Source organism: Humulus lupulus, chromosome 2, assembly GCF_963169125.1.
Source record: "Humulus lupulus chromosome 2, drHumLupu1.1, whole genome shotgun sequence".
Lineage (NCBI taxonomy): Eukaryota > Viridiplantae > Streptophyta > Magnoliopsida > Rosales > Cannabaceae > Humulus > Humulus lupulus.
Window position 1 is genome coordinate 239538607 of NC_084794.1, and position 72089 is coordinate 239610695.

Below are 72089 nucleotides of genomic sequence, written 5' to 3' on the forward strand. Positions count from 1 at the left end.
TCAATATTATTGATCTTTTCTGGGTAATTGGTTTACAAAATATATAGTTCTTACAAGACTATTTTTTCCAACCCCTATCAATTCCCAGGGTCTCCATATTTATAGGAGAAGGCACCTGGAAATTGGTAGGGAGGTCATCCCGTGACCTTACCATTTGTCACATCAAGTCTGTGATATTCATGATTACTTCCTAAACCTGACACACAAGTGTGGTCTAATCAGTATGGAAGGAGATAATGGGCCGCACGGCCCAACCCATCCGTGGGTGTCTGAATACGCACGTTCCTGCGGCGTGTCCGAGAAGTCAGGGGGATATCGGACACGTGATGGCAGGATTATGCACGTTTATCTTGCGTGTTGACTTCCCATAGGGTCAGAGCTTCCTGAGAAGCTCGCTACCGGAGCAATCCATAACCCGAGCTGATCCGTCAGTGGTCGTCGGATGTTGTTCCCAGCTCCTGGAACAACAAGAGGGAGCAGGAAACACCATCCCCTCGAGCTAGAGAGGGCCCGTCCTGAAGATAAAGCCTCTGGCCTGTGGGAGCCTCGGGCTAAATCATGTTTAGTCCGAGGATCGTCCTGCTAAACAGCCCGTGGAAAATCCAGGGCGTACATCTGCCCCCCAAGCTCCTGCTCGTGGTCCATGACGTCAGACATGGGAGACCACAGTAGGAGCTTTTAGACTTCTCCCACAACCCTTCGCATTCCCTGCTTTTCGCATGCGTCTGATACGTGGAACGCCGTGGGTGGCGACGGTACACTCTACGAGAACTGCATTAAATGGCCTAGCCTACTGTCCAGCCGTCATTTCACATTTCGAGTGGAGGGTCTCCCAGGAGCCTTTTACACGTGATCCCCCCTTGTATAAAAAAGGGGGTGGTCATCCCACGCACGGACCACCTTACCATTCAGAACCTCTCAAATTTCCTTCTTTTCTCTCTGACCTTCCGAAGAGCAAAACCCTCATTTCCATTGCTCTCATCTTCTCCGTTCACGAAGCTTAAGCGTGCGAGTTCCTTCAAGGCCTTGGAGACTACTGTGCCAACGAAGCTCCTACCAGCGCAGCAACCTCGCTCACCATCCAACCCTATACTGTAAGTCTTCTGTCCCTGTTTATTTTTGAAAGCATGCCACTGTAGCCTAGGTAAAAAATTTTACTGTAGCCACATGCAGAGGTTTTCTGGGTCGCGCGGATATGGAGGGTGATGGCCCTTCTTTGATTAGGGCACACTTGCCATGGGACATCACCTTAGAAAATGGGTTCCACGATTCTCTCTTAGGAACAATTTCTGGGTAGGATCCGTAGGAACTTTGGGTGCAAAAACCGGGTAGCTTAGGGAATACGCCTTAAAAGCGGTTTTGCCACGCCTTGCCTGTTGAAACTTTCCCCCCAAGGAAATTTTTTTTTTCTTACTCTGAGCCATCTGACACACGAATTCCGAGTAATCTGGGATCTGTTGAGGGCATAGGCGCGTGTTCCTTGGAACGCGTGGCACCACTCTCCACGGGCTGGGCTTACCCCAGCTCGTGTACTTAATGCTTGCCTCACTTCTCCTGCTTGGGTCGCCTTTTCTAAAGTGTTTTCTTTTGTTCGATAGGCGACCAGATGGCTCCAAAGAGAAATCTGCCACAGAAGAATGTGGGAAGTTCGGCCTCCCAGAAGGATAAAGGAAAGGCGGTGGTGACCAGCTCGCCAATTCCTCACTTTGGGCCGGCGGTGGAGAAGCAGGCCGAGGTGGCTCCTGACGCGTTTTTCGAGGCGGAGAGAATCGTCTCGAAGATAACCAGCCAGGCAAAGATCACCAAAATCTTCCTTAACCACAACATTCCTCTGGGGAAGACCTCTGTGATCGCCCGACCTGCTGCGGATGGGGAGAGGAGCTGCACGCCGCTCGACGAGTCGTTCGCGGCCTGGAGCGGGGAACACTTCAAGGCAGGGGCCTTCCTCCCCCTGGACCAGTATTTTGCTGATTTTCTGAACTACGTGGGGTTGGCCCCATTTCAGCTCCCCCCCAATTCCTACCGTCTGCTGGCGGGACTGAGGTATTTGTTCCAAAAGCATGAGTGGGAGGTCCCCACTCCTGCTGATATCTTGTATTTCTTCTGCCTCAAAGCCAGCCCGGACCAGCGGGGGCGAGGCGACGGGTTCTATTACTTAACCCGCTTCCCTAACACAGCAGCAGTGATCGAGCTGCCGAGCCATCCAAACGACTTCAAAGACCAGTTTTTTATGTCTACTGGGTTCCGAAACTGCGATCATCATTATTTCAACCGCCCTCGTAAGTAATCCTCCATTTAGCTCGCCTTTTTACGGTTATCTTATTTTAGCTCGTCCCTTATCCCAATTCTGATTTCAACCAACCCTGCAGCCATCTACTCGAGGACCGAAAAGTCCGTGACCCTCGGGGGTCAATACGACACACTGGCGAACCTGCCTCCCAGTGAGAAAGACTACCGCGTGCTCGTGACGGACGAGACGATGGTATTCTGCAAGCTGATTTTCCCAAATCAGACTTTGAATTTGAAAAGGCCCCGGGGGCCTCCCCCAGCTCGCGACAATAGGCCGATCGTCGCGGAGGAGGTCGCAGATGACGAAGGCGAGGAAGAAGGTGAGGAAGTTCCTCTGGTGAGGAACAGGAAGAGGAGCTTGGAGGTCGCCCAGGGGATGATCGAGGAGAGGGCCCAATCCGGGGCAGCCGCGGGTCCTTCCGGTCAAGGTAACTTTTACTTATTTAAGAACGTAGATAGGGCCACTGCAGACCCCCGGCTGGTTAGGTTCAACCCTAGGCAGCTCGTCCATCATCACCCAAGGAATCCGGACCTGGACACGCTTCTGCTCCACTGCGTTGACCAGCTCGTGCTGGACAACCAAGAGAGTCGGCCCAAGGGTACCGTAGTAGTAGATAATACCCTAGCCTTTAGGTCGGCCATTTTTGAGGAGTACGGGACCAATTTACGCACGTGGCCTGCGCTTCAGAGGGGCGTCTACGCTCCGGGGATTAGGCAGTACGTAGAAGAGTCCAGCCTCGATTCAGAACCGGATCTAGAACCTTCGCCAGTTCGTGAGATAATCGTCCTAGGCTCTTCCAGCTCAGGGGGTAGGGCTCCCTTAGTATTTGCTTTCTTATTGCCTTTATTTCTGTATGATTGCTGATAACCGTGTTTTTTGCTCTTTGGCAGAAGAGATGTCTCAGCCCGGGAATAGTCTGCGGGGTGTTGTGTTTGGTGGGAATCCCCCAGCGGGGCCGAGGTTAAAGAGGCTTCGCGAGTCCAAGAGCTCAACCGGGGTCTCCACCAAATCCCCAGCTACGGAGAAGGAGAGAGACCCGTCATCCCAGGTCGCGGGGGCGAACCTCCCTGTCGCCAGGACAGGACTCATGCATCCGCCACCCCAATGATCTCCACTGGCCGCCCAGGACGGGGTAATAGAGGTCGGGAATCTGGCCGCGGCAGCCCCGGACGTGCGTATCCCGGTCGACCCCCGGGCTTTGGAGAAGATGCCCGAAGCATTCCGGGGTACGGTGTACGAGTCGGCCAGCTACGCCGTCAGCCACTATTACAATATCAGGGAGAAGGAGCTCCGAGCCATCGAAACAACGAGCCCGGTCCGAGTTATAGAGTCCGCTATGGACATGACTTTAACGGTAAAGTGCCCCCTTCTTCTAAGGCTTTGACACTCACACGCCGCCTTTCTCCTTCCAGTTTGCTAATTTATCACTCTTTTCTTGCAGGGCATGGCTGCCGCCTATAGAGGCATCGTTAGGACCAAGGCCCAGCTCGAGGGTTTGGAAGCAGATCGCCAGACTGCCCTCCAGGAGTCTCAGGAGGCAAGAGACGCCCTGGCGGCCTCCAAAGCCGAGTTAGAGAAGGTCCGCTCGGAGAACCAAGAGCTTAAACGCTCCCTGGCCGCATCCGAGCTAGAGAAGCTTCGCTCCGAGAACCTAGAGCTTAAAAACTCCCTGGCCGCATCGCGGGCAGACCTTGAGGTGGCGAAGGCCGAAGTCCAGACCTCCCAGACCGCCCTGAAAGACGAGCGGGTCGTGTCGGAGCAGTCCTTACAGGACCTATTCTATCACTGCTGGTCCCACAATCCGGACGCGGACTTCTCCTTCATGCCGCTGGACCTCTGGGCATTCCTATTGCCGCGGCTTCAAGCCCGCCTGAATAAGGAGGCTCCTCCATCGGAGACTGAAGAGGCCTCTGCCGCGGCGGAGCAGGGTGAGACCGCGACCTCCAAAGGGCCAGCTGATGGGGCTTAGGATGCTTCTTGTTTTCGTATTTTGAACACCTTTTTTTTTTTATTGTAATTCTCTTTTTTATGTGAGGCGTTTCCGCCTCGAGACAATTTGCTCAACCAGTTTTACATATATATTTTCATGTATTTGGTCATAATTTATCTCTTTATTTTTATGAACGTAGTTCGAGTTAACTTTATCCGTATCCCGGGCTCTTTAAATAAGATCCGCGTTCAACAAATTTCTAGTTCACTCCTAAGTTTTCTGACCTGGTTAAGACCAGGAACTTATTTTGAAAAAACTTAGTTCGCGTCAACTTTTATCCGTATCCCGGGCTCTTTAAAGAAGAACCTCGGTCAACAAATTTTAGCTAACTTCTAAGTTTTATGACCTGGTTAAGACCAGGAGCTTATTTTGAAAAAACTCAGATCGCGTCAACTTTTATCCGTATCCCGGGCTCTTTAAAGAAGAACCTCGGTCAACAAATTTTAGCTAACTTCTAAGTTTTATGACCTGGTTAAGACCAGGAGCTTATTTTGAAAAAACTCAGATCGCGTCAACTTTTATCCGTATCCCGGGCTCTTTAAAGAAGAACCTCGGTCAACAAATTTTAGCTAACTTCTAAGTTTTATGACCTGGTTAAGACCAGGAACTTATTTTGAAAAAACTCAGATCGCGTCAACTTTTATCCGTATCCCGGGCTCTTTAAAGAAGAACCTCGGTCAACAAATTTTAGCTAACTTCTAAGTTTTATGACCTGGTTAAGACCAGGAGCTTATTTTGAAAAAACTCAGATCGCGTCAACTTTTATCCGTATCCCGGGCTCTTTAAAGAAGAACCTCGGTCAACAAATTTTAGCTAACTTCTAAGTTTTATGACCTGGTTAAGACCAGGAACTTATTTTGAAAAAACTCAGATCGCGTCAACTTTTATCCGTATCCCGGGCTCTTTAAAGAAGAACCTCGGTCAACAAATTTTTGTTAACTTCCAAGTTTTATGACCTGGTTAAGACCAGGATAGGACTTAGTTTGTGATAACTCTTATCCATAGATAAAAATTAACACCTAAGTCGTTAAGGAGACCTGGATATATCCGGGTACCATATGCCCCCCAAGTAACTGGGAAAGGGTCTTTCGTTGTTACTTTAAAATTACCCTTGCAAATAACGAGAAACATTTGATTTTTATTTATACATGGGAGGTGACCTTCTAGGTCTTACACATGTTTATTGATAATATTTCTTTAGGTGGATTGCATTCCAAGTCCGCGGGACCGCCCCTCCACCAAGTCGAGCTAATTTATACGTCCCTTCTTTGATGACTTCGATGACCTGGTATGGTCCTTCCCAGCTTGGTCCCAGAACCCCATCTTTGGGATCTTTCCCGGCCAGGAAAACTCTCCTCAAGACCAAATCGCCGACGCTAAAGGCACGTCTTTTGACCTTAGCGTTGAAGTAGCGAGTGATTTTCTGTTGATAATGGGCGAGCTGGAGTTGTGAATCCTCTCGCCTCTCATCCATCAAGTCTAAGGAGTGGCATAGGAGCTCGTGGTTCTTGTTCTGTTCGTAGGACCGGACCCTGTGCGATAGGACCTTTACCTCCACGGGGAGGACCGCTTCACTTCCAAAGGTTAGGGAGAAAGGAGTGTGACCCGTGGGAGTCCGATGTGAGGTCCTATAGGCCCACAGAACTTGGGGGAGCTATTCTGGCCAGATCCCCTTTTCCTCACCTAACCTCTTCTTGAGGCTTGCCTTCAGAGTTTTATTGACGGCTTCGACCTGGCCGTTCGCCTGGGGATAGGCCACGGATGAGAAACTTTTCACAATTCCGTTCTTTTCGCAAAATTCGGTGAACAGGTCACTGTCAAATTGAGTGCCATTGTCGGAAACGATCTTTTTGGGTAGGCCGAATCGACAAACGATGCTTTTAACCACTAAGTCTAGCACCTTTTTCGATGTTATTGTCTCCAACGGCTCTGCTTCGGCCCACTTTGTGAAGTAGTCAATGGCCACCACGGCGTAACGGACCCCGCCCTTTCCGGTGGGCAGGGCGCCTATTAGATCTATGCCCCAAATGGCGAAGGGCCAGGGAGACGATATCATTTTTAGCTCGGCCGGGGGTGCTCGTGAAACCGCGGCGAACCGCTGACATTTGTCGCACTTTTTTACGTATGAGATCGAGTCTTTGGACAGAGTCGGCCAGTAAAAACCCTGCCGAAGGATCTTCAAGGCCAGGCTTTGCCCCCCAGTGTGATCTCCGCAGAATCCGTCATGAACTTCCTGCAGGATGGCCTTCGCCTCACTTGGAAGAACACACCGGAGGAGAGGTAATGAATGCCCACGTCGGTACAACACCCCCTCGACTAGCGTATATCTCGGAGCTTGATAAAGGACTCGCCGTACGTCGTTGCGCCCTTCGGGTAACTTGCCCTCGACGAGGTACTCAACAATGGGAGTCATCCAGGTCGGCCTGATGTCAATCATCTCAATATCCGCTCGATCTCCGTCTATGCTTGGTTTGTCCAAGAACTCAATTGGCACCAACCCCAGGGTTTCTGCCTCCCCCGAGGTGGCGAGCTTGGCGAGAGCATCTGCATTGGCGTTCTGCTCCCGAGGTATCTGCTCGATCGACCCTTGCCCAAACGTAGACAATTCGGATTTTACCTTAGCCAAATAAGAGGCCATCTTGGGACCCCGCGCCTGATACTCGCCTAAGACCTGATTCACCACGAGCTGGGAGTCGCTGAAGCACTGGACAGAGCTTGCCTTTAGCTCGCTAGCTATCCTAAGTCCGGCTAACAAGGCCTCGTACTCTGCCTCGTTGTTGGACGCCTTGAACCCGAACCTCAGCGCCGAATGGAATCTATGTCCTTCTGGGGATATCAGAATGATTCCGGCCCCGGAGCCGTTCTCGTTAGATGAGCCATCAACGAAGATCCTCCACGATGAGCCTGAGGATGTGAGCTGCTGTGAATCTTCCGATGGGATCTCACGGAATCCCGCGCATTCTGCCACGAAGTCGGCCAAGGCTTGACTTTTTATGGTAGTTCGGGGAGTATAGAAAATCTCGAACTGACTGAGTTCGACCGCCCACTTTAGCAAGCGTCCCGAGGCTTCAGGCTTTTGCAAAACCTGCCTTAGAGGCTGATCGGTCATGACGTGTACAGAGTGGGACTGGAAGTATGGCCTGAGTTTTCGCGAGGCCGTGATTAGGCAGAACGCCAGCTTTTCCATCAACGGGTACCTTGACTCAGCTCCGAGGAGTCTCTTGCTGATGTAATAAACCGGTTTCTGAGCCTGGTCCTCTTCTCGAACCAGAACGGCACTAGCTGCGTCCTCAGTCACGGCCATGTAGAGGAAAAGAGGTTCTCCTACCCTGGGCTTTGATAGCACAGGTGGCTCAGCTAGGTGCGTTTTTAGGTCGAGGAATGCGCCCTCGCACTCTACTGTCCATTCGAACTTCTTGTTTCCGCGGAGTAGGTTGTAGAAAGGCAGGCACTTGCCGGTCGATTTGGAAATGAACCGGTTCAGCGCCGCCACCCTTCCTGTGAGGCCTTGGACATCTTTCCGCGACCTGGGGGATGGAAGCTCGAGCAGTGACCTGATCTTGTTGGGATTTGCCTCGATTCCTCGGGTATTGACTATGAAACCCAAGAACTTCCCCGATGCGACACCGAAAGTGCATTTCTGAGGATTGAGCCTCATGCCATATTCTCGCAGTATGTTAAAACATTCTTCCAGGTCGGCAACGTGGTTGCTGGCAATCTTAGACTTGACAAGCATATCATCGACGTACACTTCCATGTTCTTCTCGATCTGATCCGCGAACATTCTATTTACCAGCCTTTGGTAGGTTGCCCCGGCATTCTTAAGACCGAACGGCATGACCTTATAACAATAGACATTAGTCGGGGTCATGAAGCTGGTGTGATCCTGGTCTGCCGGGTTCATCGCGATCTGATTGTAGCCCGAGTACGCGTCCATGAAGGACATGAGCTCGTGCCCCGCCGTGGCATCCACCAGTTGATCGATCCTCGGCAACGGAAAGCAATCCTTGGGGCAGGCTTTATTCAGGTCGGAAAAATCAATACAGGTCCGCCACTTGCCATTGGGCTTTGGAACTAACACGGGATTGGCAACCCAAATGGGAAATCTGGCTTCGCGGATAAAGCCACATTTTTTGAGCCGGGCCACTTCTTCTTCAAGGGCCTCGGCTCGGGTTGTCCCTAAACGCCTCTGCTTTTGAGACTTTGCAGGGACGCTTTTGTCTAGGTGGAGCGTGTGCATGATTACGCTCGGACTGATCCCTATCATGTCCTCGTGCGACCATGCGAATACGTCTAGGTTCTTTTTCAGAAACGCGGTCAGATCCGCCTTTCTTCTATCGCAGAGGTTCTTTCCAAGCTTCACCGTCCGTGAAGGATTTTGTTCATCGATGCCTACCTCCTCGAGATCTTCAATAGATTGGAGCTCGGACCTGTCCTCGCCTACTCGGGGGTCAATGTTCTCGCTTAAGGCGAGCTTTTCGTCTTCGGAAACCCGAGGTTTTTCAATCTCAGGGGCCGCCTTGGGTCCCTGCGATTCCTCTTCATCCTGAATGGCCATCGCCACCTGCCCGGGTTTAGATTTTCCCTTCATGGAAATGCTGTAGCATTCCCTGGCAGCGAGCTGATCGCCCTTGATGGTGGAGACCCCGGTCGAAGTAGGGAACTTCATGGCGAGGTGCTGGACGGATGTGATAGCTTCGAAAGCAACGAGCGTTGGTCGGCCCAAAATTGCATTGTAGGCAGCGGAGCAGTCAATGACTACGAATTCGAGCAGTTTGGACACTGTTCGGGACTCGTCGCCTAGGGTGATCACCAGCTCGATCGTTCCTATCGCTGCTGACCCTTCGCCTGAAAAACCATATAGCATCATCGAGGTTGCCTTTAGCTCGGAGACGGTCAGACCCATTTTTTCTAAGGTTGAACGGAATAGGAGATTCACCGAGCTCCCATTGTCCACTAACACCCTCCTTACTCTCCGGTTGGCGAGCTGGACTGCTACGACCAAGGGATCGTTATGAGGGAATTGGACATGGCCCGCGTCCTCCTCCGTGAAAGTGACTGGTTGTTTCTCTAATCTTTGTTGTTTTGATTAACGCTGTTCCGGGACGAACTCCCCTCCATTGTGGGCCTTTAACTCATTTATGTACCTCTTCTGGGCGCCTCTGCTCGTGCCAGCCATGTGTGGCCCTCCAGAGATGGTGGAAATCTCTCCCTCGACCACGGGGGGAGGGACGTCCTGATCTACTCGAGGTCCAGGTTGACTGGCTGGGATCTCCGGAGCGGGTCGACCTGTGGGGACCCTGTTCCGTGAGTATTGCGCCAACGGACCTGCTCGGATGAGAGTCTCGATTTCATCTTTGAGGTGCCTGCAGTCGTTGGTATTGTGCCCGACGTCGTTATGAAAACGGCAGAATTTGGAAGCGTCTCTCTTTCCCTTAGGGTGCTTTATTGGCTCCGGTCTTTTCCAGGGGACTCGCGTAGCGTTGGCCAGGAAAATATTCTCTCTGGTTTGGGTGAGCTCGGTATACGCTGCGAACACGGGCTTGAATTTATCCACGGACTTATTCTTCTTTTGACCGTGCTGGACGTTTTCACCATTTCCTTTTCTTTTGCCGCCACCGGGCTGGTTGCTCTGCGTGACATCGGGAGTCGCTACTACGATCTCTGTTCCCGCCCCAGTGGGCTTCTCGAGGACTTGGCTGGTCCCCGCGGCTGAAGCTTCAGCTTCCTCCAAGTTTATCCATTCTTGGGCTCTGTTAAGGAATTCACTAACTGAGCTGACCCCCCTCCTTTGAATATCCTTCCACAGATCTCCGCCTACTAGGATCCCGGTCCTCATAGCCATGAGTTTGGAGCTGTCGTCGGCATCTCTGGCTCGAGCAGCGACATTTGCAAATCTGCTCAAGTAGGCTTTTAGCGTTTCTCCAGGTTGTTGTCTCACGTTAGCTAGGGAGTCGGCCTGGACCCTAGCGGCCTGAGAGGCGCGGAATGCCCTCTTGAAGTCAGCCGAAAAGGTCTTCCAGGAGCTGATTGACTGCCTTTTACTTTGTTTGAACCACTGCCTGGCAGGTCCAGTTAGGGTGGAATGGAAGATCAAGCAACGAAGCTCTGGCCCGATGTTATGAGCCATCATTAGGGTGTTGAACATCCCTAAGTGGTCAGATGGGTCTCCATCCCCGTTGAACTTTGACAAGTGAGGCATACGAAAGCCAGAGGGGTATGCCGTTGCTGCTATGTTGGGGGCGAAGAGCTCCATCTCATCCCCTGAATCATATTCGTCTTTTTCTTTCTCTGACAGGAGCTTCTTCATCAGCTCCTCCATTTGAGTTAAGCGCTCTAAGGTTTTGTCCTGAGATCCTGGGTTATTCCGGGGCTGTTCAACAGCTCCGGACCCGTTGTACATATTAGGCGGGTTATTGCCCCTCCTATCTGGAGATAGGTCATTTGGGGCATTCCTGCCATTACGTACTTCGGATCGGACCCCAACTAAGCGGGCCTGGCTACCATCCCTAACTCGATCCTCTCTGTGAGAGTTGAGGCGATCTCGAAGGTCGCCTCCATGGGTATTATGGTGACTTTGTGCTGAACTTAGTCGCTGTCGCAGGTCTCCTCCCGAAAGATCACTCCGTGCACTACCGGTCCAGTGACTCCTGCTGGACAGGCTCGATGTGCGTCTTTGGCGGCTCCGACCTGCTCCTCCTCCCGGCGCCCTGCTGCTGCGGGAAGGCCCGGCCGATGGCGGGTCTCTCCTACTATTTCCGTAGGTCGGGATGTCTCGGACGGGCTGAGGAGACGGGTATCTGATGGGAGAAGGAGGATGCCTGACCGGGGAGGCAATCCTAGTGCCGTCTGGACGGACTAAATTTGGTGGGGGCCTCTCGGCCCTGCCAGCTTGATGGTTTCGCGCTGGGCGATCTGGACGAGGAACTGGACGCTCTTCGGGGACGGGCTGACGTCTCCGGATCTCCTCGGCCCTCCTTTGGGAATTTCCCCTATCCCTTCCGGATGTCCTCGAGGAAGGCTGAGAGCTAGGGGTTGATGTCCTAACCGAACGGCTGTACTGCTGCGGTTCGGTCTGAGGCATTTCCCTGAAGTTTGCCTCTTGATGGCGTGATGAAGGGGTGGAGTTGGCTGCAGGGAGTCTACCCGAACGGCCATACCTGGATCGACTACTCCGGCGAGACTTAGGAGCCCCGCCTTGCCTCTCTCCAACGTTACCGTTGGTTGTGAGAGGGGGTAGTCAACTCAGAATATCCTGGATTTGCTGACCAGCTGCTGCTAGCTGGCTCCTCAGTTGAGCATTCTCCATCTCCACCGCAGTATAATAACCTGGATTCGGATTAGGCGGCCGGGGCATCGAACTACCAGTGTCGTCTTGGCCGGCCGGCTGCTTTCCTGGCCTTTGCTGGACTTCAGGAACTTGCTCCTCGGGGAGGGCAACATGGCGGGCCTCCTGCCCATCATGCTGTTCTGTCTCGTTGCCATGTTTGGATCGAGTGGTCACCATAGTTGTATGTTTGTGGTAGTACTAATTGGACTTGCTCTCAATGAAAGCACCAAACTGTTGACGCGGTTCTTCGGCAACAGGTAATTAAGAGAAGAAGAGAAAGAGATTAGTACTTAAAAGTAGAACCGCCGCAGATATGAAATCTTTGTGAGAAGAACTAGGTGACCCTAAACACGTTTTTAAGTGGTTCGAAGGTTAAAATCCTTCTACTCCACTAGTCAATATTATTGATCTTTTCTGGGTAATTGGTTTACAAAATATATAGTTCTTACAAGACTATTTTTTCCAACCCCTATCAATTCCCAGGGTCTCCATATTTATAGGAGAAGGCACCTGGAAATTGGTAGGGAGGTCATCCCGTGACCTTACCATTTGTCACATCAAGTCTGTGATATTCATGATTACTTCCTAAACCTGACACACAAGTGTGGTCTAATCAGTATGGAAGGAGATAATGGGCCGCACGGCCCAACCCATCCGTGGGTGTCTGAATACGCACGTTCCTGCGGCGTGTCCGAGAAGTCAGGGGGATATCGGACACGTGATGGCAGGATTATGCACGTTTATCTTGCGTGTTGACTTCCCATAGGGTCAGAGCTTCCTGAGAAGCTCGCTACCGGAGCAATCCATAACCCGAGCTGATCCGTCAGTGGTCGTCGGATGTTGTTCCCAGCTCCTGGAACAACAAGAGGGAGCAGGAAACACCATCCCCTCGAGCTAGAGAGGGCCCGTCCTGAAGATAAAGCCTCTGGCCTGTGGGAGCCTCGGGCTAAATCATGTTTAGTCCGAGGATCGTCCTGCTAAACAGCCCGTGGGAAATCCAGGGCGTACAGACATAAATTACATATTGGATGAGAATACATGTATGTTTTGTGTATATTTTAGGGTTTTTGTTCTTAATGCCTGCTATATATTAGAATGTATGAGAGAGATGTAGAAAGTTCACATATAAGTTGAGATCTTATATCTTGAAAAAGAATAAGATTCGTTTTAGTAAACGCGCTATCACAATAGGAAGAAGAATAGTGAAAATTGGATTAATGATATAGTAAAGTGGATAGTTGATGAAATTAAAAACTCTTGGTCGTACATCAATTGAATTAATTGTTATTATTTTCTTTTATTTTTTAATTGTTCATTGCAGTATTTTTGTTGTTGTTCTTTTTTTTTTAAATCAAATATTTGTGAGCCAAATATAAGTAGAAAATTAATTATTGGTGATTAGTAATAAAACCTCATGGGAACGAACTTTACTTGTCTCTATTATTAGTTTTTACGATTACATGCACTTGCATAGCAAAAATATTGCAACAAGCATTGATAATGTGACCCAACATATTAATTGATCTTCTTCATGTTTCTTCCTTTCTTTTATGACTTCTTGAGTGTCATATTCTTTGGCGGGTTCTATGGCCTATAGATACTTGTCTAGGATGTAGAACACCTTGAGAGTAGTTAGCAAAAACCTATTCTTGTCTTGCAAATCAACAAAGTTAGTTCCATCAAATCTATCCAATCTAACAAAGTCTTGTGTCGTGAATTTCAAAAGATGAAATTGAAGATGATTCTTCCATGATGATGTATTTCAGATATTAGAGAATTTGATTGTTGGAGGAAAGTGAGAATACACCACCACAATAAAAAGAATCTACACACAATTATCTTTTCACAGAGACAAACAAAAGATTGAGATAGAGAATTCAAACCCTAGTTTTTAGACCAAAACTCTTGGATCTTCTTGAATGCTTCAAACCCTAATATGAACTCCACTTGCAACTTATTCTTCGTCAATGGCAATCAAAACTAAGGCTTACACATGAGGTGTATCGTTGTCCAAATTCTGTATTAGCTAGCCACTAATGGAAGCTTGAGGCCTTTCTAAGAGAAAATGGGAATTGGGATTGAACAAGCCTTAAAATCCACGAAGACAAGCACTTTCTTTATGAATTTCTTGAAGAAAACTTATGATCTTAAATGCTAGAGAGAGACGAAGGCTAGAGAGAGTTATCAAGTCTTTCAAAACTCTAAGAGAACCCTTGTAACACCCTGTATTGCCACAACCATTACACCGTGTATTTTAAATAGTGCTAGACTTGCTAATCAATTAATTTGGATATAAATGTGTAACCAAGAGTAATTAACGAATTATGGTTTAAATGTTTTGATCATAGGAACGATTACTTTCATTTAAAAGTATAAGTTTGTACATGGGATCACAAATTAAATGTTTACAAGTCATTTATAAATCCAAGGGGTAGTTACAGCACAAGTCGGTGTTGAGTCTAGTTTATGTCATGGTTAGGTGGTGTTTTAGGTAGTCTTTTATGTTGTTTTTTTATTTCATTTAGAGCGGTTTTACGCTTTTTTTTGTTTGTTTTTTAGTTTTAGTGAATAAAAAGGAAGATTTGAATACTTGGAGGAAATTGGTTCAAAAAGAGAAGAAAAACCCAAGTTTCGGTGTTATCTTCTATAAAGAATTGATCCAGGCATGATTTGAAGGCACTGGTGATTTTTTGGGTTTGAAATTGCAAAAATTAGAGAATTCATTAAGGGCCACGGCTTGGGCAATTTGGAGTCGCGACCAGCCTCTTCACAGAAACAGTGTGTTAGAGTCAGGGCACAGGTCGCGACATGGCTTTGGAAGGTCGCGGCTTAGAAGAGACAATTCCCAAGGAAATAAGGACACGGGCCACGGCAAGTGGACAATTGCGCTGCAACCCTCCTCAACGAAAAAACGCAGTTTTGGGACATGGGTCGCGACTCTTGATAAGCTAGGTCATTGCCCAAATCCTTCAAAAAGAAAAAAAAAAATAGGTTATAAACCTAATTTCAAGAAGAAAAAAAAGAAGTAGACAGTTTTGGTGGCTAAAATTCTTAAAGAACACTTTTGGAGGCTTCTTCACTTGTTTGCCATCCATCTATTTCTTTATGTTTGTTCTTGAATTTCTTTGTGTTTAGAATGACAGTTATGAACTAATTTTCTATTTAGGGCTGCTACTTGAATCGCTTTAATCCATATTATGAACTAAGGCAATTATCATTCCTTCTTCATCTTCTTTTCAATTCCTAACAATCTATGCTTATTGATTGGCCATCTATAGTCATTACCTCTATGTTTTTTAATAAAAATTTGAGAAGTACGATTTGAATTTGCTTTAGTTGTTCAGGACGCAATTATAATTTGGAACGAGAGTATCTAGATTAATTGTGTGACTATATTTTGAGTTGTTTTGATTGATGCTGCCTTTGTGATTAAGTTTACCATAGAAATATAGTTGAGTTTATAATTCATAACATGATTATAAGTTGCTTTTGTCAACTCATTAATTGAAATAGGAATAAAGAAGAAGAAATTGGTAACTTGTATTAGGGATTAATAGGGATGATAGTTGATGAGATTAAATGCCCTAATTACTCTCTTATTATTTAAATTCAAGGTTTCTCTAATACTTATTGTTTTTATTGAGTTCTTAATTATTGTTTCTGCAATTTATATTTTCCTCTACATTATTACAAGAATCAAAGTTTAATTGACCAAATAGAAACAAAAAGATTAATTGATTGGTAATTGGTGATTGGTGATTCAGTCCTTGAGGACAATACTTGGTTTTACCAAGATTATTACTAATTTGTGATTCGTGCACTTGCGTAGCAATAAATTTCGCAACAAATTTTTGGCATCGTTGCCGAGTACTGAAAACTATTAATATCAATCTAATTAATTTTAAAAACTATCAATATGAGTCTAATTAATTTTATTTCTAATTTGGCTGTTCTTTGTTTCTAACCTTTTTTTAGTGTAATGACCCACTACTCTAGACTTTTGGACCATTAATGAAACTATACATACAAATCTTTAATAAAACTTACATTTGCGAAAATTCCATAACTTTATTGGAAACTTGTAGAAATAAGAGTTACTTTCATAAAATAAGTAGGATATGGGATCCCATTGTCTTAAAAACAAAACATAATTTAAAATAAAAGGAGTTACATAGCAAGTGCGAAAAAATACATGTAAAACCATAAATAAAAGACTACATCCTCGAAATCGAACTCTCGACTCCTTGAATCCATTCACCACCGATACACATTCTCTAAGCATCCATGAATCTTACCGCCTCTAAAGCTATTTTCCTGCACATAAAACAAAAAGGAATGAGCCTAATGCCCAGCAAGGAAAATCTAACACATAGTCCTAAACATAAATTTCATAATAAACATAAAGACATAACATAACACTTATTACATACACATACTATTATGGCCATTATTACTTGGGGTCCCATAGACTAAACACGTCATATGCCCATGAGATTAGTGGGGTCCTACTAGCTAAGTAGGTCATATGCCCATAATCTATTTGGGGTCTTGTTAGTCATATGGGTCATATGCCCAAGCCTACAAACATACATATTTCATAACACTTATCATAACACAAGAAACATAAGATAACATATAGAACATATAACATATGCATTTCTATCCCATTTTCCTTACCAAAGTTACCGGGATATGTGGACAGCATTGGGACTTTGGAACACTCCTAATAACCATTATGAAAAAGAGTGAGTCTAATGAAGAAAAAGAGATGAAAAGGAATGGGAAGACTAAACCATTGAGAAACATACTTACCAAAACTTATGTGCTCAAGAACTTAGATTTCCTAACCAAAATAAAGATTAAGGTTAGAGGCTGAGTAGAAGACTATGAGAACTTAAAAGAACAAATACAGAATTGAACTAGAGTTTTTGGGTTACCTTGAAGACTTGTAAGACCAATCTATACTTCATACCGAAATACTATCAAAACCTTACTTCCCAAAGTGTTTGATAAGCTTATAATGATCAAGCTTATGATTTCCCAACCCAGGTCTTTACACTCTCACACTCACTTAGCACTTGCAGCCTCTGAACTTAGAGCAAAAGATGAATAATGGCTGGGTACTAGGTCCTATTGATAGAGTTTAGGAATGAAAGGATCTTGATTTTACTTGAATAAAAATAATAGCTTTTTAGGTGAAAATAATTTGAATAATCGTTCAGCAGAGGCTGAAGACTCATTCAAAAAGATGCTGGACTTATCAAGAGGTTGAATGGCTGAATGGGAAATGATTTCAAAACATTTCAAAATACACTGATGGAGGCGATATATCGCCTGGGCCAGTATGCCCGAGGCTGTCGTGCATCGTCTCGTGTTTTCCGTATCTACGTGCTGCGATATATCGCCCCCTATAGCTGCGATATATCGGCACACGCTGATTAATTAAACACGAAATTACACATTTTTAGCTAAGTTTGAATGGAGTAAACAGCCTTGACTAAGCCCTCAACGTATTCAAAGCTGCTGACTGACCTTATAGCATTCAAACTTTACTCCTTATTAAATTTAATCCTCAAAATACTTAATCCTTAATCACCCATTCATAACATGTGCTTAAAATCCTATTGGTCCTCATCTAAACCTTATAGTATAATAAATATTATCCTTAATATCAGTCATATAATCAAACCTTAGGTTAAAATTAATATTCTTAAACTATAGGTTAAACTTAGAAAATCTATAAGTACTACTATGAGTGTCCAAATAATTCCCAGTCTGAACCAAAAATCCACAATTACAAAGATAATACTATACATACTATAATACTACTAAATAATTAGCTAAGTAAAGTTCTTGGACTCTACATTTAGCTACATTTCTTTATCTATTTAAGGTAGTTTTGTTATATGCATAGCAGACCAGGAGCAGATAGTCTTGTTCCTGTTAATCTTGAGATTGAGAAGGCTTGCAAACAAAACAAAAGAAACAAGAGGTTGGCTCGTCAGACAGTGGAGATGGCACAAAATGATGGGAATAATGGGGTTCCCCAGGTTGTTCAAGGTCAGGCTTAAAATCCTACTGCAAGGAGGTTGAGAGATTATGTACTGCCTATTGTTATGGGAGTAAAACACTGTATAAGACCGCCATCTGTGGAGGCCAATAATTTTGAGATTAAGTCGGCGATCTTGCAAATGGTGCAATCCACTGTCAAATTTGGTGGGTTACCTTCTAAAGACCCCCATATGCACTTGCGAATTTCTTGGAGTTGTATGATACCTTCAAGTATAATGGAGTGAGCGACGATGCAATCAAGTTGAGGCTCTTCCCATTTTCGCTGCGGGAAAGAGCTAAGAGTTGGTTGAACTCCCTTTAATCAAATTCGATAAATACTTGGGAGGATTAGGCTCAGAAATTCCTTGACAAGTTCTTTCCTCTATCAAAAGCTGCTAAATTGAGGGGGGGGGGGGGGGTGGAAGAGATTAATAATATTTATCAGCTGGATGGTGAATCTTTGTAAGAATCTTGGGAAAGGTTCAAGGAGATATTGAGAAAATGTCCCCATCATGGTATAGAAAAGTTGATGTTGGTCCACAATTTTTACAACGGGCTGTGTGGTACAACAAGAACAATTATTTATGTTTCAGTTGGTGGGGCATTCATGAGTAAGATTGCCAATGATGCTTATGAAATGTTAGAGGGCATGACCATAAACAATCATCAGTGGTCTAATGAGAGGTTATCTGGGGTTAGAAAGGTAGCTGGGGTACAGGAACTTGATGCAATTACTGCTCTGACAGCACAAGTGGTCTCATTGACAAAACAATTGCTACAAAATATTGTGTCTGCTAATGTGATTCAGATGGAAACTATGTGTGAAATCTGTGGTGGTTCTCACTCTTTTGATCAGTTTCCTGCTAGTAATAATAATAACATTTCTATGGACCAAGCTCAGGTTCAAGCTGTGGGAAATTTTCAGAGGCCATTGAACAATCCATTCTCCAACACCTACAATGTTGGGTGGAGAAATCACCCCAACTTTTCTTGGAGAAACAATCAGGGCCAGCAATCTCAGTTTTAGGGTCAGTATCTGCATGCCTCAACAACAACCAATGAATCAAGCCTCTTCATCACAACAGCCTAGGCCACAAGCCTAACCAGACAGGCCTAATGAATTACAAGCTGCGTTATTAACTCTTACCAACACTCAAACTCAGTTCATGACTGAGACCAGATCCACTATCAAAAATCTTGAAACACAAGTGGGGCGATTGGCTAAATGTTGAATAATAGACCTCACGGAAACTTGCCTAGTAACACTAAAGTTAATCCTAAGGAGCAATGTCAGGCAATTACTCTGAGGAGTGGTAAACAAATTGAGCAGTCTACTGTACACTAATCAGCGGTTCAGAATGAATATTTGGGTAAAAATTCTGATACAGTTGAGCAAGGGGTTACTGAAGACCTCAAGAGAACAAAGAAGATTCCTCCAGTTGTTGTTGACCAGCCAGCCAGAGTTCCATATCCTCAGAGACTTAGAAAAACTACTCTTGATAAACAGTTTTCTAAGATTTTAGAGGTGTTCAAAAAGCCGCACATCAATATTCCTTTTGTTGAGGCTTTGGAGAAAATGCCTAGTTATGTAAAGTTCATGAAAGAGATTTTGTCTAAGAAAAGAAAGATGGAAGACTATGAAATTGTGGCGTTCACTGAAGAATGTAGTGCAATATTACAAAGGAGGCTGCTCCAAAAGTTCAGAGATCCGGGGAGATTTACTATACCTTGGACAATTGGAAAATTTGAATGTAAGCATACCTTGTGTGATTTGGGGGCGAGTATTAATCTGATTTCCTTATCTGTGTTCAGAAGACTTGGTTTGGGTGAAGCAAGACCGACTATAGTTACTCTACAATTGGCATATCGATTGATGAAGCATCCACAGGGTATCATTGAAGATGTTCTTGTGATGGTGGATAAATTTATTTTTCCTGCTGATTTTATTGTTCTGGATATGGAGGAGGATGCAAACGTGCCTATCATTCTTGGAAGACCATTCCTAGCCATGAGAAAAGCTCTCATTGATGTTTAGGAGAGTGAATTGAAGCTTTGGGTTCAAGGGGATGAGGTAGTATGCAATGTCTTTAAGGCAATGACGTATCCGGTGGCTAGTGACAGTTGTTATAGTGTAGATGTGATAGATAAAGCTATCTCGAAAAGAAGGGTGAGTAGTGATGCCTTAGAGGCGGTGTTGATAGGTGGTGAGGAAGATGATGATGATGTCAAGATGAGAGAATATGTAAATTGGATTAATTCTTATCAACCTTACAGGAATAAGTTTGAAGAGTTAGCGGAGGGACCCGAACGACCATTAACATTTATTCAACAACCATCACAATTGGAATTAAAGGCTCTTCCGGATCATTTGTGTTATGCATACTTGGGTGAGAAGGAGACTTTACTTGTTTCAACTGACCTCTCAAAAACTAAATTGGAGAAATTGTTGAGCATTTTACAGGTTTATAAATTGGCCATTGGGTGGACATTGGCGGATATTAGAGGAATAAATCCTTCAACAGTCATGCATAAAATTTTATTGGAGGAAGATAGCAAGCCATCTATAGAGGCTCAGATGAGACTCAATCCAGCTATGAAGGAGGTTGTACTTGAGCAGATCCTTAAATGGTTGGACATACGGGTGATCTACCCATTTTCTGATAGTGCTTGGGTAAGTCCAGTACAGGTGGTTCCAAATAAGGGTGGAATTATAGTAGTAAAAAATGAAAATAACGAGCTAATTCCAACTCGAATAGTGAATGGATGGTGCATTTGTATTGACTTTCGAAAGTTAAATAAGGCAACACGAAAAGATCACTTCCCACTTCCTTTTATCGATCAGATGTTGGACAAGTTAGCTAGTAATGAGTATTATTGCTTTTTAGATGGGTACTCAAGGTATCATCAAATTTCCATCGCACTAGAGGACCAAGAGAAAACAACATTTACATGTCCGTAAGACACATTTTCTTTCAGGAGAATGTCATTCGGACTATGTAATGCAGCTGCAACATTTCAATGGTGCAAGATGGCTATCTTTTCGAATATGGTGGAAAGGAGCATTGAGATTTTCATAGATGATTTTTCTGTTATTGGCTCTTTGTTTGATATGTGTTTGGGTAACTTGGAGATGTATTGAACCATTGTGAAAAATCAAATATGGTGGTAGATTGGGAAATATGCCATTTTATGGTAAAAGAAGGCATAGTAATTGGGCACAAAGTATCCAGTAAGGGTATTGAAGTAGAACGAGCAAAAATCTCTACAATAGAAAATCTTCCACTGCCCGTGTCAGTCAAGGGAATTAGAAGTTTTCTAGGACATGCTGGGTTTTATCAAAGATTCATTAAGGACTTTTCGAAGATTTCAAAGCCTCTTTCTACTTTGTTGACGAACGGTGTTGCCTTTGATTTTAACGAAGAGTGCTTGCATGCTTTTAAAGTATTCAAGGAGAATCTGACATCTGCACCTATTGTGGTGGCTCCAAATTGGGATTTACCGTTCGAATTGATGTGTGATGCTAGTGATTATGCGGTTGGTGCAGTTTTGGGGCAGTGTATTGACAAGGTATTTTGGTCTATTTACTATGCTAGTAGAACTCTTAATGATGCTCAGTTGAATTATGCCACAACAGAAAAGGAGTTGCTAGCCATAGGGTTTGCTTTTGACAAGTTTAGACCCTATCTAATTGGAAACAAGGTGATTGTGTACACTAATCACTCTGCTATCAAGTATTTGATTACAAAGAAAGATGCAAAGCCTCACTTAATCAGATGGGTTCTATTGCTACAAGATTTTGATATGGAGATTCTTGACAAAAAGGGTATTGAAAATTTGGTAGCTGATCACTTGTCAAGACTTGAAGTAGAAGAGAGTCAGAATGAGAAAGCTATGCAGATTAATGATTTCTTTCCAGACGAACAATTATTTTGGGTGAGTGAAAATTCTGTTGTGCCTTGGTTTGATGATTTTGTGAATTTCCTTGTTGCAAAGATTGTGCCTCCTAAGATGACGAGGCAACAATTGAAGAAATTTTACTCTGAGGTGAAGCATTACTATTGGGAAGAGCCTATTCTCTATAGGCACTATGTTGACCAAGTCATTCGTCGTTGTGTACCTGAGGATGAGATGCATTCAATCCTTGCCCATTGCCACAATTTACAATGTGGTGGGCATTTTGGAGCCACAAGAACAGCACCTAAGGTATTGCAAAGAGGTTTCCATTGGCCAACCCTATTTAAAGATGCTAATTTGTTTGTGAAGGCTTGTGATCGGTGTCAGTGCACTGGTAATATCTCAAGGTAAAATGAGATGCCCCTCAATGTGATTTTGGAAGTAGAGCTTTTTGATGTTTAGGGCATTAACTTCATGGGTCCATTTCCACCATCTTACCATAATGAGTATATCCTCTTAGCAGCTGATTATGTGTCAAAATGGATGGAAGCTGCTACTACGAAGACAAATGATGGTAAAATTGTGTTGGACTTTCTACATAAACATATATTCACTCGTTTTGGTACACCCCGAGCTCTCATTAGCGATGAAGGGAGTCATTTTGTCAACAAACAACTTGATGCACTTCTAGCTCATTATGATGTATACCACCGCATTGCATTGCCATATCATCCCCAATCAAACAGCCAAGCTAAAATTTCAAACAGGGAGGTGAAAAGTATCCTGGAGAAGACTATGGATAGTTCAAGGAAAAACTGGTCAAAGAATTTGGATGATGCACTATGGGCTTACAGGACTGCATTTAAAACACCAATAGGTATGTCTCCATATCGCTTAGTTTTTGGAAAAGCTTGTCATCTTCCAATTGAGTTAGAGCACAGGGCATATTGGGCAATGAAAAAGTTAAACTTTGATTGGAATGCTGCTAGTGAGAATAGAATTTTGCAACTGAATAAGCTTGATGAATTTCGTAATGAGGCATACGAAAATGCAAAAATCTATCAAGAACGCACCAAAGCTTGGCATGACAAGAACCTAGTCAATAAAGAGTTTCAACCTGGGCAGTAGGTACTTTTTTTTAATTCACGATTGAGATTATTTCCTGGAAAATTGAAGTCCCAGTGGTCAGGTCCTTTTTCTGTTGTGAGAGTGTTTCCATATGGCTCAGTGGAAGTGAAAGGAAAGAATGGAGATCTTTTTAAGGTGAACGAACAAAGATTGAAGCCATATGTGGGCAATGCATTTGATCAGGCAAAGTCAGTAATCCTCTTGAAGCCATTTTGAAGAGGAGTTCAACATCCAGCTAAATGACGTTAACGACAGCGCTCGTGGGAGGCATCCCATATATTTTTATTGCTTTCTTTACTTTTTGATCTAGTTGGAACAAAATTTTAAGTTTAATTATGAATGTTTGGTTTATTAGTGTACCTATGGAATTGTGGAAAGCGTGAAAAAGAAAAAAGAAAAAATTTCTTAAGGCCTGCGGCACAGCCTTATAGGGCCGCGACAAGCCCCCTACCAAAGGTGCAATGATATTCCAAGAGGGTAGGTGGGTCGCGGCATAGACTAAAGAGAGTCGCGACACTTATACCCAGAAAAAAAGGGACAGCCCACAACTCTCGACAGAAATTTTCTCAGAATCAGGAGGTGGATTGCAGCACTAGAGAAGGTGAGTCGTGGTGCTGGGTTGCGAAAGAGCATAAAAAAACCAAAAAACCCTATTTTTCTTCCAATTTCTCCTCACATTTATGTTTTTCCTCTTCTCCATACCTCTGAATTCCCCAACCTTCTCCTCAAAAACCCATTTGTTTTCTCCTTAAAATACCATTCCCCAACCATTTCTCATCTCCAATCTCCTTCATTTGACCTAAAACACAAATTTTCTCCTTCATAAAACCCTCTTTTTGAAATATCCCATCAAATACAATGGATTTCTGAAAATATTGTTGTCAAGGGAAGGAGACGAGTTAACAAACAGGGGTTTCTCACTCAAGTAAGTATAATTTATCCATTTTCTTTGAATTGTCAATGTTATGTTGGTAGCTTTTGGATAAATTGTAAGTGAAAATTTTTGTGGAACCATTTGGTGGGTTTGTGACAGATAGTGAATTGTAATTGTGGTTATCGAATCTGTCTTGCTATTTTGATTTTGTGGGGAAGTGAGAAAACAAGGGCAGGTTCTGCTCAATTTCTCTCATAAAATTTGGTGATAGTCATTGTTTTTGTACTTGTGTGATGGGTCTTAAGAGAAATCCTCCAAGGGGTGCTTCTTCAAAGAAAGCCTCCTCATCCTAAGCCCAACAAACACCGCCACCACCCACTGATTTTAACACATCAAAATTTAAAACTAAGGAGGCTGCAGATTTGTTTAAAAAAATCAATGGGAAATATGTTGTTCCGGAAAGGGGGGTGGAGTATCAATTGGCACCATACCCAAATGACTCCCCCTATGAGTCTATCATAACAGAAATTACTCGTCGAAATTGGGGCATAGTTTGTAAGAAAATGCAATTGGATACTTCTAATTACTCTCAACTGTATGAGTTTTATACAAATTTCCCCAGTCAAGATAATGAGAAAAAAAAAATTTAGGCAAGGAAGTGCCTTCCGACATTGATTATTTTAATACTTTGCTCCATCTTCCTACTATTCCAGCCACTAAAGATGAACATTGGCAGTTGGTTCATTATAGCGAGGTTGATTATGTTGAGGTGGCAGAAACATTGACCTTGCCGAGGGCTCGATTTCATTATCATGGTGGTGACCCAAAGCATTTATTTTGCTGGTAGTTGAATCACATTGCCCGTGCTTGGGCTTATTTCGTGAATGCTCGTCTGCTACCCTGCACTCATGTATCTTCTATTGATCGGGTGCGATGTCTTTTGGTTTATGCTATCATGACAGTCAAAACAGTGGATGTGGGACGAATAATCAGGTATAGCATTTGTAACATCAGTAAATTCAACACCACTGCTGGCTTGGCGCATGGCACGTTCATAACTCATGTGTGTGGGACTTATGAAGTGTCAGTGTTTGATGGAGACATAATATGGAAGCCCAAGTAACCTATCACTCTAGCTATGGTTCATGGTTTTCCTCCGGCCTATCTTGAGCCTCCACAACCTGGCCAAGCCCCTAAACGTCCATGAGGTGGAGACGAGGAGGAGATTGATCCTGTTGGTATAGGTGCAACTGATGAGGGGGGACCCAGTGGTAGTGCATCCTTTTTGGCTATTGGGGGGCCAATTGATTACCATACTCAGAGCACGCATAATCAGCTGGATTACATCATTCAACAAAATTAGTATATGATCCAGTCCCATCATGCTCAAGCTCAGCATTTCAATCAATATATGGAGCAGCACAGTGAGTATGAAACTCAGCATGTGGATGCCCTAAATGCTCTAGTCCATCGGTGGTCGACAAGTGAGGCCGATCAAACACCTTTATGTATCCATCACCGTACATGCCCTACAATCCACCACCTCCACCCCCACCATACTGATGTGGTGTGTCTTTTGAGGTAAGTTTTCTCTCCTTGGTTTTCATGGCACATTGGGGACAATGTGAAATTTTAGTTTGGGGAGAAGCTTATTATTTTTGCTTCGTTTTTATTTTCCATTTAGTTTAATGTTTTTTTTTTAGTTTTGTCTTTAGTGTTGAAAAGTTAGCCGATGAAATGCCTTTAATAATGTAGTTTGTCATCACTTGTGAAATAGAAATTGTGTGAATAGTCGTGTGCTTGGTTTGATCACTCTTTGGATTAATTTTAATGCTTCTTGGAAATTTTAAGATGTTGTGTAAATGTGAGTAATGAGCACATGTTATACATGTTTTACTTGGGTATGAGGAATGAATTGTGGAATATGATAGAACTTGCATTGCTTGTCTTTTGAGACGAAATCCTTGATGACATGTGTGTTGGAAAATGATCTAGGAAATTTTGTTGGAATATTTGAGCCTTTCAAGCTTACTAATATTATTTTATCCTTAGTTTTCCCCTTTGTGCCTTAACTTGATTGATTAATTGTTTAAATACATTATTAAGCGAAAAATGTACCCATTATTATTTTCCCTTGTCCTTTGAAGTAAGCCATAAACTTATAAATAAGTTGGGGGAAAGAATGGTAATTGGGTGAGATTGTTGATATGTGGATAAATGATGTATTTTAATGATTGAAATAAATCTAAAAGTTCGTGCAACATTACTAATTTTTGTATACTCTTAAAAAAGTGATAAATAATTAAATAAAGTGATGTTGAAGCATTGTTTTGTGAGTTCTCAATTGTTGGAAGGTTGGTGAATTGAAGGATGGTTATTAAATGCATGGTGGTTGGTTTGATTGGTTTTTGATGTGTTTATGGTATAATGAAGCTTAAATGTCTTTTCAACTAACGTTACCTAGGCCAAAATATTATGAACCTTAAAAGTCATGTTGATTCCAAAACATGTGTTGTCGACATTAGTGGAGAAAGTCATGTATGCAAGAATATTGAATATTGGTTAGTGGATTGTTGGTATGAGTGAGACATGTATGATGCGTTCTAATTGTTCATTTTGTAATTTACAAATCATATTCTAATTTCCAATTGAGGCATTCAGGTTAATTATTGGAGTGATTGGATTGAAATTTTGGTTGAAAAATGCAGTTGATATGTTGTGAGTGATGACAATGTGATGTGAATAATATGGAGGCTTAACTGTATGTTGGTGTGCTATGTTTTAAGTTTAGTGTCAATCTTTACTCGAGGGTGAGTAAAGGTAAAGTTTGGGGGAATTTGCTGAGTCTAGTTCATGTCACGGTTAGGTGGTGCTTTAGGTAGTCTTTTATGTTGTTTTTTATTTCATTTAGTGCGATTTTACGCTTTTGTTTGTTTGTTTTTCAGTTTTAGTGAATAAAAAGGAAGATTTGAATACTTGGAGGAAATTTGTTCAAAAAGAGAAGAAAAAACCAAGTTTTGGTGTTGTTTTCAATAAAGGATGGATCCCGGCATGATTTCAAGGCACTGGTGATTTTTTGGGTTTAAAATTGCAAAAATTGGAGAATTCATTAACGGCCATGGCTTGGGAAATTTGGAGCAGCGACCAGCCTCTTCACAGAAATAGTGTGTTGGTGTCAGGGCACGGGCCGCGGCATGGCTTTGGAGGGCCGCGGCTTAGAAGAGAGAATTCCCAGGGAAATAAGGACACAGGTCGCGACATGTGGACAGTTGTGCCGCGACCCTCCTCAACTAAAAAACGCAGTTTTGGGACACAGACCGCAGCTCTTGATAAGCTGGACCGCAGCCCAAATCCTTCAGAAAAAATTTAGGCTATAAACCTAATTTTGAGAAAGAAAAAAAAGAAGCAGACAGTTTTGGTGGCTAAAATTCTTAAAGAACACTTTTGGAGGCTTCTTCACTTCTTTGTCATCCATCTATTTCTTTATGTTTGTTCTTGAATTTATTTGTGTTTAGAATGACAGTTATGAACTAATTTTCTATTTAGGGTTGTTAATTGAATCGCTTTAATCCATATTATGAACTAATGCAATTGTCATTCCTTCTTCATCTTCTTTTCAATTCCTTGCAATCTATGCTTATTGATTTGTCATCTATAGTCATTACCTCTATGGTTTTTAATCAAAATCTTAGAAGTGCGATTTGAATTTTCTTTGGTTGTTCAGAACGCAATTATAATTTGGAACGAGAGTATCTAGATTAATTGTGTGACTATCTTTTGAGTTTTTTTTATTAATGTTGCCTTTGTGATTAAGTTTACCATAGAAATATAGGAAATTTCCACTTAGGTTGAGTTTATAATTCATAGCATGAGTATAAGTTGCTTTTGTCAACTCGTTAATTGAAATAGGAATAAGGAAAAGAAATGGGTAACTTGTATTAGGGATTAATAGGGAGGATAGTTGATGAGATTAAATGCCCTAATTACTCTCTTATTATTTAAATTCATGGTTTTTCTGATACTTATTGTTTATATTGAGTTCTTAATTATTGTTTCTGCAATTTATATTTTCTTCTGCATTATTACAAGAATAAAAGTTTAATTGACCAATTAGAAACAAAAAGATTAATTAATTGGTAATTGGTGATTCAGTCCTTGAGGACGATACTTGGTTTTACCAAGATTATTACTAATTTTTGATACGTGCACTTGCATAGCAATAAATTTCGCAAGAGTCGGCCTAAGAAGCAAAATTAGGGTTTGACTTTAGCCCCTCTTTGAATCCTCAGTCGTGGTGGTCGAGCAGCTACATACATACACACTGCCCCTAATGGTCTCCAACTCATGGCTGGTCCAGCTTCCCCTTTCCTTTCACTGCACCACATAGCACACGTGAGCCAAGGCTTAGGAAGACAACTTAAATCAATAGATTCAAATAAGCAATAGAACATAAATAACATGCTTAGCAGTAATAACCCTACTCGATCAAACACATTGTAACGACCCAAAATCACTAATATGGCTTAAGGGCCTTGATTATTGTGCTAGGAGGGCATAATTGGGATTAGAATGAATTTTATTGATTTAAATGCGTAATTATATGATTAATAGTATGCATATGATAACTGATGATATTATATGAGATATATGTGAGAACCACATTATTATGTGGATAAATCTGCAGCCGGCGACTCGAGGCGATCCTAGGGCTAGATAGCGGGAAAAGTCACAACGGGGCATTATAATTGACTTTGGACAAGTCAGGGGTAATATAGGTGTCGGGTAGTGATTTAGACTATCGGGTTGTGAAAATAAATAATTGGAGATATATTTGAGGTTAGGATGTCTAGGCGGGATTATTGGGGGATTTTACCGTTTTACCCTCGGGGACGTTTTCGGCACCCCGAGCTTTGGGATTAGTCTGATAACTTAAGGATAGACATGCTAGAATATACTAGACACAGAAATTAAACCGACCTTTCTCTCCTTCTCTCTCCTCTCTCTCTTAAAGAAGAAGAACAACTCTGAAATTTCAAGAGAAACCAGCAGAATTTCTGGGAATTGAAGGGGATAAGCTAGAGGATTAACTCAAAAACCAATCAAGGATTGAATTAGAGCCAAGGTAAGCATTGATTTTTGTTCTGTGGTTAGGAACTTTAAGAAAATTGGCGGAGATTTTAATAGTTGTGATTTTGATATTCAAGGTGGAGTTTGAGGCTTGAAACTTTGAAGATAGGCCAGGGGATTCTTGGAGGAACGATTCTACAGCTGAGGTAAGTTTCAAATCAAAGTTTGATGGTTGAATTTTAGTATTTCCGTGGCTGGTTTTGAGATTTTAGGTTTGAAATCTCAGAAATTGGAATTGGGATTTTGGTGAGTGTTAGGCTGGATTTTCGGTGGAATTGTGTTGTTTAAATCATTCTAATGTTGTTGTTATTAATTGGTTTTGAGTTGGGAGCTTTGGGATGGCCAAAAGTGAGGTTTGCAGGTTGAAAATGGTGGTTTTTTCTGGGTTGGAAGGGACGAGCCGCGGCATAGTTCTTGGTGAGTCGCGGCCCTTCGAAGCTGATGCATGCTGAGGAAGGAGGGCGGGCTGCGGCATGGTCTAAGAAATGCCGCGGCCCTTACCTATTTTTGTGCCTTAGGAGGGCTCTGTTTGGGGCCATGCCGCGGCATGGATGGCCTATGCGGGGGCCCTTAAGGGATTTTGGGATTTTGAGATTTTGAGATTTTAGGCTTGGGAATTTAACCTAGGGTGCTCGGGATTGAATCTTCTACCATATTTGGTGAGGTTCAATGATCTGAGGACTAGAACTTGGTTTAGAAACTCATTTAAGATTGTTAATGGTATCCTTCATCATGGTTGTGACTAGGTGCTAAGCTAGGGCTCGGGGATCGGATTGCGCTCAAGGAGTATCGCCCGTAACTAGTTCATCTAGAAGCCAAAGGTAAGAAAACTATACCCGATAGAATAATTGAACGGGACTAAGGGCTCCCTGACATATATGATTGAGAGAATGGTATTACGCCATGTAAATTGTAAACCAACGGCCTAAGTGTGCCACGGTTAACTTGCACAAATGGCGCGGCTTGGACACTGGTATCCGAGGACAACTTATTATGCACTGAGCTTGGTTTAAGCGGGCCAGAGTCAGTGGGTTAAACAGAGGGTGCGGCGTAAGGTGTCGGCCCTAGTTATTGTGTGAGTTGAATATTGTATTGGCTATAAATGTGAATTAGTGAGATTGTTGAATAACCTAAGTATAGATGAGGTTTGTTTGCAACTTGAAGTATGCTTACATGCTATGGATTGAATGATTGACCATGCTCATTAAAGTATTTGATTGTCATCATTGTATATGTTGTGTATGTTGTTTTCTTGCTGGGCCTTAGCTCACGGGTGCTGCGTGGTGCAGGTAAAGGCAAAGGCAAGATTGATCAACCCTGATTGGAGAGCTCTGCAGGGTGAATGTACATGTTAGGCCGCTTAGCCGCCACGGTTGAGGAGATTACAGGGACGAGAGGACCAAAACCATGTATTTTTCCTTAGTATGGCTAATGGTTACTCTTAACTGTTGAATTTTGTAAACTAGCTTTTAAACATTGTATTTTTGGGGATCCCTTCTGTAAATTATTTATAATTTATAAAATGTTTCTTTTGAGGCCAAAATGTCTTTTAGCCCTAGAACACTTTAGCTAATGACACGCTTTGAATAAACGACTTGATTAGCAAGTCTCACGCCTTTATAAACACACAGTGTAGCGGTCTTGGCTATCCAGGGCGTTACAGCTTGGTATCAGAGCATCCTAGGTTTAAGGGTTCCTGAAGACAGGTTGGACATGTACATTCGCTGCTAGAGACAAGTTTAAATCAGGGTTCGGTAATTTGTATATGTGTTTATATGCTTATGTGCCTGAAATGAGTTATGAATGTTGTTGTTTATTGGATTTATAGGAAGCATGAGATATTAATAGGGCCTGGCCCTTGACTGTTGTGTGAGATTATTGGGGCGTGTTTATTAACATCGCTGTGCATGTAGATGAATATTTGGATGATTAATTGTATATTGTGCATGGATGAATGCCTGTTTCATGGCTATTGTATAATGAGATTGGAGGCATGCTTATTAGTAGCCAGTGCATGTGAATGGATGCTTATATGTGGATTGTTTATTGTTGGTTATATTCTATTGGTTGATCTTGGAGATGTTTTTACCCTATCATCATGGTCTGACTGCCGAGTCGTTATTTGCAGATTGACTTGGATAGCTATGCGTCCAAGAAAATCTACACAACTAGCCGGCACTAGGTCTGGGACCAGGGCTGATGACCAGGGCCAGACTCCTACGCCAGTGCCTGAGAAATGGCAGCAGTTAATGGCTATGATGCAGGCTCGATTATAGAGTCAGGACGAGCATATTTGTATTCTATGACAGCAGGCTCCGTCAGGGAGTGCTGCCCCTTTTCTACCACCTGCAATGGTACTAGTTGTGCAGTCTGGGGAGATTGCTAACAAATGGGAGTCGTTATATGAGCAGTTCAGGAAGCAGCAACCCCCAATCTTTGAGGGTGGACCGGATCCATTGAAAGCCGAGCAATGGCTAACTATGATCACCGTAATTCTGGATTTTATGAGGATAGAGGGGCATGATAGGGTGGCCTGTGCCACCTATATGCTGAGAGAGGATGCACGTATCTGGTGGGAAGTGGCATCGCAGACTAGGGATGTGACTACATTGAGTTGGGAAGGTTTCAAAGATCTATTCAGTCAGAAATACTACAATGTTGCTGTCAGAGCAGGGAAAGTGAATGAGTTTGTGAGTCTGGTTCAGGGCAACATGACTGTTACTGAATATGCCCTAAAGTTCGATAGACTTGCGAAGTTCGCACCAGACCTTGTGCTTACCGATGCAGCTAGGCAAGATAAATTCATTAGAGGGCTGAATGCTATGATAGCCCGAGATGTTAGAATTACAACGGTACCTGGAGGAACAACTTATGCCCAGGCCGTTGAGAAGGCTCTTACCGCGAAGGAGGCAGAAAACAAGATATGGAGGGATAGTTCTGTGAAAGGGAGGGCCGCAGGGCGGTGCCTCCATATTCTGGTTTCAGTAGGGGCGGAGGCCCCAGTGACTTGAAGAGGAAGACTCCTGACACCTCAACCGCTTCTGGTCCTGACAAGAGGGGTCGGGGTGGTCAGGGTGGCCGTCAGAGTGGTGGTGAAGCATTGCGGACCTATCCAGGGTGCCCGAAATGTAGAAGACGCCATCTGGGCGAGTGTCGAGCCAAGGCTTGCCTTGTATGCAGTACAGTGGGGCATCTCAGAAAAGACTGCCCAACAGTGAAGAAAGGTGAAGCAGGGAAAGTGGATAGCTTGACTCCAGCTCGAGTATTCACTTTGACACAGGCTGAGGCCGAGGCTAGTCCCTCGGTAGTGACAAGTCAGCTCTCTAGCACTGGCACTCCTTTTACTGTTTTGATAGACTCTGGTGCTACACATTCGTTTGTTTCTGATAAGGTGATTGATAGACTGTGTAGACCTAGCGTGTATAGTACTTCAGGGTTTGGGACCATTTTGCCTACAGGAGAACTGGTAGTATCTAGGAGATGGATTAGGGAACTACCAATGGTAGTGGATGGTAGGGAATTATCAATAGATCTAGTTGAACTGAGTATAGAGGATTTTGATATGATTATGGGGATGGACTGGTTGGTGAGGTATGGAGCTACCATTGACTGCAGGAAGAAGATGGTAACTTTTGAGCCTGAGGGCGAGGACCCTTTTGTCTTCATGGGTGTGGTGTCTGGACCCTGCGTACCCATGATTTCAGCATTGAGAGCCAAAGACTTGTTACAGGGTGGATGCATGGGTTTTCTGACTAGTGTGGTGGATACTACTAGGGTTTTGCCGGTTGGGCCGGGAGAGACCAGATTGGTGTGTGAATTCCTAGACGTATTTCTAGAGGATTTACCAGGGTTGCCGCCGCACAGGGAGATTCAGTTTGAGATTGAGTTAGCACCGGGGACAAAACCAGTATCTAGGACACCGTACAGAATGGCACCAGCGGAACTGAAAGAGTTTAAGATATAGTTGCAAGAACTTCTGGATTTGGGATTCATCAGGCCTAGCTATTCTCCATGGGGCGCTCCAGTGTTGTTTGTGAAGAAGAAGGATGGGACTTTGAGGATGTGTATAGATTATCGAGAATTGAACAAGTTGACTATCAAGAATAAGTACCCTCTACCAAGGATTGATGACTTGTTCGATCAGTTGCAGGGTAAGACGGTGTTCTCAAAGATTGATCTTCGATCTGGTTATCACCAACTAAGGATCAAAGATGAGGATATACCGAAGACGGCCTTCCGAACACGATATGGGCATTATGAGTTCCTGGTCATGTCTTTTGGTCTAACCAATGTCCCAGCGGCTTTTATGGATCTGATGAACAGGGTGTTCAAGGACTTCTTGGATCAGTTCGTCATTGTCTTCATCGACGACATTTTGGTGTATTCTAGTTCAGAGGTACAGCATGAGCAGCATCTCCGACAGGTTCTACAGAGGTTGAGGGAGCATCAGTTGTACGCCAAGTTTAAGAAGTGTGAGTTTTGGCTGCCAGAGGTGACTTTCCTTGGACATATAGTTAGGGCAGAAGGGATTAAGGTGGATCCATCCAAGGTTGAAGCAGAAAGGGATTGGCCGAGGCCAAGGAACGCCTCGGAGGTGCGGAGTTTCCTTGGGTTGGCAGGTTACTACAGAAGATTCGTTGAAGGCTTCTCAAAGATTTCTTCATTGATGACAGAGTTGACAAGAAAGAATCAGAAGTTTGTTTGGTCAGAGAAGTGTGAGAACAGTTTTCAAGAGTTGAAGCAACGACTTATTTTTGCACCTGTGTTGAGTCTTCCTTCGGAGGAAGGAAAGTTTGTGGTCTATTGGGACGCATTGAGGATGGGTTTAGGCTGTGTGATGATGCAGAGCGAGAAAGCCATAGCCTATGCATCTCGGCAGCTGAAGGAGTATGAACAGCGGTATCCGATTCATGATTTGGAATTAGCAGCAGTGGTATTCGCACTGAAGGTTTGGCATCATTATTTGTATGGGGAGAAGTGCGAGATATACACTGATCATAAAAGTTTGAAGTATTTCTTTACTCAGAAGGATCTGAACATGAGGCAGAGGCGTTGGTTGGAGCTGGTTAAGGATTATGACTGCGATATTATTTATCACACTGGGAAGGCCAATGTGGTGGCAGATGCATTGAGTAGGAGGGGCCCAGGACAGATGTATAGTTCCACTCAAATCTCGAGGGAGTTAGCCGATGAGATGGTCAGGGCAAAGATAGAACTGGTGGTAGGCCAGTTAGCCAATATTATCTTGCAGTCGCCCCTGTTAGAGTGGGTCAAGGAGGGATAGTTAGTGGATGCGCAGTTGCAGGAGGTTAGAAAGCATGTCTTAGCGGGGACAGCTAAGGATTATTCTGTTTCTGAGACAGGTTTGCTTCGGTATCAGGGGCCGATTTGTGTTCCGGCAGATGAGGGGATCAGACGAGAGATATTGGATGAGTCTCACACTACGCCATACTCACATCATCTGGGTACCACGAAGATGTATCAGGATCTACGGACATTATATTGGTGGCCCGGGATAAAGAAGGACGTGGTAGAGTATGTGGCTAGATGTTTGACATGTCAGCAAGTTAAGGCTGAGCATCAGCGACCAACGGGGTTGCTTCAGCCTTTGGGTATCCCAGAGTGGAAGTGGGAGGACATTACGATGGATTTCATTGGCGGATTACCTAGGACAGTTGGACTTCATGACTCGGTGTGGGTGATAGTGGACAGGTACACCAAGTCAGCTCATTTTCTACCAGTGAGTTCGACCTATACAGTGGAACAGTATGCAGAACTGTATGTGAGGGAGTTAGTTCGTCTCCATGGGGTTCCAAAGTCTATTGTATCTGATCGAGACCCTATCTTTACCTCCAAGTTTTGGGGAGCTTTGCAGAGAGCTATGGGGACTTAGCTGAAGTTTAGCACAGCTTTTCATCCTCAGACTGTTGGACAGTCTGAGAGGATGATTCAGGTGTTAAAGGACATGTTTAGGGCGTGTGTGATTGATTTCGAGGGGTCTTGGAGTAAGTATTTACCGTTGATTGAATTCTCATATAACAACAGCTATCAGTCCACGATTGGAGTGTCCCCTTATGAGATGTTATATGGGAGAAAATCTAGATCACCCATACATTGGGATGAGATGGGTGAGAGGAGGTACCTAGGACCAGATATGGTTCAGAGGACTAATGAGGCCATTGAGAAGATTCGAGCTAGAATGCTGGCTTCGCAGAGTAGACAGAAAAGCTACGCTGATCCTAAGCGTAGGAACGTGGAGTTCCAGGTTGGGGACCACGTGTTTTTGCGAGTTTCACCATTGAGAGGAGTGAGGAGATTTGGAGTGAAGGGCAAGTTGAGCCCTAGGTTTGTTGGACCTTTTGATATCCTGGAGAGGATTGGACAGGTGGCTTATAAGCTGGCCTTGCCACCATCACTGTCAGGAGTTCATGACATGTTCCATGTCTCCATGTTGCAAAAGTATGTTTCAGATATGATACATGTGCTGAAGTACGAGGAATTAGAGTTACAGACAGACTTGTCCTATGACGAGCGACCAGTTCAGATTTTGGATCGGAAGGACAAAGTCTTATAGAATAAGACAATTTCGCTAGTGAAAGTGTTGTGGAGGAATAGCAAGGTCGAGGAAGCCACCTGGGCGTTAGAGACAATGATGCGAGATCAGTATCCCGAGCTATTCAGGTAAATTTCGAGGTAGAAATTCTCAGTAGGAGGGGATAGTTGTAACGACCCAAAATCACTAATAAGGCTTAAGGGCCTTGATTAGTGTGTCAGGAGGGCATAAATGGGATTGCAATGAATTTTATTGATTTAAATGCGTAATTATATGATTAATAGTATGCATATGATAACTGATGATATTATATGAGATATATGTGAGAACCACATTATTATGTGGATAAATCTGCAGCCGGCGACTCGAGGCGATCCTAGGGCTAGATAGCGGGAAAAGTCACAACGGGGCATTATAATTGACTTTGGACAAGTCAGGGGTAATATAGGTGTCGGGTAGTGATTTAGACTATCGGGTTGTGAAAATAAATAATTGGAGATATATTTGAGGTTAGGATGTCTAGGCAGGATTATTGGGGGATTTTACCGTTTTGCCCTCGGGGACGTTTCCGGCACCCCGAGCTTTGGGATTAGTCTGATAACTTAAGGATAGACTAAAAGAATATGCTAGAAAATACTAGACACAGAATTTAAACCGACCTTTCTCTCCTTCTCTCTCCTCTCTCTCTTAAGGAAGAAGAACAACTCTGAAATTTCAAGAGAAATCAGTAGAATTTCTGGGAATTGAAGGGGATAAGCTAGAGGATTAACTCAAAAACCAATCAAGGACTGAATTAGAGCCAAGGTAAGCATTGATTTTCGTTCTGTGGTTAGGAACTTTAAGAAAATTGACTGAGTTTTTAATAGTTGTGATTTTGATATTCAAGGTGGAGTTTGAGGCTTGAAACTTTGAAGATAGGCCAGGGGATTCTTGGAGGAACGATTCTACAGCTGAGGTAAGTTTCAATTCAAAGTTTGATGGTTGAATTTTAGTATTTCCGTGGCTGGTTTTGAGATTTTAGGTTTGAAATCTCAGAAATTGGAATTGTGATTTTGGTGAGTGTTAGGCTGGATTTTTGGTGGAATTGTGTTGTTTAAATCATTCTAATGTTGTTGTTATTAATTGGTTTTGAGATGGGAGCTTTGGGATGGCTAAAAGTAAGGTTTAGAGGTTGAAAATGATGGGTTTTTCTGGGTTCGAAGGGTCGGGCCACGGCATAAGTCTTGGTGAGCTGCGGCCCTTCGAAGCTGATGCTTGTTGAGGAAGGAGGGCGGGCCGCGGCATGGTCTAAGCAATGCCGCGGCCCTTACCTTCTTTTGTGCCTTAGGAGGGCTCTGTTTGGGGCCATGCCGCGGCATGGATGGCCTATGCCAGGGCCCTTAAGGGATTTTGGGATTTTTAGATTTTAGGCTTGGGAATTTAACCTAGGGTGCTTGGGATTGAATCTTTTACCATATTTGGTGAGGTTCAATGATCCGAGGACTAGAACTTGGTTTAGAAACTCATTTAAGATTGTTAATGGTATCCTTCATCATGGTTGTGACTAGGTGCTAAGCTAGGACTCAGGGATCGGATTGCACTCAAGGAGTATCGCCTGTAACTAGTTCATCTAGAAGCCAAAGGTAAGAAAACTATACCCTATTGAATAATTGAACGGGACTAAGGGCTCCCTGACATATATGATTGAGAGAATGGTATTACGCCATGTAAATTGTAAACTAACGGCCTAAGTGTGCCACGGCTAACTTGCGCAAATGGCATGACTCGGACACTGGTATCCGAGGACAACTTATTATGCACTGAGCTCGGTTTAAGTGGGCCAGAGTCAGTGGGTTAAACAGAGGGTGCGACCTAAGGTTTCGGCCCTAGTTATTGTGTGAGTTGAATATTGTATTGGCTATAAATGTGAATTAATGAGATTGTTGAATAACCTAAGTATAGATGAGGTTTGTTTGCACCTTGAAGTATGCTTACATGCTATGGATTGTGATTGAACATGCTCATTAAAGTATTTGATTGTCATTATTGTATATGTTGTGTATGTTGTTTTCTTGCTGGGCCTTGGCTCACGGGTGCTGCGTGGTGCAGGTAAAGGCAAAGGCAAGATTTGATCAACCCTGATTGGAGAGCTCTGCCGGGTGAATGTACATGTCAGGCCGCTCAGCCGCCACGGTTGAGGAGATTACAGGGACGTGAGGACTAGAACCTTGTATTTTACCTTAGTATGGCTAATGGTTACTCTTAACTATTGAATTTTGTAAACTAGCTTTTAAACATTGTACTTTTGGGGATCCCTTCGGTAAATTATTTATAATTTATAAAATGTTTCTTTTGAGGCCAAAATGTCTTTTAGCCCTAGAACACTTTAGCTAATGACACTCTTTGAATAAACGACTTGACTAGCAAGTCTCACACCTTTATAAACACACAGTGTAGCGGTCTTGGCTATCCAGGGCGTTACACACATAGTCCAATTTAAACAACCAATGAGTTAAAGATTGCACTTCCAATTACTTAGGTGGCATTCGGACCAGAAAAGTACATACTACACTCCTAGGTTTCCCTAGCCAAAACGGCATGCGTTCTGCACGCTTATTGCCGACCCTGGCTCTTAGACCGAGTTTCAGATGAGGTATGACCAGATATATAGTTTACCTAACACATAATCAGATACAGCGTATACAAGCATGCCTAATCTAGTAATCACAGGATTATAGTCATATTCATGAACAGGGGCCCAAGCCCTAATTACAACCAAGGTCCAGTTTTCTTACCTTTGGTCTAAGCGTCAATAGGCAAACACGATTCTTGAGAACGATCTTCTCGTGAGTCCTAGCGATAACCTAGTCACAACCCATAAATAATATCCTTATTATAATTCGATTTCATTAACGAACCCTGGGACCAAACTCGTGCTCTCGGGACCTCCAATTCCAACAAAGGGGATGGTGAAATCGTCCCTCGAGCCCCTGGGCCTAAGCCTTAAAAATGAAAAAAAAAAACAGACTTCCTGAAAATGTCCTAGCACCGCAACACACCCCAGAAGGGTTGAGGCGCGCCCCTAAAACAAAGAGCCCAGGCAATCAATTCCCTGGACACGTGTCGCGCGCAGCCCACCCAACACCACAGTGTCGCCCCTGAGTTCATTCGAGCCACGGCGCTCCAGGAATAGTGCCGCGGCGCAACCCCACGAACCCAGAAATTGTAATTTTTCTGAAATCGCAAACTAACTCCAAAATCCAATTCAAAAACTTTCCTACCATTTCCAACCTTTGAACACTTCTAGCAACTTAAATGCTCAACAAAGAACAGCTGAGAACCTCAAAAACACCCTAAAGCACCAAAACTCAAGACTTGCCAAGAACACTTAAATAAACCTCAAGGTTAGAACTCCGTACCTCTGAATTTCTTAGCAACTCTGATTCGCTCAGTTTGATGACACCCCTAGCAGCCTCTAGTCCTCAACCACCACCTCAATTCCAACTCAGATCACCCCTAGATTAAATTCTTCAAGAATTCCACACTCACTAGCTTGAGATACTTAGCCTATGCTAGATAGAAATTAAAAGGAGAGAGGGAGAGCTAATGTTATATGTGAATAACTAAACCCTCAGCAAAGGGTTGCCTTTTACTCTAATTGTGTGGTTAAATGACCTTCAAGGTAACCTCCAATGACAAATTGGTCATTTTGCCACCACTTCCCACTAAACCTCAAATAACACTATAAATTCCTAATTCACCCCGACATACCCAAATAATCACCAATTAACTTCCCATTACCCGATAAACCCCGACAACATACTAGATTACTAAAATACCCCTAGGCTCACCCCCGAGCCAAGTATTTGACCCCATTGTGACTTTTCCACAACCTCTCTCACTGGGATCGCCTTGTGCCGAATATCACAAATATATCCACATAATAATGTGGTCTCAATCACATAGCACATATAATTACAATTATATCCTCAAAACGGGCCCACATGGATATTCAATAAACACAAACACACTAATCGAGGCACTAAGCCTTATTAGCGAATTTGGGACGTTACATCCCTTTTTATATGTAGGCATCGTCATTAATTCTAACCAATAGGATTAGAGCTTTAGAACACATCATTTGGAGCTTAAAACATGTATCCGTACAAATACATCAAGTGACATGTTGCCTGCTATAGGTGATGCATCGCCTGCTGGGTTCAGTAAAGCTTTAAGGATATATGTGATGCATCGCCTTCTAGGAGGCAACACAATGCAACACGATTTGTTCAAACCTCTCAAAAGTGACCTTAAACCCCTCCAAATGCTCCCAAACTCTTTGGGCATCCTTAAATACCACAATGAATCATTTTGGACCCAAAAACACAATTTTTGAATGCCTACAATACAAAGTCAAATTTCACATCTTTACTAAGTGAAACCATGTAGCATTTTACACCTAGCTTGTGTAAAACCTCTTTAGCTTTATATTTTAACCTATCCTATCAAGCATATGGTCCAAAATGGTATAAACTTTTATTATTAATTAGGATATTTTGGTCATATTCAAAAATATTTCATGTTCGGCGTCCTAATTAGAAAATTTTACAATACACAGTGTCCAAATTGGTACATTTACAAAACATAGGGTCCAAAATAGAGTTTCTAAAAACATAGGGTCCAAGCTCATATTTTTACAAAATATAGGGTCCAAAATGATATATTCCCATCTTAATATCAACCATGTCATATTGAATTCAAATTACAAACAGTTGTAACTGAAACAACTTCCTTCGACATGTTTGACTGATAATAGGTTCCTTTGACCTATTTAACTAATAATAACTTGCTTCACCCTTTTTGGCTAATAACATGTTACTTCGAATCTTTGATTGATAACACGTTCCTTCAATCTGTTTGACTAATAACAACTTCCTTCAACCTATTTGACTAATAACAAGTTCCTTCAACTTGTATGACTGATAACATGTTCCTTCAAACTATTTGACCGATAACATGTTCCTTCAACCTATTTGGATGATAACAGGTTCCTTCGATCTGATACATGTTAAGCTCATTCTTTGACTCAATACATAGGTCTCAAACTAATAGCTAACTTGTGACAATTTGATATTTCATCTCAAATAATACCACAAAAAAAGGATACGACTTTAGCTTTTAAGGTGCATAATCTTTGATTTTTCGCATAAATGACAAACAAAATCGTTACAGGCGAAGTTAAAAATATTTAGAAAATCGAAGTGGAAAGTAGACTTTCTACTACAAATTATATGTAAAATTGTTTAAGTGTAATTTTGTGAAGGAGATTCTCAATCGATACCATAGGGCAACTCGTCCAATGGTGAATTATAATGAATATGAGATGACTACTTAGGCAACAAAATTATATGCTTTTAGATGACTGCTTTGGAGTTCAAATAAACAACCACTTTCAAAATTATCTTGGAATACCTTATTGTTTTGTGAGAAGAAGCAAAAAATGAGATATTTAAATATATTAAAGATTGAGTTTTGAACAGATTAAGGCCTTGTTTGGCACATAGGATTGGACTGGAAAGGAATAGGTTGGATTAGAATATATGGGATTATGCGGAATACATTAGTGTGTTCGATACTCTACTAGATTGGACTATTTTTTAAAAGTAAAAATTCTAAATAAATAAAAATTTGAATCATAAAATTAAAATAATTATAATGATATTTTCAAATAATAATTTTATTTAAAATAAATATTTTTTACTAAGTAATTATTTAAAATAATAATATTAATGGTGTTGTTTGGTAACACATAAAAAAATAGTTTTTTATTTAATTAATTAAAAATTTGAAAATTAAACATAAAATGTGTTTGGTAACTCTATTTTTATTTATTATTTTTTTTTAACTTTAATTAAAATTTATTAAATTTTAAAAATAGAATTTTTTTACTTTCAAAATTTTTTTAAACAGTTTTCAATTTTTCCTTTCTTTTTTTCTTCTCTTCTTCAAATCAACTCCTTATATTGTTAAATAAAAAATGAAAATAAAAGTTATCAAACGTGTTTATTATTTTTTGTTTTTAAAAACAAAAAACAAAAATAGTTACCAAACATATTTTTATTTTTTAAAAATAAAAAAACAAAAATAAAATAATATTTCTATTTTTGTGTTTAAAAAATTCAAAAACAAAAATTTTACCAAACGGGTTCAATATTTTTAAATTAATTATTAAAAATATAATTTATAAATGAAAAAAGAAATAAAATAAAATAAAATTTACAAAAAAAACCAACTCAAGTTGGATTATATACCTCACCTTTTTAGGTGGGATATATAATCTAGTGTAAAGTGGATAAAATTCTCAATTAGTCCCAGTGCTTTGTGGTACCAAACGTGGGATTCGAATATATTATCATAATCCCAGTCTCAGTCTCCGGTAAAAAACAGGGCATAAAGGGTGGAAGCGCTCTCTTTTCTTTGTTGTAAAAAAGGCAACTTTAATCAAATTTGTGATACATAATCCCATACTATGTGTTGCTTTTAATTCCCTAAGAACATTATCATGAGCCTGCAGAACTTATTGGTCAGATTTTGGTGGCGTTCCATTGACAAGAAAAAGTGTGTACACTGCCCTGATCCCATCTTGGCTTCAAAGATATGGAAAGTTTCAATCAAGCGATGCTTGGAAAAAAAGGTCTAGAGACTCCTTAAAAATATTGATTCATTAGTGGCCAGATTTTTAAAAAAAATATATTTCCCTGGTGAGAATTGGAATGAGAGAGGATGTTAAAATAAATGAAGACATATGGATCCCAATGCCTAAAACCTTCTCCTTCATTGAGAAGTTGTGCATCCCTTAAAGTCTGAGAGTAGTTGACTTGCATATGGAATCAGGGCAGTGGGACTCAAGCTTTATAACCTACATTTTTAATAATGAGGAGGCTAAGTTGATCATAGAAATTACAGTAGGCTCTTTGGAAAGCATTGCTAAGATTATTTGGTACTATAGCAAGGATTTGGACTACCCTCACGACACTGTCAAGAACATTTTCCCCAATAAAGTATTGGACTAGAATTCCTCGTATTGGGCCCACTAAGATACCCAGGGGCCCACAAGCTCTTTTATTGGCAGAGTGCTTTTTATTTTTAAATAAATCCTCATCAAGAGAGGATAATTGTTATTAGCTCCTAGATTTAGAAGCTTAATTGCCCCATCCATCTATAAATAGGGCTAGGGCACACTTTGTAATGGATCTGATTCCTAGCTTTCATTGTGAGCACAAACGCTGCCTGAAAACCCTGAAAGAGCTTGAATCTTGCAAATTCTTCATCATCCTAATAAAAGTGACTCGTGGACTAGGGTTAATTAATAAATTGAACCACATAAAATTTTTGTTCTTTTTCATTTCTTCTAAGCTTTTCTTTTAATTAGTTGTTAGCAATAAAGTTAGACAAAATTTTGGTGTTGTCATTGAGAACTTGATGAAAGCTAGAGTTTCAACAATGATGAATACTCACTGAACACTCCATGAAGATGATCTCCCCACCGTTGTAGTAGGAGGAGAACAAGTTCGCCCACCTCCCAACACTATTCCGGAGGTGGCCAACAATGAAGGATATGAGGGAGATGGATGTGATAGCAACTACTCACAGTCATACCATTCCAAAGAACCACAAGAAGTGGTGACACTAAAGGCTCAAATCGCCTCACAATGGTAAATGGATGCCCAAAAAGGTAATATTGCTGCCCTGCAAGAGGTGGAGAATTCCATGAGGACCATCTTGGCAGCTCAAGGGCTGCAAGTGGACCCCAAGCCCAAAATACCACCTGTGCAGCCAGCTGGCATGCCACTTATGCACCTTGTTGATGTGGAGCTAGAGCAGCCAACTCGCATGCCACTTGTGCACCCAGCTAGAATACAACCAGTTCATCCAGCTCGTATGGGAGAAAAATCTAAGGTTCCCCACAAACAGAAGAGGGCTCGACGAGTTTCTGAGCCCCTCAACATTCCGAGAAGGGCACACGACCCTGAAGAAGTCCACGGGGTCCAAGAAGATCATCGACCCACAATGCTCATGGAGCCCAGGGCATTCCTAGGCCCACCGCGACTGACCATGCCAAGCTTGGAGAAAGAGAGTCCTTCATGCCCCAGCAACCTCGAAGAAACCTTGGTCTAGGTGCAAAAATGAGAGAAATCTCCATGAACCAAGGGCGCCACATCAATGTCTAAGTTAATAACGATTACGTTGAATTTGATGGGGAAACAAAAGTAGGATTATAATGACCCAACTATTCTAAGACCTTGGACCATTAGAACTACTAAACATAGCTATTACTTTGAAGAACATATACATAAGAAATAATAATAACTATCATAATATTGTGGAAATTATAGAATAAAATAGAATTTTGGTATGGGTACCCATTGTTTAAAACATAAAACATAATTTTAAACTAAATAAAATTGTTTACAAAACTAAATGCGGAAAATACATAGAAACATAATTTAAAAAAAAAACTAAAAATAACGTCATCCTCGATCGATTCGCAGCCCATTCATTCCATTCATCCTCAATACACAAGTCAAGCCACCAAGAACCCTCCCGCCTCCGTATCTAGTTTCCTGCATCACACTAAAAGAAAAAGGAGTGAGCCTAATGCCCAGCAAGGAAAATCTACTAACATATATATAACATAAAACGTAAACATAAGACTATAACAAAAACATATACTATTAAACATATATCACAATTCTAACCCATGTACATGGTAAACATTGGGGTTTACTAGCTAAGCAACTATAAGCCTCAAAATACATTGCGGTTTGCTAGCTAAGCAACTATAAGCCCCAAGAAACATAAAAGTAATGGGGTTTGCTATTTAAGCAACTATAAGCCCAAAAAACATATATATCATGACATATAATAGCATATCATAACATAACATATTATAGCATAATCATAACATATAAGCATATAATAACTATCCTATTTTCCTTACCAACACCGGGATAATTGAGAAGAAGGACTGGGCTTGGAACACACCTAAAACCAAGAATAAGAATGGTGAGTATTTCTAAAGAAAAGAGATGAAAAGAATAGAACTAAACCACCAAGAAGAAACTTACCGAAAAGACACCTTAAGTTCAAAGAACATAAAAACCTAACCGCAAAACCATAACAAAAGTTAGAACCTGAATGAAAACTAAAGAAACTAAGGAATTAAAAAGAATAGAACTTATGAATCATATTACCTCGGATGAACTAGAACCGATCTACACCTCAATATTGAACAGACTTAATCTCACTACCCAAGTGTTTATAAAGCTTAAGATGATAAAGCTTTTATCCCCAAAACCTAAGTGTATCTCTCTATGGAACTACTAGCAGCTTGAAGGCTCTGAACACAGCTTGAAAAATGAGAGAAAAGGCTAAGTACTAGGTCCTATTTATAGAGTTCTAGGAATAAAATATCTTCTTTTTGGCTTGAATAAAATAATGAATATTAAATAAAAAATAAATGATTATTAAGTCAACAGAGGCTTAAGACTCGGTCAAAGACGTTCAGAGGCAAGTCAAGAGGCTAAGGGATGAATCAAGCTCGGATTCAACAATGTTTGAAAATGTGTTCCTAGGGCCAATATATCGCCCACCCTAGGCAATATATCGCCTGGCCCTATGTCCTGGGTGGTCGTGATTTCGTTCATGCAACGCCAACGTGTTTTCCGTATCTCGTGTGCTGCGATATATCGGTATACGTAGATAATTTAAACGCATTTTTGCACGAATTTAGGATAATTAGAGTTGATAAAAAGGTTTGACTGAGTCATACGAGATTCCAGCAAGTTCTGAAAGGGTCTAGAGCTTCTAGAAACTTCTATTATATAATTACCCATTTAAAAATGCTCAAATCCTCAAATAAACAAGATTGTGACAAGTGTCATGCTTTTATTGGTTCTAGAAGATTCAAGAACTTTCTATAACTTTCCTTTATTTAAACTATACATAAACATAATTATGACAAGTGTCATACTCTTAATGGTCTATCTAAACCTTAGGTTATAATTAAAATATTTCTATGACCCAAAATATTAATCAAACCTTATGTTATAATTAATATTTCTAAACTATAAGTTAAACTTATAAAATCCATAACTATTGCTACGAGTGTCAACTAAGTCCCGGTTTGAACCTAAATCCACGAAATCTAAAATACTATAACTACTACTAACTATCTAGCTAACTAAGTAAACATTCTGGGACTCTACAATTCTCCCCCACTACAAAGAATTTCATCCCCGAAATTTACTTACCAAACAATTCCAGATACCGAGCTTGCGTATCCTCCTCCAACTCCCATGTTGCCTCCCCTTTAGAACTATTTCTCCATAGGACTTTGACTATCAGAATACTCTTAGACCATAATTCCTTCATCCTTCTATCTAGGATGCTAACCGGTTGTTCCTCATAACTCAAGTCTTTCTATAGTGATATCGTATCATACTTGAGGACGTGAGATGGGTCTAACACATATCTACACAACATTGAGATGTGGAACACATTGTGACTATCTGCTAGAGCTGGCGGTAGGGCTAATTTATATGCAACTGCTCCCACTTTGTCCAATATCTCAAAAGGACCTATAAACCTGGGACTAAGCTTGCCTTTCTTCCCAAACTGCTTCACACCTTTCATAAGAGATATCTTTAGGAAGACTTGATCTCCAACTTTTAATTCCACATCACGCTGCTTGGTATCCGCATAACTTTTCTAACGACTTTGAGCAACGAGCATACGCTTTCTAATCAGCGCTACTGCATCCTGAGCTTCTCTAATAGCTTCGGGTCCAAGAAGTTGCCTTTCTCCTACTTCGTCCCAATGTAACGACGATTGACATCTCCTTCCATAAAGCAACTCATAAGGTGTCATCTCGATTCTTGACTTGTAGCTATTGTTGTAGGAAAATTCTATCAGTGGCAAATACTTACTCCATGATCCTCCGAAATTAAGTACACAAGCACGCAACATATCTTCTAAAATTTGTATGGTACGCTCGGACTGACCGTCTGTTTGAGGATGAAATGTCGTACTAAGACTTAACTTGGTACCCATGGCTTGCTGCAAGCTTCCCCAAAATCTTGATGTAAACACCGATCCTCTATCGGACACTATTGTCTTAGGGATTCCACGCAGTCTTACTATTTCTTGAACATAAATGTTTGTGTATTGTTCTTCTATTTATGAAGTCTTGACAAGCAGAAAATGAGCTGACTTGGTTAATCTATCTATTACTACCCAAGCCGAGTCGTGCTGCTTATTCGTTTGAGGCAAACCCATCAAGAAATCCATGGCTATGTCGTCCCATTTCCATTTTGGAATGCTAAGTGGTTGTAATAAGCCTGCAAGCCGCTGATGTTCTGCTTTCACTTGCTAGCATACCAAACATTTAGACACGTACTCTACTATATCCTTCTTCATTCCTGGCCACCAATACATTGCCTTAAGATCGTGAGTCATCTTGGTCGACCCTGGGTGAACTGAGTATGGGGTATTGTGTGCTTCTTCTAAAATCTTCACCTTAATCCCCTAATCATTTGGCACACATACCCGATCCTTATATCTCAATAACCCCTTACTTGATATTGTGAAATATGTTACCTTGCCTTCCTTGAATGCATTTATATGTGCTACTAATGTGTCATCATGCACTTTCCCAATCCATATATCTTCTAACATACTTGACTGTATGGACAAGTTAGCCAATTTACTAATGACTACTTCTATTCCAGCATTGATCAGCTCCTGCAGTAGCGGCTTTCCTATTCCAGCTAATGCTGCTAGACTTCCATAATTCTTCCTACTTAGCACATCAGCACTACGTTTACCTTTCCCGGGTGGTATAAGATTTCACAGTCATAATCCTTTACTAGCTCTAACCACCTGCACTGCCTCATGTTGAGCTCCTTTTGCATGAAGAAATACTTTAGGCTTTTATGGTCCGTATAAATCTCACACCGTTCTCCATAAAGATAATGGCACCAGATTTTTAATGCAAAGACCACCGCTGCCAACTCCATATCATGTGTTGGATAACGTTGCTCGTACTCCTTCAATTGCCTTAAGGCATAGGCTATCTCCTTGTCATTCTGCATCAACACACAACCCAATCCTTGCTTCGATGGATCACATTAGACTACAAACTTGTCATTGGGTGCCGGTACACAAAGTACTGGTGCTGAGCATAGCTTATCCTTAAGCAACTGGAAGCTCTCTTCACACTTATCCGTCCAGTTGAACCCTTGCTGCTTTCGGGTCAGGTTGGTAAGTGGAGTGGCTATCTTAGTAAAACCCTCTACAAACCTCTGATAATAACCTTTTAGTCCCAGAAAACTTCTTACTTCTGATGCATTCTTTTGTCTTGGCCAATCCTTCATAGCCTCTACTTTAGATGGGTCTACAGCAATTCTGTCCTTGGATACTATGTAGCCGAGAAATGCTACCTATGAAAGCCAAAATTCGCACTTCTTGAATTTGGCGTATAGTTGATGCTCATTTAGTCGCAACAAGATTAACCTTAAATGTTTCTCATGCTCAACTTTATCCTTTGAGTACACCAAGATATCGTCGATGAATACCACAACGGATTTTATCCAAGTAGTCCTTAAAGATCCTATTTATTAAATCCATAAATGTGGCTGGAGCGTTGGTAAGACCGAAAGACATGACTAGAAACTCGTAATGCCCATAACGAGTTCTAAAAGCTGTCTTAGGAATGTCTTCTTCCCGTACCTTGAGTTGATGATACCCGGACCGTAAATCAATCTTTGAGAACACGGTCACTCCTCGGAATTGATCAAACAAGTCATCAATCCGAGGTAGCGGGTACTTGTTCTTAATCGTCACCTTATTCAGCTCGCGATAATCTATGCACATCCGCATACTCCCATCCTTCTTCTTGACAAATAGAACCAGTGCTCCCCATGGCGAATGGCTCGGTCTAATGAATACCAAGTCTAAGAGTTCTTGTAGTTGCATCTTTAACTCCTTGAGTTCGGTAGGTGCCATCGATATGGTGCCTTGGAGATAGGCTCAGTACCCGGTACTAGTTCAATTGTGAAGTCAATTTCCCGAGTCGGTGGCAGCCCCGGTAAGTCGTCAGGAAATACTTCTGGAAATTCCTTTACAATATGAACATCTCCAACCTTTAGTGGTGTTTCCTTGATGACATCCATGATGCTAGCTAAGAATGCTTGACATCCTTTTTCTATCATCTTCTGAGCTTTGAATGGCGAAATAAGTGGTGTGCGTAGCCCTGAAACCTTTCCCATAAAACATAGTCTCTGATCGTCAGAAGTCTTGAACGTTACTTTCTTGTGTTTGCAGTCGATGGCTGCGCCATGCCTTGCTAGCCAGCCCATTCCAATTATCACATCGAATTCTTTAATCTCCAGTTCTATCAGGTCTCCTTCTAATTCTATGTCCTCAATCTTGATCGGTACGCCTCGTACTACCCGTGATGATAGGACTATTTCACCCGAAGGTAATTCTATTTCAAACCTAGTTCTAAATATTTCAGAAGGTTTGTCTAATTTTTCTATCATTCCTAACGAGATATACGAATGAGTGACCCCCAAATCAAATAATACAGAACATACATTATTGAGGATAGAAACCTGACCTGTAACCACTTTATTGCTAGCATCAGCTTCTCCTTGGGTTAAGGAAAATACCCTGGCAGGAACCATCTTGTCGTTTCTTTTTCCCTCTAGCTTGAGCTGGGGACACTCTTTCTTTCGGTGTCCTTCCTGACCACAGTTGTAGCATCCCTTAGTGTTTGCGCGGCACTCACCAGGATGTTTCTTTTGGCACTTAGAGCATTTCGGGTATTCTACATAACTTGGCCTATCACTTGCTCGCATTCTTTTATCACCATTGTCCTGCTTACTAACGGGATGCTTTCTCTTCTGCCCATTATTGTTGCTTGGCTGAGGCTGCAACTAAGTCTAGTGTTGTTGTTGTTGTAGAAGCTCTTCCACTTGTTGTCGTAGCCAGACAATTTCTAAAGTGATGTCAACCGGCGGCGGCGCACTTTGGTTAGTAGCAGTAGTGGTAGGACACGTTCCCCTTCTGCGAACTGTAGGGGCTTCATTAGTCTCAGGAGCGACGCTGGAGGCATTGGCGTTCGTGCGTGCAGACCTTCTGAGTGACATCTTCGACAAAGTTATAATAGTGAAGGAAACATATTAGAAATTACCCTAATAGGCTCTAAGGCAAAACTTAATCTAAGCAAACATAACTTGGACCTATTAATTATGATTTCTTATGAAAAAAAAATTATATAAGCCTTCTTTATCATTAAGGTGTGTTTCTATACTTAGAAAAATAGCCATCTTTATTATTTTCTAAGTCTGTTTCTAATCATCCTATATGACTTAATTCTCAGGCTCGAAACTCGTCGTTGTTCCAAAGTTAACCATATTGAGGGAGGGTTGGGATCAGTAAAGTCGTTCCCACTACTATGGCCCCCTATCTCTCAATATAGAACCCGGTCCATTGATTTGTATCCACCCTCACCGAACTTGGTCGTTATTTATTCAATTTATTATTTATTATGATTGTAAAAAAAAAAAATCAAACTAATACATGTCGTCAAAAATAACAATGATATTCATTTGGAAAAAAAGTTTTCACTAAATACAATCATAAAGGCAAAATAATAAATAAAATAAAGAAAGAAACTAATCAATTCTGAAAATCGGGATCTTCTACATCAAATCCTTCATCTAACATGTCATCATCTATCTCTTCATAATCATCATTTTCGGGAGCCTAAAAAATTCCTCGGGGAAGATTCGTAAAGATTCTATTCTTTTGTTCTCTTGTGAATTGGAATTCCATCTTAGAGGTAAACCTAATTATGAGAAAATAATATCTCATTTCCACTAGTATTTCATCTTCAACATCTATTGTCTCCCATATTTCTTCCAAAGCAGCAATTACAAAAGGAAAATCTTTAAAAAGCCTAATTACTAAAATATATTGTCCTGTAGTTCTCATCATTATTTGCTTAGTCGTTTGGAGATGAACTATTTGATTATGGAATAAAAGTAATCTCCAAATGATTATTTCCAATATTCCTACTATATTTCTTGGTTCTCTAATCCTTTTTAAGGCCTTAATGGCTAGGATATCATTATATGTTAAAGCTCCATCCATTCTTAACTGAAAACATAAGACTAAAACGTTAGCTAAACACAGATACATAATAACTAAAACATAAATACTTACATTGGCAGTTAGATTCGGAGCTTGAGCGTGTGTATCAAGGAGAATTTCATGTAAATGGATCGTTGCTTTGATACCAACTGTAATGACCCAACTATTCTAAGACCTTGGACCATTAGAACTACTAAACATAGCTATTACTTTGAAGAATATATACATAAGAAATAATAATAACTTCATAATATTGTGGAAAATTACAGAGTAAAATAGAATTTTGGTATGGGTACCCATTGTTTAAAACATAAAACATAATTTTAAACTAAATAAAATTGTTTACAAAACTAAATGCGTAAAATACATAGAAACATAATTTTAAAAATAACGCCATCCTCGATCGACTCGCAGCCCATTCATTCCATTCGTCCTCAATACACAGGTCAAGCCACCAAGAACCCTCCCGCCTCCGTATCTAGTTTCCTGCATCACACTAAAAGAAAAAGGAGTGAACCTAATGCCCAACAAGGAAAATCTACTAACATATATATAACATAAAATGTAAACATAAGACTATAACAAAAACATATACTATTAAACATATATCACAATTCTAACCCATGTACATGGTAAACATTGGGGTTTACTAGCTAAGCAACTATAAGCCTCAAAATACATCGAGGTTTGCTAGCTAAGCAACTATATGGTGGGGTTTTATGCCCTAATTAAAACCCAAATTAAGAATATAAATCATTTTTTTGACTTGGTTAATCACTTTGCTCACATGTTTTATTTTCATGATTATTTGTTTAATATAAACTTCTATTAAATCCTGAGCATATAGCTAATCTTATTTATAGTGACGTAATCACAGTGGAATATAAATATGATTATATGTTCAAAATATGTTAGTCCTATGATTAGTCAGTGCACCGAATTTACACTGACTTGCCAATCTATGATATGATCTACTTACACATTATAGTGTTATGTTCTTTCCAGAACATTAGCAAAGTAGATAAGATTGGATGTATTTGTTACATCGGACAAGACTGATATTGATAGTTGATAAGATAAGTAAACATATTGTTATTATCTATTCTAATCATATCATATAGTTGACCATAGGTCAATTCATTCTCAATTCTGAGTGGTTAGTATTCTAACTGATTGTATTATTTGACTTCTTTGACTTGTTCGTTACCAGCTTACCCTACGGATTAGCCCATACTTACATCCTGGGAACCCGGTAGTATAATTGAGTGGGAGTGTTAATCATAGATATGAACATCTATAGCTTCTGATGAAGAAGTGAAACGATGGTTTCCTTTTAGTTTGGTTCAAGGTGTTAAATGATAGGGATCTCATTTCAGTAATTAAATTAGTTTACTGAAATATCATTTACAAGGAACTAAGTGTTTTAAGGATACAAATACAATGAGGGGTAAAACTGTATTTTAGTCATATCTCATTGTAGACCGTCTATAGAGGATTGAGTGACAATTATGGTTGTAACAATGGATAATCAATAGCCTATCTATATTTGTTATAGATCGTTCTACGAATTCAAGAGAGCAATTCCGAGTCTATATTGGAGTCACGAGGAATTAATAAATTAGTAAATTTATTTGTTAGATTTATGATAACTTATTGGAGCTTTATTTCATAGGCCCATGGTACCCATTGTACCTTGGATAAAATCATCTAGATAGTCTCAATTAATTTATTTAATCATCAATTAGAATTATCAAAGTTGACCAGGTCAATTTTGGATAGTTTCACAGAGTTATGTATTTTTTAGAAGAAAAGAGAAATTATGGGAGATTTATTAATTAAGATAAATTGGTATCTAAATTAATAAATAAGTTTAAATCAAGGTTCAAATTACGAATAATTAATTTGATAACGGATTTAAATGATTATTTAATTAATTAAATCAATAAAAAATAATACATGCCTAGATTTTAAGTCTAATGGGCTTATAATCAAATGGGAAATTTTACGGGCCTAAAGCCCATGATAATTTCGACCTAGGGCTTCAAAATGGCTATTATTTTGTTGATTTTTTAATTAAATTAAATCACCTGATTGAGTCTATAAAAGGAGTGCTTAGAGAGAAGTCAAAACATAAGTTTAATCACTAGTTTTCTGATAGTTTTAGATTCTCTCTAAACACAAGTCATTTTCTAAGCCTCTTTGATTATTTTCTCTTCTTCTTCTCTGTATCTATCTCATGTGTTGAGAATTTCCCACACTACTCTAGATGATTCTAAGGATACATTGGAAGGCTGTGAAGAAAATAGAAGATCGGTTCAGTTTCTTGATAATACTCTGCGATAGAGAGGATACAAGAGTTAGAGAAACTGAATGAAGGACTCTTTCATTTTTCTGCGTATACTGTAAGTATTCTATTATTTTTTTCTCTTTGAATTCAATTTTAGAAACATGTTTTAAGCTATCTCGTATTAATTTGTGTAATATTAGATATACATGAAAATAAATAAAGATCCTGTATAAGTTTCCAACACTATAAGCCCCAAGAAACATAAAAGTATTGGGGTTTGCTATTTAAGCAACTATAAGCCCCAAAAACATATATATCATAACATATAATAGCATATCATAACATAACATATAAGCATATAATAACTATCCTATTTTCCTTACCAACACCGGGATAATTGAGAACAAGGACGGGACTTGGAACACTCCTAAAACCAAGAATAAGAATGGTGAGTATTTCTAAGGAAAAGAGATGAAAAGAATAGAACTAAACCACCAAGAAGAAACTTACCGAAAAGACACCTTAAGTTCAAAGAACATAAAAACCTAACCGCAAAACCATAACAAAAGTTAGAACCTGAATGGAAACTATAGAAACTAAGGAATTAAAAAGAATAGAACTTATGAATAATATTACCTCGCATGAATTAGAACCGATCTACACCTCAATATTGAACACACTTAATCTCACTACCCAAGTGTTTATAAAGCTTAAGATGATAAATCTTTTATCCCCAAAACCCAAGTGTATCTCTCTATGGAACTACTAGCAGCTTGAAGGCTCCAAACACAGCTTGAAGAATGAGAGAAAAGGCTAAGTACTAGGTCCTATTTATAGAGTTCTAGGAATAAAATATCTTCTTTTTGGCTTGAATAAAATAATGAATATTAAATGAAAAATAAATGATTATTAGGTTAACAGAGGCTTAAGACTCGGTCAAAGACGTTCAGAGGCAAGTCAAGAGGCTAAGGGATGAATCAATCTCGGATTCAACAACGTTTGAAAATGTGGTCCTAGGGCCGATATATCGCCCACCCTAGGCGATATATTGCTTGTCCCTATGTCCCGAGTGGTCGTGATTTCGTTCATGCAACGTCAACGTGTTTTTCGTATCTCCCGTGCTGCAATATATCGCCTCCAAGGTTGCGATATATCGACATACGTAGATAATTTGAATGTGTTTTTGCACGAATTTAGGATAATCAGAGTTGATAAAAAGGTTTGACTTAGTCATACGAGATTCCAGCAAGTTCTGGAAGGGTCTAGAGCTTCTAGAAACTTCTATTATCTAATTATCCATTTAAAAATGCTTAAATCCTCAAATAAACAAGAATGTGACAAGTTTCATGCTCTTATTGGTTATGGAAGATTCTAGAACTTTCCTTTATTTAAACTATACCTAAACATAATTATGACAAGTGTCATACTCTTAATGGTCTATCTAAACCTTAGGTTATAATTAAAATATTTCTATCACCAAAAATATTATTCAAACCTCATGTTATAATTAATATTTCTAAACTATAGGTTAAACTTATAAAATCCATAACTATTGCTACGAGTGTCCTACTAAGTCCCGGTTTGAACCAAAATCCACGAAATCTAAAATACTATAACTACTACTAACTATCTAGCTAACTAAGTAAACATTCTGGGAATTGACAAGGATTCCCCGAAAACAGTTGCCACGGGCGCGCACAACTTGACTTGAAAGACAATCTTAACGCTCGCAAGAACAGGCCCGGGCCCGAGGACCTCCACGGATGGTACCCTAAACCAGATCTTCGAGATAACCATAATGCTCGGAGAAAAGAAACAATTCCCGACCAAGGGACATACCAGACAGAAAATGCCAACAAAGATCCTCTCTGGGTTGAGCCGGAGAGTTTGAAAAAGATAATTATGAAAATGGGTAAAAGACAAGGCCATGAATTAGATTTCGAGGATGAATACAGAGAGCCTTGTGCCCTGCACATAGTTGAAGCTTCGTTACCTAGAGGATTCAAGATGCCAGATACTCCCCCATAGAGTGGGGTTACGGACCCATCCCACCATTTGTCAATGTTTAATTGGTTAATGTCTGTGCACATCGTCTTCGAGGATGCAAGATGTCACTGCTTCATGTTAACCTTGATGAGACCAGCAAATGGATGGTTCAAAATGCACAGACCAGGTTCCATTCATTCTTGGTCCAAAGTGTCCTCCGAGTTCCGAAGACAGTTCATAGCAGCCCATAAGGTTAGCTTCAAGATTAATTCCTTGGCTAACATCAAGCAAGGATCATTCACGTCCTCAAAGCATACATTAAACGTTTTAAGGAAGAAGCTACGAGAACCATGAGGGTCGATGATAGTCAACAACTGATGGCTTTACAAGTTGGTATCTTAACAGGTTTTCCATTATGGGATGGCCTGCAAAGATGTGTATGACAGTGTCATGATGATTTCATTCGTAAATCCCAAGAGTGTATAGATAACTCTACAAAATAGAGTTATTTTACCACTTTTTATGTACCAATTGTTGCTTAATTTTTGAGTTTTTAATTGATTTATTAAGTTTTTAAGTAATTTTGAATTTATTAGGTTTATTTTAATTTTATAGATTTTTGTGTGTTTTTATAGTTATTTTGTTGTAAAATGTTGAGTTAATTATTTGAATTATTGTTGTTTAATTTGAGGTAAAAATGTGTTGTATTATTGAAATTAAATGTTAAATATAAATTGAGTTATAATTAATATTTTCAAAAAATTAAATTGATTTATTTTATAGTTGAAAATATTTTATTATGATTTAATTTATGTTTATTTTGTAGGGAAGTTATTGCAATTTTGGGCTTTGAAAAGTAAAGAAAAGAAGGAAGAAAAGTGGCATTTTTGAGAAAAAAGAAATTAAAAGGTGGCATTTTTGAAGACCACCAGCCCAAGCCCAACCTTGGGCCCGCTCCAGCCAGGCCCACCAGCAGCTCCAACCGTGGCCCAGCTTCCCATTCAGTAGCTCCTTTGCCCAGCCGAAGAAGCACTCGGCCAGCAGCTCCCGCCTCACACCTGCCAGCACCGAACTTAAGCCGCCTACCTCCCTACCTTCACAGCTCACCGTGGGCCTGCCCACATCTTCCAGCCAAACCCACACCAGCCACCCAACCAGCTACTTTATCCCACTCTTGAGCCCAACAAATGGCCACAATGTACTCTTGTCCCCTATGTTCAAAAATGCCAACTTTTTACCCAAACTTTCTTACACATTTTACCCCAAAATCATTATTACACCCTATAATTTACCCCCTATTTTCCATATTATAATTAATTTAATCAATTTAATTAATTTAAATTGATTATTTTAATATCTTTTTTTGGCTTTAAATAAGGGAGTTTGGTGTCAATTTGAGGGGGGAGGTTACACTACACAAAGTTTCTACATTTCAAAACCTCTATATTCTCTACATCTTCTTCTTCTTTTGTGTCATTTTTCTATGAGTTTTTAGAGGAAAAATTTTGGGGTTTTCCCTCCAAATTTTCCTATTTATGTTTGTGATTTTTAGTTTGTATTTGCTATTTTAGTTATGAGTTTCTAATCTTTTTAAGATTATTAAGGTGATGATGAAACAATATGTAACTAGATAGTATTTATTTTTGTTGACGCGGTTCTTCGCCAACAGGTAATTAAGAAAAGAAGATAAAGGAATTAGTGCTTATGTTGAACCGAAATAGATAAATGATCTCAAAAATGAAATGGTGACTCAAAATACGTTTTTTAAGTGGTTCAAAGGTTAAAATCCTTCTACTCCACTCGTTAGTATTATTGCTATATACTGTGTATTTGATTACAGGGTATTTCTTACAATAGAGATTCCAACCCCTATTAACTCCCAAGGTCTCCATATTTATAGGAGAAGGCACCTGGGAGTTGGTAAGAAGGTCATCCCGTGACCTTCTTACCTATCATGTCAACTCTGTGACATTCATGATTAATTCCTAAACCTGACACATAAGTGTGGTCAAATCAATAGGTAAGGGGATAATGGGCCGCACGGCCCAAACCAATCGTAGATGTCTGAATACGCACGTTCCTGCTGCGTGTCCGAGAAGTCAGGGGTATATCAGACACGTGATGTCTGATATATGCACGTTTACCTTGCGTGGTTGACTTTATAAAAGGTCACAGCCTCCAACTCCAGCCCGTACCACGAACTGGATGATTCCCTCGACCTGTGGTCTTCAGAGTCCACTCAGTCCTTAAGCAATCTTGGCGAACCCTTGGGTTACCTCGAGCTAAGGAGGTAGGATCTTATGACGGCAGCTCCGGTCTTGGGGAGGTCCACGTGGTAGTCATGATTAGGCCGTACCTCAGCTCGCTAATCAGCCCGTGGGAAAATCAGGGAGTGCAATTTTGTATGTTGATTTCCCATTTTGTGCAATAAAGTTTATGGATTTTTCTTTTTCAAATATCTTCTTTCATCTTAAATGTCATGTATTTTGGAATTTTAGCACATATTTACACTTTGTTCTTCATTAGTGCACAAACATAATATTCTGTGTGTAAGATGTGTCATTAAATTGTACACATCCATGCTTAGAATAAAAATATTATGTTTTGCCATATAAATAATGTTCATTGATTTATTTGTTATTTCATTAGATTGATTTACATTAAATACTTTGAAATTATAATTTTAAAAGTGAAGATAAATCCTATATTTTTATGAAAACTTGTGCTTAAATAGAATATCTAATTTGAATAAGTGATGGTTTGATTAATTTTTAATATTACTAAAACTTGGAAATCAATGTACTTATAAATATTATTGAACTTAAATTTTGTGGACTCTAATCCTTAATAATCTTATTTTACCTTCTTGTTTACAATTATTAATTTAGTTATATATATTGTCTTTAATATCTTTATTATTATCTTTTATTTTATTTTTATTGTTACAAATTCTCATCAATCTTTGGAGCTAGGTTAGAATTTGTTAATTTTGGTTTAAAATAGTTTTCTTTTCGATTTTAGACAACTCCTTTGGGTTCGATCTCGTGCTTACACGAACACTATATTTCATATACGATTCGTGCGCTTGCGAGTATAAATATTTAAAACATACCTGTTTTGGGTTCATCAAGTTTTTGGCGTCGTTGCCGGGGAGTTGCAAAAGAAAAGAAACGAAATTTATCTTAAGGTTAGTAAATTCTTCTACTAGTTATTTTAATTTTCGAACTTAAAAAAAAATTATATATACAAAAATATAAAAAATATATATCTATAAAAACAATAAAAAAAAAGATAAAAAGAAAATTTGGGACGATTCTACCACCCATAAAAAAAACTTATTTATATATTTATATTTATTGCATTTTTTTAGTTGACGGCACTTGTGCCTCCTATCTATCTTTTTAAATTTTATAGTTGACGGCACTTATGCCTCCTAACCCTTGTTGTAATTTTCTTTATTTATCTTGTTGTTATTTTTATTTTATTTTTTGCAAGTTACTAGTTGATGAAAATTTCGCCTCCTAGTCTTTTATTTTATGTTTTAGTTGATGGCACTTGTACCTCCTAATTTTTACCTTAATTTTGTTATGGTTGATGGCATGCTATGCCTCCATACTCTTGCCTTATTTTTTATAATCTTACTTAATTTTACCTTATTTTTCTTTGTCTTTTATCATATTATTTTGTAATTGTTTAATATCTTAACTTTGTTTTTGTTCTCTTAATTTTATTTTCTTGTTCTTTTCACCTTAATTGTCATTTAAAAAAAATTGTTTGTCATTTAGATTTTACCATATGGATCATTTTAATTACAGTTGGAATTCTGAGTACAACTATTATGAGTGCTCAAATTTAAATTATGGAGAAACTAATGATATTTATGATATGCATGAATCTTTTGATACCCATTTTACCCCTGCCTATAATCCAAAATTTTCATGGAGTCATACCCCATCTCCAATAGGGCATGAATTCAACATGCATAATCAAAGTCATGCCCAATCCGACCTATCATATCCCATTCAACAAGAAACGAGTCAATCTTTAGAGGATACCCTACAACAGTTTATGCAATCAACCTACCAAATCTTACTAGCCCAATCTCAGTCAATCTCAAAAATTGAGATAATAGTAGGACAACTTGCAACTGTTATAGAGTCGGAAAAACAAGTTTACCCCAACCAACCCATTCCCAATCCAAATAGTCAAATTGAAAATGAAAAGGAAAATGAAGTTGTTGAAGAACTTGTAATATGCATCCAACCCCCTAATGAAACAAAAGAGTTGGATGAAATAATTTTTGAGGCTCATGAGGAAAATGAAAAAGATATAATTATATCTCAAGAGCCCATAATTGAACAAATTTGTACATTTACTCAAAATGAAAAGGAGTCTAATATAGATATGTGATTTTCTTATTTTATTGATATTCCATTAAAATTGCATATTTCTATTTTTCTTGTAGGTGTGATGTTATCAATTATTATTTATGGCATTTGCATCAAAATCATAACTCACCCTACAAATGAAATTCTACACTATCGATTGGGTATAGGTTAAAAGAAAAAAAATGAATTATAGTCGAGCTAAAGAATATAAACTAAAGCGCTTTGTGGGAGGCAACCCATACTTTTTATGTTTCATTTTATATTTCACTTTTGTTGTGTGTTTTTGTTTCATGTTTCTCAAAAGCTTGAAGGAAACTTCTTGCCAAAAAGAAGAGAAGAAAACAAAGTAGCCAAATCAAGGAAGCATACCTCAAAGGGAGTAGTTCTTAATCTTTTCTATTTTATTAAACATTGAGGACAATGTTTCATTTAAGTTTGGGGGTAGTGTGTATGTATTTTACTTTGTGTTTATGCATGTGTTTTCATTTGTTGTAAAATTCAAAAAAAAAAAATCATTTATTTGTTTTTCTTTTTGTTTTTATGTGATTTTCATTTGTTATATAATGTTAAAAAAAAATTATTTTCTTTGTTTTGTTTGAAAAAAAATATTGGTGATTTTCATTTTCTAATTATAAGAATTATGATTGGAATTGTTCTTAGTTCTTAGGAAAATATAAATAATTATTAAGCTTTACTTTTAATTTCTAAGTTAGTTTTGTTTAAATATATATTTTTCATAATATGTCACTTTTCTATTCTATTTGAATTATTGTGATATTTGAACAAAATTTATTTAAACATTAAATTCTTTAAATCTCAAAAAAAAAATAGAAAAATCGTAGAATTTGCTTGATTATCTCTTGAGTTTAATATAGTTTTGTTTGCATAGGCTTGTCTAATGTTCATGTGATGATTTTATGATAGTTTTTGTGTTTGCATGTTAAATATCTATTTTGAAAATAATTTTAACTTGTTAATTAATAACATAAGTTTTACTTTTATTTGTCTCTGAACTATTTCCATTATGTAATTTTTGACGAAAATATTTGATATCACCTATAAAAAAAATGTATGTTTTTAATTTTTCTTTTGGTCGAGGACTAGCAAAATATTAAGTTTGGGGGTGATAACTCTATAAAATAGAGTTATTTTACTACTTTTTATGTACTAATTGTTGCTTAATTCTTGAGTTTTTAATTGATTTATTAAGTTTTTAAGTAATTTTTAATTTATTAAGTTTATTTTAATTTTATAGATTTTTGTGTGTTTTTATAGTTATTTTGTTGTAAAATGTTGAGTTAATTATTTGAATTATTATTGTTTAATTTGAGGTAAAAATGTGTTGTATTATTGAAATTAAATGTTAAATATAAATTAGGTTATAATTAATATTTTCAAAAAATTAAATTGATTCTTTTATAGTTGAAAATATTTTATTATGATTTAATTTATGTTTATTTTGTAGGGAAGTTATTGCAATTTTGGGCTTTGAAAAGTAAAGAAAAGAAGGAAGAAAAGTGGCATTTTTGAGAAAAAAGAAATTAAAAGGTGGCATTTTTGAAGACCACCAGCCCAAGCCCAACCTTGGGCCCGCTCCAGCCAGGCCCACCAGCAGCTCCAACCGTGGCCCAGCTTCCCATTCAGTAGCTCCTTTGCCCAGCCGAAGAAGCACTCGGCCAGCAGCTCCCGCCTCACACCTGCCAGCACCGAACTTAAGCCGCCTACCTCCCTACCTTCACAGCTCACCGTGGGCCTGCCCACATCTTCCAGCCAAACCCACACCAGCCACCCAACCAGCTACTTTATCCCACTCTTGAGCCCAACAAATGGCCACAATGTACTCTTGTCCCCTATGTTCAAAAATGCCAACTTTTTACCCAAACTTTCTTACACATTTTACCCCAAAATCATTATTACACCCTATAATTTACCCCCTATTTGCCATATTATAATTAATTTAATCAATTTAATTAATTTAAATTGATTACTTTAATATCTTTTTTTGGCTTTAAATAAGGGAGTTTGGTGTCAATTTGAGGGGGGAGGTTACACTACACAAAGTTTCTACATTTCATCTTAAATGTCATGTATTTTGGATTGTTAGCACATATTTACACTTTGTTCTTCATTAGTGCACAAACATAATATTCTTTGTGTAAGATGTGTCATTAAATTGTACACATCCATGCTTAGAACAAAAATATTATGTTTTGCCTTATAAATAATGTTCATTGATTTATTTGTTATTTCATTAGATTGATTTACATTAAAAACTTTGAAATTATAATTTTAAAAGTGAAGATAAATCCTATATTTTTATGAAAACTTGTGCTTAAATAGAATATCTAATTTGAATAAGTGATGGTTTGATTAATTTTTAATATTACTAAAACTTGGAAATCAATGTACTTAAAAATATTATTGAACTTAAATTTTGTGGATTATAATCCTTAATAATCTTATTTTACCTTCTTGTTTACAATTATTGATTTAGTTATATATATTGTCTTTAATATCTTTATTATTATCTTTTATTTTATTTTTATTGTTACAAATTCTCATCAATCTTTGGAGCTAGGTTAGAATTTGTTAATTATGGTTTAAAATAGTTTTCTTTTCAATTTTAGACAACTCCTTTGTGCTCGATCTCGTGCTTACACGAACACTATATTTCATATACGATTCGTGCACTTGCGAGTATAAATATTTAAAACATACCTGTTTTGGATCCATCATGTATACATTGGGAGGATGCCCAAATTTGAGCTTTTGGAGGACCAATCTCCATTTCAGCTGTTAACATCCCTGGAGATGCCTTGCCTAGTTCCCAATTCTCGCCATACACTCTCGTGTAGACAAGTGTGATGAGTGTACCGTAGTAAAACCCCACTATTCCTCAGGCCGGCTACAGCGTCAAGCCCACCAAGTACGGAGCAGCTCCTACTGGATTTAGTGCTTATCAGCATGCTTTCAATGATAGAACAGTTGATCCAGCCCAGTCAATGGCACTTAGCAAAGGCCCAAGTGGGAGTAAACGCAGACACAAAGTCAAGGGAAACAAAAAACAGAAGAACACTTCTGAAGAGAAGTACTCCGCTCAATATTTCAAGTACACTGACCTAGTAGATACTCGGGGAAAACATATATTTGGCTGCGGAGCAACAAGTCCACTACCAGAGGCCTTAACCAATCCGGAGGGAAAAGGAAAATAGAGACACGAACAAATTCTACAAGTTCTACAATGATGTAGGGCACCAAACCAATGAGTGTAGGCAACCACGTGATGAGATATAGAAGCTCACAAAGTTGGGGCATCTACACCACTATGCCAGGGTTGAAGCACGTCCTGCACAAGCTCCTGTAGAAGCTTAACCCATAAACTAGCCAGTGGTGCATGGAACTCTTAGCTAGTGTGGTGAATACCACTTAGATGGTGCCAGTGAGATTAGGACAGACTGGATTGGTCTGTAAGTTTCTGGGTGTGTTTCCAGGTGGTTTGTTAGAGTTTCTTTTATATGGAGAGATAGTATGACGATTGGAGTGGTGCCAGGAATGGATTTAGGTTTAGGGCACTGTTTTGTAGGGTTCAACAGAATTGTTAGAATTAAAGTTTCAGCTAGTGAGTAAGATGGAATTCTTTAAGGTGGATCTTGGATCTGGTTGGGACCAGTTAGAGATCAAAGAGAGAGAGTTCTATAAAAGATGGTGTTTGTATCAGATAAGAGCACTGGGAGTGCTGAGCATGATTTGGGAAACTGTTTAATGCCAAGTGTTTGTAAATTAGATGAATAGAGCATTCAAAGGTTTATTTGAATGGGATTTGTGATCGTCCTGGACGATGGTATTGTGGTATTCTCTTTACGGAGATTTGCCAAGGTTAAAGAATATCTTAGGGGCAGGAGAGTCCTTGGGTGGTAAGGAGATTTCAGGTACCTTGGGAAAGAGTTTTAAGTCTTCTTGCAGATCAGAATTAGTTTGTGGGTTGTTATGACATCTCAGTGATAGAGAAAAGTAATTGCCTAAGCAATATGTTGGTTAAAGGATCTGACTAGAACTAGAGTGGAGTTTCTGGTGGGCAAGGTGGCCAGTTTTGTCCCTGAGATTATCATTTCGGGAAGGATAAAGAGAAAATATGATTAAGTGAACCGCAAACAGAAAAGACTGAATGGAAAGTCTTAGCTGGATTAGCTAAGAGTTGTGCAGTTTCAAATATAAACCTATTATGGTATAGAGGTCGGATTTGGAATCCGATGGACATCGAGATTAGTTGGGAGATTCTGGACGAATCTCACACTATTCTTTTATACGCTTCATTTAGGCATCATGGAAAGGTAACAGGATATGAAAGCTATATAGTGGTGGCCTGAGATGGAGAGGGATGTAATGGATGCGCGGTAAATTTCTTGGCATGTTAACAGATCAAGACAGAGTATCAGGAATTAGCAATGCCATTGCAGCCTTTGAGTATTTTGTAATGGGAATAAGAGAGCATCGCGATGAGGTTCGTGGTGGAATTTCCGGGTTAGTGGATCAGCATGAATTGGCATTGAGTCATTGTGGACTAGTAGTCCAAGTGAGTTCATTCTTATCAGCAAGGATAAGTGAATAATACGATTGATCAGTATTCAAATCTCTTTGTGAGAGGGATAGAGCACCTTCATGAAATTCAAGGTCTATCTTATCAGATGAAGACTCTATTGTGACTTCCAGGTGTTGAAAGGGTTAAGAAGACGATGACTATATAGATGGAATTCAATACAGTTTACTACTCTCAGACTGGTGGTAAATTAGAGAGAGAGGGTTATCCAATTATTATTGGAAGAACATCTTATAAGATGAATGAGTTATATATATCTGGATCCTGAGGTGGTTCAGGGGACTAATGAGATTGCTAGAGATTGAAGCTTGGATGCTCACTTCTCAGAATAAATGGAAAAGTTGTAGTGAACTGAAAAGCAGGAAGGTGAAATTCCAGGTAGGAGAATGTATCTTCCTCGAAGTATCACCATGGAAACGGGTGAGGAGTTAAGGGCAAACTAAGCCCTAGATTATCTCGGCAGTTGAATCTTGGATAGGATTGATTAGGTTGACTTTGGATCAGCCTTATCTTTGGCACTGTCAGTTGAATGCGGTATGTTATATACTTTTGTGTAGTGGACATGGGTTAAAGGAACTTATAAGTTAAGTAATAAGAATCTGAAGGTTAAGGTTAAGTATTTCGGTAAGGAAAATCCAGTTCAGACTGTAGCAGAAGTAATAAGGTTCTGTTGAATAGAGTGTACCTTAAGTTAAGGTAATGCTACAGAGACTATGAGGTCGAGGAAGTAACCTGGGAAATTGGAGTCAATTGTGCGGAATTCTTATTCCAGGTTGTATAGATAAATTTCGAGGATGAAATTTCTGTAAGGAGGGGATAGTTGTAATGCCCCAAATTTCCTAATAAGGGTTAGGACCTTAATTAGGAGGGCGGGAGGGCCATAATTGAATTATGATACTACTTAATGATCATATGCATGTTTATGTGAATTATATTATAATATGATGATAAGTGCATGCATATGGGTGTATTTAAGATTATAAGGGCATTTTGGTAATTTGGCCCGTTGAGGGCATAATTGTGTATTTTCATGCATGTGGGTGAGTTATGATTGGTACCACATTATATGTGGATTTATTCGAGCCTTTCGGCATGAGACGATCATGAAATGCAAGTGTTTGTCTAATCATAACGGGTTTAAGTTCGGGGCTCGGGGTGAGTTTTATGGTTAGAGCATTACCAGGAATTAAAGGGTATTGGGATATGATTTATTGGTAAGTGAGAATATTGAGAATAGTGGGAATTTGAGGGTGTTAATCATGATTAATGAAATATGTGCGAAAGGACGGTTTTGCCCTTGGTGGGTGGCTGTTAAGGTTTTATTTTAGACCTAAGGGCATTTAGGTCTTTTCACCCTTAGAGATTGATATAAACCATTAAGGCTGTAGAAAGAAGAGGAAAATAGAGCGTTGTCTTCCTTCTCCCCCGATAGTCTTTTTCCTCCATTTTCTCTTTGGATTTTCAAGCTTTGTTTGAGGAATCAAGCCAAGGAACTAAGCTCGGATAAGATAGGATTATGCTCTACCATTGGAGAGGGTGTGTTGCTGAGATTGAGGTGAGTTTTTAGCCATTAGAACTTTTGGTTTTGCTCTATTTTCTTATTTAAGTTCCAGCTGGTTTTTGGGTTGGGAAGTGGGGAATTGATTGGAGTTTTGGCTAGGGTTCTTGGGGTTGTGGTGCCTAGGACATGTGGAGGTGGTATTTAGGTTCATTTGGGACTTAATTTGATGTTTGGAAGCTTTTGATTTGGGTTGGAAATGGTAGAATCGAAGGAGGAGATTTCTGGGCTGAAGCTGGCTAAAGGTAGCGCTACAGCGCCCAATGTAGGGCGCTACAGCGCTACCTGCAGGGGAGGCTAGGGCGGTTTGGTTCTGAGTATAGCGCTGGGGCGCTAGGAGGGTGGCGCTGTAGCGCGACCCTATTTCTTCATAACCCTGTTTTGGGTGTTTTTAAGGGTTTTTGGCTCGGGGTTTCAATCCTTAAGGCCCGGGATCGAATCTACTCACCATGTGGGCATGTTTCGAGGTCCCGAGAGTGGGGTTTAGGTCAAGACCCTATCTTTGATAATTTTCATTAATCGGAGGTTATGTTTGGTTATGACTAGGTGACTGCTAAAGGATTAAGGATCGATCGTTCTCAACGGTCATTCTTGTTCTAATTCTCGTTCGAACCGGAGGTAAGAAAACTGCACCCTGTGTATATGTGGCATGCATGCTTATGTTTGATGCATGTTGGTTGATTAAATGTGACATGCATGGTTATGATTGAGGCATGTCAAGTGATTAAATGTGATGCATGTGTTGCACAAGAAACATGTGATTAGGGCATGCTATGATTATTGAATATGAGAATGTTCAGAGCTTGAGCCTCTGTATTATGCATGGTCCTAATTATGCTAACAGTTGTTAAGTAAGCAGGTTGAATGCCTTATATTCGGATATTTGACATATGATATACGTATGGTGGCATTACTTACTTGTGTGTGGCACCAACTGTTCGGAATTGACACTGGCCGCGTATCACTGACCTGAGAGTCAGAAATGGCATAAGCGTTGAGGACGCAGGGTCGGATGAACATTAGATCTAATTGATATCAGCATTGAATGACTCACATGGGGTATTAATGCTGGACCGACCTAAAGGTCGATGAAAATTATAAGCGCTTGGCTAGTCTAGGACTAGCTACTTAGAGCTAGGGCCTAAGGCCTTGGTGACTGCTCGTCACATGGCTATGGAACAGTGTTCCATAGTTATGACTCTAGGGTCATGAGGAAGGTTATGTTGGTGACTAATCATCATGCACCTATCTTGTTCAAGCTAGTGAAAGGATCACTTATTTATAAAGGGGGTGGAACCCACCTTAGTGACTTGTACCACTGTCACTCTTTATTTAAGGGCTATCAGCCCGGTATGGTTACCGGAACCACCAGTGATAAACCACTTATCTGATTGAGATTGACTTGATAGCCATCCATTCAGGAGGGTAGGATTCTTTATCCTGGATACCCATCATTATGTGAATCAGTTTTCCTGCTTGATTAAGGCTATATCTGCTAGGCGTGTGCTTGATGATTTGATGACATGTTATTATTGTTCATGAGCATATCGAGTTTTCTTGCTAGGCTTCGGCTCACGGGTGCTATGTGGTGCAGGTAAAGGCAAAAGAAAGCTGGACCATCTTTTAGTTAGAGAGCTTAGGTGCCGATGTGTACATATGCAGCTGCTCGACCGCCACGGCCGAGGTTTGAAGGAAAGAAGCTAGGATTAAACCCTATTTTGCCGCTTAGACCGGCTGGATGTAAATATCTCTTGTAATGGACCTTTAAATTATATTTTTAGGATCCCAATGTATATATTAAATGTTCTAATGAGACGTTATATCTTAACCAAAAATTTTAATCCCTAAACTACTAATCATACTTAGTTACACAATTTTGGCTAAATGACTCGATTAGCGAGTTTAGCACTGTTTGCAAGGCACACCGTAATAGTCCCTGGAGTTTAGGGCATTACACCACAAGTCCAAGGTCAAGTGTTATCTGCCTCGCAACCCATGGCCCAAGGACCACCTCTGGTCAACGTACGAGTAGGGAGTACCTTAGGAGCACCCCATTTGGGGCGAGCATCTAGGAGTTCGCAGAACAAATATGCGTGGGCCCTCAATCATGATTATGAAGTTTGTACGTTGGTTCAACTCTCGGCACAAATGCCTCATATGACTAACAAAGTAATTACTTTCAACGAGGAAGATGCTTGGAGAGTACACTTCCCCCACCATGCCCCATTGGTGATCGAGACCTAGTTTTCCAAAAAAATGGTTGCTTGGATACTGGTGGACAAGTTGTAACGTCCTGGATAGCTAAGACCATTACACTGTGTGTTTATAGAAGTGCTAGACTTGCTAATTAAGTCGTTAAGTTGAAAATGTGTTATTGAAACTATTGTGGAACTAGGGTTAAAGGATTTTGGTCTTAAAAGTAGCATCTCTTATAAATAAACATTCTTTGTTTACACGGGATCCCAAAATCGATAAAATTTAAACCATTTACAAAAGACTCAAAAAATTCAATTACAGTATTAGCCATACTAAGGCAAAATAGTCAGTTAAGCAATCCCTGTCCTGATCAACTCCTCGGCCATGGTGACCGAACAGCTGACTATGTACATTCTGCCCCGCAGCCCTCCACCTCAGGGTTGGTCCAACTTGATTTTTCCTTTACATGCACCACGTAGCACCCGTGAGCCAAGGCCCAGCAAGAAAACACAATAACAGCATAAGCAATCAACAGACAATCCAATATCTCATATCACATAGGCATGTTCTCAATCATATAAGCATTCATGATAATCAGGTATTCAGCATACTAAATATATCAACTCATACCAATCACCAATTTACAAATGATAACTAGGGTTAGCGCCCTTAGGCCGCACCCTCTGTTTATCCCACTGACTCCAGTCCGCTTAAACCGAGCTATGTGAATATAAAGCTGTCCTTGGCTACCAGTGGCCAAGCCGTGCCCTGTGCGCAAATATTGTATACGGCACCCTTAGGTCGTTTATCTCATGTCCCATGGCATAATACCATCATTGACATTAAACAGATATTGGGAGCACTTAGTCCCATCACAAACATATAACCGAGTGCAGTTTTCTTACCTTTCAATTTACTGGTTTTGTTTACTTTGATCCTTGAGCACGATCCCTCTTGAATCCTAGCGCGAACCTAGTCACAACCACAGGTCAGAACCATCACCAAACCTCAAGTCCAAAACCTAACCTCGAGACCAATCCCGAGCCCTCAGGAAGCTCTAATTCCACCAAACGGGGTGATGGAATCGAACCCCGAACCCCCGGGCAAAAACCCTTGAAGATAACTCAAAAACCCTTGAAGATAACTCAAAAACCTTGTTCTGGAAGCAGGGTAGCGCTAAAACGCTCTTTGGAGGGCGCTACAACGCTCTTTGGAGGGCGCTACAACGCTACAAGCAGAACCAAAATCCCCCAGACAACCAAGCCTAGCGCTACAGTGCCCAAAGGCTAGCGCTAGTCACAGAATCAGCACCCCTGCATTTTTCCTTCCTGCGATTTCCCCGAGCCAACCCTTACCAAAACTTTTCCAATCTTCAACCAAACTTAAAAACAAGCTTATCAATACACTCCACTCATCCCAAGCATCCCAAATACATAAAACCTAATCACATGCACCCCTAATCTAAAAATTAACCATGGTTGAACCTCAAACTCAGAAACTTGAGCACAGCAGTCAAAACCTCATAATTTAAAGCTTAGAATTTCATACCTTCAATGGGGATTCGACCCTAAGTCAGCTTCTACACCTCCTTGTCTTACTCCTTCTCAAACCCCTGGCTTGAATTCCCTAGAATTCCCATCAAATTCAGCTTAGACACCTTAGTTCAAAACCAGAACCAGAAACTAAAGAAACTTCAAAGCCTTACCTCAACTGAATGGTTTGTTCTTGCTAAACCCTTGCAAATTCTTCAAGCCAGACCAAGAACTCTTGCCTCAAGTTTACTCTGGTTTCCCCTGGGTTTCTGCTCCAAAATACCTCAGGAATTGATGGAGATATGCCTAAACCGACCTTAGGAAATACCCTGCTCTTCTTTCCCTTCTTTTCCTTTCTTTTCTTTTCTTTTCCTTCAGAGTTCTATTTCATTCTACAAACTCCACTAAGCATAAAGCCTCAGTTATGCCTATCCTTATATGCCAAATGACCACAGTACCCTCCCCTTTAATTCCAAATCCTTTAATCCACCTAGGGCATTTTGGTCATTTCACCCAATTTCTGCTAATTCCTCGAGTGTCTCTAATATTTTCCACTTACTTCCCGATACCTAATTAATCACCAATTATATTCCTCGATATCAAAATAGACCCCAATATATTCTCTAAATTCCCATTCATCCCCCAGGCTCGCCCCGAGCCGGGTATAAATCCCCGTCGTGACTTTTTCGCTTAACCGCTCACTAGGATCGTCTCGATTCACAGATCACAAATATATCCACATAATAATGTGTTCTCAATAATTTATCACATATATATACAGTTATGCCCTCAACGGGCAAAGATTACAATTATACCGTTTTTAACCTAGTCAGGGCCTACATGCATACTAATACACATAGTCATGCATCTCAAATATTCAAATAGCCATACAACATGCTTTTAATCATTAAATCACATATATTCCGATTATGCCCTCCCGGCACACTAATCAAGGCCCTTAGGTCTTATTAGTAAATTTGGTTCGTTACACAATGGGAGTTCAGTGAGCATCTTGTTCAAACAAGCCTTCAAAAATTTTAGGCTAACAATAGGTGATCTTGTCCCATGCACTTCGACCTTGTATGGCTTCTTGGGGGAAGGCTTAATACCAATAGGACAAATCAAGCTGCCAGTAATGCTAGGAGAAATGCCCAGACAAGCCTTCAAATACTACATGTTCATTGTAGTGGACTACTCCTTCGCTTATAATGCCATCTTGAGACAGGCGACCCTGGTGGAATTTGAGGCAGCCTTTTCCATTAGGCATTTATGCATGAAGTTCCCCATAGAATAGGAATTGGCACAGTATGTTGAGACCAGAAAGAGGCCCGCTAGTGTTACAATGTTATTAAGGTTGCAGCACCCGACCAACCTCCTCCTGAAGAAATGGAAGTCCATACATTCCTCGAAGGGCAGGAGGAACACGAAAAATTGGAATCCCTAGTGAAAGACGATAGGGAGATCAAGCCCTTGGATGAAATCGAAGAAGTCATTCTCGATGCAACCAACCCTGAGAGAAAAATGAAGGTTGGAAAGAACCTCAAGGTGGAAGTCCGAGAAGCAGTAGTAAGCTTTCTCCACGAGAATCAGGATGGTTTTTCCTGGTCAAATGCCGACATGACAGGCATTGACCCAAACATAATTTGTCATGCCCTAAACATAGATCCAAATGTTGCCCCAGTGCAACAAAAAAGAAGGCCACTTGACCCAACAAGGGAGAGGCATTGAAAGTAGAGGTAGAGAAGCTTTTCAAGAACGGGTTCTTCCGAGAGGCCCAATATCCCAAGTGGTTAGAAAATATGGTGCTAGTCCCAAAGCCTAACGGAACCTAGAGGATGTGCATTGATTTTACTGACCTCAACAAGACTTTCCCTGAAGACTACTTCCCTTTCCCAAGAATCAACCAGATGGAAGACGCTACCTCCAAGTATGAACTTTTGACATTCACGGATGCATACACGAGGTGAAATCAAATTCCATACATGCGGGGACTAAGAGCACACTAGCTTCCGAATAGATAAAGGTATTTACTACTACAAGGTTATGTTGTTTGGCTTGAAGAATGTTGGGGCAACTTATCAAAGATTGGTGAACAAGTTGTTCAAAAACCAATTTGGTTGAAATATGGAAGTTTACGTGGATGACATGCTGGTCAAATCCAAAACATCCTTGGAACATGTGAAAGATTTTGCGGAAGCATTCTCAGTCCTCCACAAATACGGGATGAAGTTAAATCCACAAAAATGCATGTTTGGAATAGGCTCCGAGAAATTCTTGGGATTCATTGTTAACGACCAAGAAATAGAAGAAAATCTCTAAAAGATCAAAGCACTAATCGACATGGAAAATCCACCGGGGTCGCCCGTCCCAAGATAGCATTATAAGTGGCTGCCTCAAATCCCTAAAAGATAAAAGAATGCGAGTTGGCCTTCCTAAAGCTCAAGATGCACATGGAAAATCCTCTGATATTGTCAAAACAAGTGGATGGAGAACCATTACTCCTATACATGGCTATCACGGAACATGCCATTAGTATAACGTTAGTACACGAAGAAGGCCACTCCTACTACCTAGTCTACTATGCCAGCAAATGACTCCTCGGAGGAGAATCAAGACACCCACTCATGGAGAAGATGACCTTCTATATGATGGTAGCTTCTCTGAAGCTTAGGCCCTATCTCCAAGCACATATTATAAAAGTACTCACCAACCAACCTCTTAGGAAAGTCCTCCAAAATCCAGAGTCCTCCAAGAGACTCCTCAAATGGGTTGTCAAACTCAGCCAGTTTGGCATAGCTTATCACCCGAGGACTACCATTCAAGGGCAGGCATTGGCGGACTTCATCACAGAGTGCACATGAATAAATGAAAGGCTTGAGGAGGGAATAAATATTGGGCCTACATGGAAGCTATATGTGGATGACTCGTCCAACGAGAATAGGGTCGGAGCAAGGCTAATCTTGGTATCCCCCAAGGGACACATGATTCACGGTGCCTTGAGGTTTTGATTCAATTATTCGAACAATGAGGCTGAATATGAAGCCCTCTTAGCCGAATTACGAGTTGCCCAAGAGCTTAAAATTGAAAGACTTGAAATCTACAACGATTCTTCA

At 40.3% G+C, this 72089-nt stretch overlaps 1 protein-coding gene and 1 non-coding gene across 2 annotated transcripts; one reads left to right on the forward strand and one right to left on the reverse strand.

Annotated features, from left to right (window-relative positions):
* Positions 1–18075: 18075 nt before the first annotated feature.
* On the reverse strand, positions 18076–18180 carry LOC133820253 (small nucleolar RNA R71). Its single transcript, XR_009886677.1, has one exon. It is a non-coding gene; the product is annotated as a small nucleolar RNA R71 (small nucleolar RNA).
* Positions 18181–18948: 768 nt separating this feature from the next.
* On the forward strand, positions 18949–19696 carry LOC133815293 (uncharacterized). Its single transcript, XM_062248149.1, has 2 exons — positions 18949–18955; positions 19050–19696. Exons 1-2 carry the CDS (start codon positions 18949–18951, stop codon positions 19694–19696), a joined length of 654 nt encoding a protein of 217 aa, XP_062104133.1.
* The last annotated feature ends 52393 nt before the right edge of the window (positions 19697–72089 follow it).